Source organism: Arachis ipaensis, chromosome B9, assembly GCF_059453495.1.
Source record: "Arachis ipaensis isolate K30076 ecotype BB chromosome B9, ASM5945349v1, whole genome shotgun sequence".
NCBI classification, from domain to species: domain Eukaryota; kingdom Viridiplantae; phylum Streptophyta; class Magnoliopsida; order Fabales; family Fabaceae; genus Arachis; species Arachis ipaensis.
The window spans coordinates 141,902,941-141,975,029 of record NC_142444.1 but is presented as its reverse complement, the minus strand read 5'-3'; the positions used below and the strand labels follow the sequence as shown (position 1 = coordinate 141,975,029).

Here is a 72,089-nt window from a genome sequence, read left to right as displayed (position 1 = left end):
AGAGGAGAGTTGTAGACCACGGTTCATAAAAAAAATGGCTCATACATCCATGCCGATGCGCGTGTTGTTGATGTAAGTAATGTTACAATATTTTGCAACTTCTCTTATTGTATTTATCATGCTAATTTTAAATCATTATAACTCGAATTCTGGTATATCTGTTGGAAGCAATTGCGAATATTGAGAGCCAAGATGAATCCTCCAAGCAGCTTTTATAAAATGGTTCACTTGCACAAGTTCGTGCCTTAGGTGTTGGACCATGTCCCACCCAAAATTTTGGTAACAGTATTATACTGGTGTGCAAATTGAAGAGTATCAGAGGATGATTTCAGAATTAAAGGTTGAGGCAATAGAAGAGAAGACGAAGAGACAAACGATGGAGCGTCTTATGAGATATCTAATATGACAGTAAGGAGGCAATTTGCCACCTGAGGTTGCTGCAGAGATGGATTCTTTGGGGAGTACACCGATTTCATTGCACGCAAGACTTTCTTCTTTTGGTAATCATGACATGTAACAAAAATAATGAGTTTGAGTCAACTGAAATAGATACTATTGAATTTAACTTTTTTGTGTTTAATATTTATTTTTCTAACATTTTCTCATTTTAATTTATAATAAGGGATAATGTATTTATGACTATTTTATTATATATGTTATTTTTACATATATATTTTTATGTTCTTTATAGTATTTTGTACTTTTATTTGATTAAAAGTTCTTTATTTTATTTACTTTCTAATAAATTAAAGTTAAAAAAATAGATAAAATAAAATACGCAAAATCGATAAAATGAATTTTGAATAATGAATTTGGCGGTGGTTTGTGACCGCCGCAAAACGGATTTTTATTTTATAATTGATGAAGAAAGTGAGATTTACGAAGATATTAGAAAAAATGGTGTTTAACGGGGGTTTGGGGGCGTGTTCTTCGGGAAGCACAATACGCAAAGTGCGTATTTCCTGACAATACGCAGAACGCGTATTGCGTGCATGGTCGACACATGTCGAACTCCTGCAAGCCCGTGAATAAGGTGAATAATTACTGTCTCTCTCCAATTTGCATATACCTTCTCCAATTTGCATATACTCTCAGAGACACTACCACAGTTTCACACACTCGGTTTCTTTTCCTTCTACTCTTCAATGCTTACTTAGTTCCGTCCTTCCATACTTCCTCCTACACGAGACTTCCATCATCATTTGCCAAGATTTTTTTCCTTCAAAAATTAACAAGTAAGTTATTTTAATATTACTAATATAATTAGTAGATTAATTGTGTATTTTTTTAATTTGAAATAGAAATAATGTGATAATAATATGTATAGTTGTTATTTAAATTGAATAGTATTTATTTATTAGTAGTGAAAAAAATACATAAATAAAAATTATACCTTTATTATATATTTAGATGAATGATGATGATGTTAATTAGTGATTAGTATTAAATATATTTTAAATTTAAATAAAATTTTTTATTTAAGTTATTTAAATCTGAAAATAAAATATAATTGTGATTTTAATTTATATTTTAAAAAATTCAAATTTAAATAGATATTTAAATATATTTCAGTTTTAATTTTATATTAATATTTCAATTTAAATATATTTCGAATATATATATATATATATATATATATATTTAAAGTAAATTTGACGTTACTATATTTCAGGGTTGTTTATAAAATTAAATTTAAATTTAAACATATCTAAATATATATTTATAATTTGAATTTAAATATATTTTAAATTTAATATATATTTAAATTTAACTTTAAATTTACTTTGGTTTTAATTATAAATTTAAATTTGAATTTAAATATATTTTAAATTCAAATCTATATTTAAATCTGACTTCAAATCTGACTTTAAATATATTTTGGTTTTAATTAAAATTTAAATTTAAATTTGAATAAAATTTAAATACATAAAAATACATATTTAAATGTCTTTAATTATATTTTGGTTTTCGGTATTTATTTAAATTTGAATAAATATATATTTATAATTTGAATTTAGATATAAATTAAACATGTTTCAAATTTAACTATATATCTAAGTTTGAATTAATATATATTTGAATATATACTTAAGTTTGATTTCAAATATTTTTTAATTTAAATATATTTTAAACATATTAAACATATTTGATTTTTTTATAAATATCTAAATGTAATAAATTTAAATAAGAGTTAATTTTTTAAATTCAAATTTAATTTAAATATGAATGTTTAAATTCACATTTAATAAAGTTTATATAATATACTTTTTTCAGAAAAAAATAAACGCAGAATATGGTTCGTGACATTACGCGTTCTGAAGATCATATTGTTGAATATCTTGATCGTCCAACATATGTAATTATTTTTTATCTTTGGTTATTTATTTATTATTATTATTGTTGTTGTTGTTGTTGTTGTTGTTGTTGTTGTTGTTGTTGTTGATACTCATTATATTTTTCAATTTGTTTCAGAATTCAAGAGATTTGGGATCAAGATATCTCCACCAAGATGTGTATGATCCTCGAATTGAAATCGAGTTACGGGATAGTGGATTTTATCACATATCTCAGATACTAGGAAGACTTACTTTGCACAATGGACTTATCAATGCCTTGATTGAGCGGTGGCGCCCAGAAACTCACACATTCCACCTTCCACACGATGAATGCATGATTACCTTGGAAGATGTTGCAATGATTTTTGGACTCCCTACGGATGGTTTATCAGTGTCAGGATTTACAGATAGCAGTAGTAGTAGCCTCGAAAATGAATTCATGATACAATTTGCGATAGTACCTACTGCAGCTGATCACAAAGGAAGTGGTGTCAAACTTGCATGGCTCCGCACCCTAAAGCGGCGCATGCAGTTAGATACCGTCCTGGGCAGACAAATGTACGTAAAGATTCATATATTATTGTTGTTCGGCACAAATTTATTTTGTGATGAGTCTGGAATGACAGTCCACTGGAAGTTCTTGCCTCTGTTCCGTAATTTTGCTGAGATTAGGGACTTTAGTTGGAATTCCGCTTGCCTGGCACATTTGTATAGGACATTATGTTGGGCATCCCGTTATAATTATAAAGATGTGGATGGTCAATTGGCGCTGCTTTATGTATGGGCTTGGGAACGGTTACCGTTCCTAGCACCTGTGCGATCGCAACCAAGCTTTTCGCTTGCGTGCAGGTAAAGTTACTTATCTTAATATAACATGTTACTATGAATGATTCAGTATGTATTGTTCAAATATATGATTAAATATATCGATTTAGTATAATATAGTTTCATTTTATTTCAGTTGGATTGCTTAGTGCTTGCAATTTTATGGCTACAAAAAGTGGACCATCTCGCATATTAGGCAGATGATATTCCTGCAAATGGGATAAGTTTTTTTTATTACATTTATTAGTTTTATTATTATTGTGCATTGTTTTGTAGTTATGTTTATATGTTCGTTTTGTTACGCGTTTGCAGTTTGTGTGGAACCCGTACAGCCATGAACGTATGGAAAACATTGTAGTTCCTAATGAAATCTTGCAACATCGTTTAACATGGAGTGCAACTGTGCCACTGATATCATTTGAGTGCATTGAATGGCATGCATCAGATAGTGTCAAAAGACAATTTGGTTTACAGCAGGAAGTTCCTAGTGAACCTATGATGCTTGCAGAAGCTCACAACGTGGTCCTGACTGGACCAAAGAACAAAGATTGGAGAGATGAGCATTATGCATACATTATGAGATGGACAAATCGTTTGACCTCCGTTCTGGTTGGTGATCATGTAGTGCACTATCAAGCATCTGAAGAGTATATGCAATGGTATAATGACGAATATAGGGCTCACCTGCATTTAGCTGGTTATGTTCCACAGCCATAGCCACAGCCACAGCCACAACCTATCATGCACCCATACCAATACCCGTACACACAACCGTACATTGAGCCTGGAGCCTCATTCTTTAGTTAGTTATTCCATGACTTACATTCATTACAGATGCTGCCATATCAAGCATATTATCGACCCTCTATGTCATAGCAAAGGAACGCAGCTGAGCAATCTTCAAATCGTCAGTTGTATCGGTGGGTAACTGAAACAGACACGTCGCAATGGGTAAATGAGTTATTGGACCCTCAACAGCAAGTGCAATAATTCCAGCCGCAACCTCCTGAAATTAACGAGCAGGCTCCGCAGTGTAGTAGACAATCGCCTCAAATTGTTTTGGGTCGGTCATCTGTTGATTCGCGACTACGACGTCGTAGCCCCTCTTCACGCTCTGGAGCTAGAAGATCTATTGAATCGATTCAGAGTGATTCGATCCAGAGTGTCTCCAGAGGGATTGGTTTTAGTAATGCTGTTGATTTTCCTCAAGTGCAGGCGCCAATGGCGAAGGATGATAATGATGGCGAGGATAATAGTGACGGTGACAGCGATGGTGATGATGATGCAGGTAATAATATACTATTGTATTCATTATTGTGGTATATTAGTGTATGATTGTGATATATTTTTGTATTCGTTATTGTGATATATTAGTGTATTCGTTATTGTGTATTCGTTATCGTGATATATTAATGTTTTCTTGTGATATATTTATTATTGTGGTTTTTGATGTCATATAGGTGGTGTGGAAGGTGCGGATAGGGCGGATACTCTATATATTCATGGTAAAGGGTATAATCTGAGGATTGACCCAACACGTAGAAGTGCAAGTAGATATACCCCTTCTACAATCAAGAAGGTAGTTAAAAAATGTACTAAATCTGTGAAAAAGACATTTAGTAAATAATTGTTATTTATCTATTAATTTAAGACTGCTATTGTAATTCTTATGAATTTTTATAAATTCACATCAGATTCGAGTACACATGGATTTCATAAAGTAGTATTTAATATAATTGATGAAGTAGTATTTAAATCTAATTCCTAATGAAGGAAAAACCAAATGCACTAAGACATAGGTGCAGATCCACCAGCACTAGACCCTGCACGATGAGGGCATCTACTTCGACTGTGGCCCTTGCCTGCACAAAGCCTGCAACGCCTAGGACCACGCATATCATGCATATCCATTTCATTCAAGAAGCGGGTTATTTCGGGACGCCTTTTGGAAACCCGCGGATTAGGTATATGTCTTGGTCCTAGATACACCGGCCACGTTGCTGGATTTCCTAATGGCTTAAACTGTGCTCTATACACCTTTTTTATCTCATTCATCCTATATACCTCATGAACCTATTGTTGCCAATCAAGTCGTTGGTTTGCACAACACGCAAAGACATGGCAACAAGGGATTCGATCTGTCTGGAACTCACCACAATCACAATACCGTTGACGGAGATTCACCACATACTCGATACCACTAGGCATCTCACGTACCTCAAAGATCTCATTCTGCCTGTCAAATAGGTTAACCTGGATGTTTTCCGCTGCTTGCTGATTTGATTGTAGTTTGTTGCTAGCATATTCAGAAAATACATGTCCTGCATTCCTTCGAACCTCAGCCTCAACCCTCTTCCTAGTGAACAACTCATTTAGTCTATAAAAAGTTGCCTTCACAAGTGACGTGATAGGAAGATTTTGCGCTCCCTTCAATACTCCGTTGATGCACTCTACTAGGTTTGTGGTCATATGACTCCAACGGTATCCATTATCAAATGCCAAAGAAAATTGCTGTCGTGGGATTCGATCAAGCCATCACGTGTAAGCCTCACCACGTTCACGCAATCTTGCATACTGCACATTAAATTCACGCACAGTCCTACAATAGCCTGTAAATAACCAAGAAAACAAAATCAATAAGATGGATGTTATATGCCTTGTAAAAACAAATACGCCGTTATTTCACAATAATTTACGTACCCATGTTGACTATCAGCTTCTGTAAATACGGTGCCTTGAAATTTCTCAAAAAGTTAGATGCTATGTGCCTAATACAAAACATTCGGATAGCTCTTGGAGGTTCCCATGATCCATTACTATGAGCTATTGCTAAGGTAATAGAGTCGTGACGATCAGAGATAAGTCCAACACCATCTCGAGACACCATACGTGTGCGCAAATGAGTAAGAAAGAAGTGCCATGCATCAGAAGTCTCACCCTCAACTACGGCAAATGCAAGAGGCACAATATTGCCATTGCCATCCTGAGAAACTGCAACTAATAGAGCTCCTTTATATTTTCCGTACAGATGTGTCCCATCTACCTGTACGATTGGCTTGCAGCTCCTAAATGCTCTGATGCAATGATAAAAGCTCCAAAATACTCGCGTTAGTATCCTAACATCCTGGACTACCTCATCCCCTTGGTATGCTGGTGCAGTTTCAATCTCGACTGCTGCTGATGGATCTTTTTGTACCATTGCTTCAAACCACGACGACAAAGCTTCATAAGAAGCTTCCCAACCACCAAAAAGGTTCGCAATTGCCTTTTGCTTGGTGAGCCATGCTTTGCGGTAACTTGTCGTATAATTGAATTTTGACTGCACTTCAGCAATCGCAGATTTCACTTTCAAAGGTGGATCAACTTCAACCAATGGCTTTATCACCTCTGCAATCATGTCTGAATTTAGCTTGGCATGATCTTGAGAAATTATAGTTCTGGTGCATGTGTAACTACCATTGTATCGCTTTATAACCTAACAAAACTTTCTCTTAATAAGACTAGCCCTAATAAGCCAATCGCAACTTGTTTCGTATTGTACACACTTAGCATAAAAAGTGGTTGGCTTAGATTCACACACCCAGTAATCCACTCCCCTGCGAATGGTATAATCTTTAATTGCTGCAATAACAGTCTCTCTAGAACTAAATTCCATGCCAACAACAAATTCACCATTCGTAACAACAACAGGATCTACAGCAATAACAAGAAATAATTCTAACTATTGCTTTACGATTCAATAATAATAATAATAATAATAATAATAATAATAATAATAATAATAATAATAATAATAATAATAATAACTGCTTACTTGAATTGATATACTTAGGAAATTCTGGTGCATTCATAGCGTCTACATTCAAAGCGCTAAGGAAAGAAGGCTCTCTAGATAGATGTTGGCTCATCAGTGCATTTGTCACATCTGCTACGTTAGACTCAACTATTATATCATCATCACCCACTTCTTCAGTTGGACCAACAATATGGTAAGTGCCCTCAAATTCCTCTTCGCTTTCAGTGTTATAAATTGTCCAGTCGATGTTAGCCTCCGGTAAATCAACCTTAACTAATTCTTCAAACTCAACATACAACTTGAGAACGGACACTTGTGCCCGTGTTTGTTGGTAGATCGAAAACATCCCTTGCATACTTCCTTCGTCAACCACATGCATTATTTGAAACTGAACAAAACCACCAAACACTAAAACAGGTTGTCTATAAAAAATATTTACAACTCTCTTTAATACTTGATTATCACCACATTGACAAAGTATACTCTTAAATTCCTCATATGTTATTGCAAAAGGAATAACAATATCACGTGGATTCTCACAAATAAAACTCACACCCTCAGATGTTTGGGGAAAGATTTGACCATTATAATATATTTTCAAACTAATACCTCTCTCCATTTTTATACTCTTACATTCTCAAAAAAATAAAACACTCTCACATTCAATCAACATAATACCGTTCCTCATTTTATAGTACTTCAATTACAATTTTTTATTTAGAAAACGACAATACGCAATCTGTGAATTCACAATACGCAGTCTGTGTCTTTGCAATTCGCAATCTGTGTATTCACAATACGCAGACTGTATATTGTCACTTTAATATTAAATAACACAATACGCCTTCTGCGTATTGTTATATAAATATTAAAAAAATAGAATCCGCCCTTTGCGTATTGTCTTCATGAATGTGTCAGCCAGAATCTACCCCTGACAATTCACCCTCTGCGAATTGTACTGTCGCCAGAATTTTGCAAAACACCCTCACTTCCAATATTAAGGCATTACACTAAATCTTTTGCAATAATTAAAAAAAATGAACCCCGCAAAACATATTCCATTTTACGTACATGCTAAAATTATAGGCAGTTTTCTTACTAACTATGGCAACAAGTAAAACCACCACAAAATCAAACGCTGATTTCGCGGCAGTTATTCCAGCGGTTACCAGAAATCGCCGCTAAATATTTTTCTGCGACCTATTTTGGAGCGGTTATTTACCCGCCGCAAAATGTTTAGCGGCGATGAAAAACTGTCGCAATATTGCTGCATAACCGCCACTAAATGCCGGAAGTATTATAGTGATTCTTTAGATGTTAATGAGTCAAATGATAATTTTTAACAAATTTTTAGAAATCGTTTATTGTTCTGTTTTGAATTTATAAGTTTGTAAAAATGTAGATTTTTTAGAAATTGTACTAAAACACAAAATTTGAATTTCTATCCTTATTCGTTTTGATTTTTTGATATTTTATTTGAATAAAAAATGTAAGTATTTTCTTATTGACATTAAATATTTTAAAGTTAATATAGAATAAATAAACAATTAAAAAATAAGCTGCATCAGTAGTAAATCGAATCAAGTTGATTCGATTTATTATGTATATATTGTATAGTGGTAAATCAAATTAGATTAATTCGATTTACATATTACATACTTCTCCAACAATAAATTGAATCAATTTAATTCGATTTATTACTTAGCATGCTAAATAATCGAATTTATTTAATTTGATTTATACATAAAAGTATTTAAAACAAACGTGTAATAAAAAGTAATTTAAAATATTTGCATACTTTTAAATTTTAAACTATTTATTAATGTGAACTATTCATTACGGTGAATTTTAAATTCTCCTCTACACTATTGTTATCCAGTGAAAATGTGTAACCCTCTTAACTAATCCGACAATAGATTTGACGGTCCCGTAATGTTTGGACTATTAAATGTTGTCAATAATAAAGCATGTTTTTTTTATATTTTTAATAATTACTAAATATTCTTTATTTAATTTGATTTATAAATTAATCATTATCTATTATTTAATTCTAAAATCTATTTTTTATTTTATAATTATTATTTTATTATTCATCATTTATATTTATTAACAATTAGAAACAACAACGAAATAGATTTTTTATTAATTGTGACCTCTATAAATATTTTGGCCATTTAAATTAACGAATTTTTTTTCTTGATTTGCTACATCTATAAAAATTAGAAAAATCGTGTTGTTAATTCAATCGATTTATTTGACACCAATCGATTAGTAAGAAATGAATAATGTTAAAAAATTGATTGAAAGTATAACATTAATCTAAATGAAAGTAAAAGATTACACAAGGGATATATGGAACAAGTCCTCTTTAGCATGCAGGTAATTTAAGTAGGCAAATAGTAATGTAAATTATATTATGTAATACATTTTATGTATATCAATTTGATGAAAATAACCAACACATGAATTATAAAAGAATTTTTTTATCATAGTCTTTCTTTTCTTGGCAATATGATCAAAATTCTTAGAGACTCTCCTCGTCTCATTCATATTATACACCATCAATAGAATTGTTTTCATGCTCTTTATGTTTAATTCCTATCTTTTTAATGCTATTAGTTGTGGTGAGGGAGATCTTTCTTTTTCCAAAACAACCACCAATCGATTGAATAAAAAAAGAATTCATATTCCCATACAAAATTTAATCGATTGTGTTATACTCCAATAAATTGAATACAAAAAAAACTCATATTCTAACGTGCAATTCAATCGATTGAATATAAAAAAATTCATATTGTCGTGCGAAATTCAATCAATTGTGTCGTACTTCCAATTGATTGAATACAAAAAAAATTCATATTCTAGTACGCAATTCAATCGATTGTGTTATACTTCCAATTGATTTTTTGACACTACTCGTTTCTTATCAATCGATTGGTATCAAATAAATCGATTGCATTAACAACAAACACGACTTTTTTAATTTTTACGAATGTAACGGATAAAAAAATTCGTTGATTCACATTGTTAAAATATTTATGAAGGTCACAATTGATGAAATGTCTATTTTTTTTTTGTGACGGATAAAAAATCTATTTCATTACTGTTTTTAATTGTTAATAAATATAAATGATAAATAATAAAATAATAATTATAAAATAAAAAATCAAATTTTAAAATTAAATAATAGATAAAATTTATAAATAAAATTAAATAAAAACTATTTAATAATCCAAATGTTACGACACTGTCACATCTTTTGCCAACTAATCCGATCAAATTTCATTTCTTAGCGGAAAGGTCAAAGGTGGGGTTCAAATACAATTATAAAAGTGAAGGGGGACCCAAAATTTAAATCTAACGACCTTATTGTTATAGGACGGAGCGGTTCTTCCTGAAAGCGGCCCACACTTTTACTTTGCCCTGCCCCTCTCTGAAGTCGCTACCTGTTTTGTTTTCGGTGGCTGCCGCTGTTTCCTTCAGTCTGGTCAAAATATCAAACACCTTGTGTGCGTCTGTGTATCCAAAAACCAAGGTGCTGTTCCCTCATCGCCACTGGTAATACTCACACACTGACACATATTTCTCGTCAATTATAATAAGTTAATAACTCACACACACTTCACGAAGACCCACATTGACGCCCTTTCTATCCTTTATTCCATATTCCTTCATTCCATATCATCAGTTGCCCCATCATCCCAATCTTTTTATGATTATTTATGTCATATAAGATATAACGTTGTGTAGTTAAATATATATACTTAATCTATATTAATAATATATTAAAATTAAATTTATAACTAAAATTATTACACAAACGATTATGTTATATGTGTATTAAAATTATTTATCAAATTTATTTATAAGTATAAAATATATATTAAAATATAAATACATATTAAAAATAAATTAAAGTACACATATATTTATATATTAATATATTAATAATTAGTCAATGAATTATAATTTAAATGACATAATTTTTCTATATTTACTTAAAAAGTTATAGATTTAAGTCTCTTTATCTTTGATAATATATATATTAATGATTAATTTTAACATACTAATAACATTTTTGTTTTATCAAAAAATAACATTTAAGACACATTAAAAAAATAACATTTAGCTAATCTATTATGTAAAGCCTCATTTTTTTATATGGATTCCCAGGATGTATTGTTTATAGTTATGGAGAGATTGTGGGCTTTTAATTAATATAAAGTATATTTTGTTTTTTAAATTTCAAAACACAAATTGGAGACACTGAATTGGGAAAAAAAACTAATGATGCGAATTGAGGAGAGTTGAATTTAGATTTTGGGAATTAACAAATCAAAAAGTTAGATTTGTGTAAACTCACAAATCGGAATGTCAGGTTTTATAAGTTCACATATTAGAAAGTAAATTTTGTGTTTTAAAAATTAAAAAAAAAGTTAGGATGCACTTGATTTGCTTTTTTATTTTTATTTTCAGTGTTTTCTATTTTTTATATTTTATAAAGAAAAAAGTAAAAATAGAAGGTAAAAATAGAAAATAAAATTTTATTATTTTCAATGTTTTAACTTTTTTTTTTTTTGCAAAATAGAAAATAAAAACGCAAACTAAATACACTCTTAAACTTAACAAATTAAAGAGTTAAATTTGTAATTTTTATATAAAAAAAACACACCAAATTTTACATATTGTTAAAAAATACTATTATAGATGTGTTTATTTTAACCGTTTGAAGGGTGAAATCAAATCACGTTCAAATTTTTTCAATGCTTTAATTTTTTGTTTGATTATTTTTTCTTTCTGCATACGTAGATGTGATTTTGTACTTAAACCCACGTTTACAAGAAACAACGAATTCTAGTCTCTGTATTTTATTAACTAGCTTTTGCATTTCTTTAATTTCCTTATGCCAATCTTACTCTTTGTACATGTTATTGTTTTATGTATAAAAATTTTTATTGTTTTTTTATGAATTTTCTTTTTTTTATTTATTATTTTATTTTTTTGTTAATTTTTTTATTTAATATTGTACACTTTTATAATGGTAATTCTTGTGTATTATATTTATTATTATCTTTTTATAATACGATTTATTAAAAAAATATACAATAATAAAAAATTATAACATATTAAAAAATATTATATAAAAAATATATTAAAAAATTATAAAAAAATTATATATTTTAAAAAATAATATTATAATTTAATGTTATGTTTGTTCTAATAATTATCTATCTAAAAATAATTTTAATTAATATTATATAAATAATATTTATTTTATTAAAATTAATTTTAATATAAAATTACTAAACATAAATTATATTAACACAAATTTATTTTTATCTAAAATCAATTCTATAAAATAACTTTTATTTAAATTCTAATTTAATAAAAATCAATCTAAACACACACTAAGAACCCAATATCAAAATTAGAAAGCGTCAAGTAAACGCCGGGGAACGTAACTTTCAAGTAATAATCTAATAATAATGATATTCATTTATAAACTTTACAATAATAATTTTAATAATATTGCAATTGGCACCGGTTGCTTTCTTATTTGAATTTAATTTTGGTTCCTTTAAAAAGTTTTATATACGTATTATCATTAAAATGATTTTTTTTTAATTATTACGTTATAGTAGTTACTTAAAATAATATATATGATTAAATAATTATATACAATAATATTATTTATCAAAATTAAAATATTAAAACCATGATATATTATATCAAATAAATAAATAGAAACTTAGACAGTGACAAAAGTAAATTGACATCTAATCCATTGTTTTCTTTCGTTTTCAGTTGAGTTTTGTGTCCCTCGTTTCTAAAGTGTTGAATTGAATTTTACAGAGTGAAGAGGACGCGTGGTGCAATGATATATAATATGAGTTCCTTCTTGTGTTATGGCAGCACCGAACAGAACAGTTGCATCTTTCACTTCAAACACAACTACTTATTTTTGTTTACTTACTCATTCATTGATTCATCCATTCCAATTCTCTCTTCTCGCTTCTCTCTCTGCTGTGATCATTGGAGTGTGTGTTTGTTGATCAAAAAATGCAGTCAAGTCCTATGCTTCTCGAAGAACCTATCAGGATGGCATCCATACTTGAGCCATCTAAGCCTGTAACTAACTTTCTCTTTCATTCAATTGTTTATGTGTTGCTTTTGATCTTGTTGAAAATTAGTCAACTTTTGTTGACCCTACTGTTGTGTGCTTTCTTGGATTTTGGAGTGATTCTCTCTCTGTGTTATTACTTTTGCTCTGTTTGCTTGCTTGATCCTAATGAATCTGGCAGATCAAGCTGAAATCGAAGTGCTTTCTTTTTCATATATACATATATATCTGTGTGTGTGTGTGTGGTGTTGTGATGGTTTTGTGACCTGATCTTCTTTTAAGCACTGTGATTGTGAGAAAGCAAGTTGATACATTGTTGTGTGGAGATTTTGGAGTTTCATCAATCATCATGTTGTGTGCATTGATGGTTCTACTTTAGTGCTTTTCCCTGCTAGTAGTAATATGAATGTCTCGGATTAAACTTTGAGACGATTTTACCCCTGCCTAATGATGTCTTCTTAGTGATAAATCTTATTTGGATTTTGGTTTAAGTGTTTGAAATGCTTTTTGCAGAGTTTCTTTCCAGCTATGACTAAGATTGTTGGCACACTCGGTCCAAAGTCTCGTTCAATCGACACAATTTCGCGTTGCCTTGATGCAGGAATGTCTGGTATTCTCCATGGCAACCCTTGATTCTTTCTGATATTTGTTTAGAAAATTGATTGTAGATATATTTAGTTGTTTCTCAAATTGTCCTGATTGATTCTTAGCTATTGAAAAAGAACAGTTAGATGGCAATTTTCGGCTAGTTCGTTTATTTTCTTGCTATATTGTTAAAAAGCTTAGAATCAACGATGCATTTAGAGTTGAACAAAATTGTGTTTGCTTTTCTTCCTTTATTGTTTGGAATCACTGCTTCTATTATCTCATTCTTCTTTTGTTACCATGTACTAGTTGCAAGATTTGATTTCTCGTGGGGAGATCCAGAATACCACCAAGAGACATTGGAAAACTTGAGGGCTGCTATCAAAACTACCAAGAAACTCTGTGCAGTAAGCATGTTACACATTTTCTGTTTACTCACTTAACTTTCTGCAAATGCATGCATATGATTACTTACAACATATCATTAAGTAAATGTGATTTCAACACATTCGCTTCATAGCTTGCATTCTTAATTTTATGTTTTCTGTGTACAAATACCTTCTGAAGTGTGATTATGTTATTGTTTCAATCCAGGTTATGCTAGATACGGTCGGTCCAGAAGTACAAGTTGTGAATAGAACCGATCGACCAATTTCCCTCGAAGCAGATACATTAGTTGTATTAACTCCGGATCAAAGCAAAGAAGCTACACCGAATCTCTTGCCAGTAAATTTTAGTGAACTATCAAAGGTCAGCATACCTTTTCCTAGTCTTGCATATTTTAATTCTATCTTGCAAATGTTTTCTAACAGCTTGTTAACCTCTTACACTTGCGAAATTTCTTTAATCAGTTGTTCTAATACTGCATCATTGTGATTCTTGACATTTGTTATATTGATTATGTGTACAATGTGGGTGTCCCCTTAACTATGGCTTTGAATTTGATAACTATGCAGGCTGTGAAGAAGGGTGATACTATTTTTATTGGAAAATACTTGTTTACTGGAAGTGAAACAACTTCTGTATGGTTGGAGGTAATGAAACTGCATTCTTGATTAACTTTCTTTCTCACCTCTCTTGCAGTAACTGAATTAGTATTGAACTCAAATGCAGGTCAGCGAGGTGAATGGTGACGATGTCACTTGTCTTATAAAAAATTCGGCTACACTTTCTGGGTCACTATATACATTACATGTTTCTCAGATTCGTATTAATCTTCCCACTCTTACTGATAAGGATAAGGAGGTAACTACAAGAGCTTTGCTTGAGAATGAATGCTTCAATTCATTTTTCTTTTTTAATGGAGAGAATTGAATGATACTTCCCCATTGAATTTATACCTTATTAAATTTGTGTATAAAATGTCATATTTTCTCTTTATATATTATTATTATCTGGAAATCCAAATATCATTTACTGTCACAATCATTCAATACAATTTTGTTATGTTCATGTAATGTGAATCTAAATGTTCTTCATGATATTTCACTTGATATTTCAGGTAATTAGCACATGGGGTGTTAGAAACAATATCGATTTCCTTTCACTGTATGCTCGGCATGTAGAAGATGTTCGCCATGTAAGTGCTACTCCTCATAGCTTATATATTGTCTCTTCTAAATTCTTCTGATGTTGCCTAGTTTTTATTATAAACTTCTGAAATACTAAATGAATTGCTGCATTTTTTTTCCATTCTCTAGGCCCGTGATTTTTTGTCTAAATTAGGTGACCTCAAGCAGACACAGGTTTATGCAAAGATTGAAAATATAGAGGTAACATTTTCTATATGCTTTGGAAAAAAGTCTCTCTAGTTTCCACTTTTATGACACAAAAATGCTGTAGTTCAAGATCATTTGGGTGAGTGTACTTGATTGTGATTTTTATTGCATCTTGCTTCTGTTATTTGATTTCTCTTAGGGATTGAACCATTTTGATGAGATACTGAGAGAAGCAGATGGTGTCATCCTTTCGCGTGGAAATTTAGGAATCGATCTCCCACCTGAGAAGGTCAGTTTTTACCTCTGTTGAGAGAGGAAGAGAAGAAAAGAGAGGGGGGGGGGGGGTGAGTGGTTTACATACAACGGATAATAATTGTATATTGTCTCATTTATTCTTTATTTTAGTTTTACTTTTCGGCATCTTGGTTTGATTGTGTTACTAGAATCTTGATCATTTTATCTGTGTGGTTCTGACAGGTGTTTTTATTTCAAAAAGCTGCTATTTACAAGTGTAACATGGCTGGAAAGCCAGTTGTTGTTACACGTGTCGTCGACACTATGACCGATAATCTAAGACCTACTCGTGCTGAAGCAACTGATGTTGCCAATGCAGTGTTGGATGGTAAATTCTTTTTCTGACTTAAGCATCTTTTGAGTATTTGGTAAATCCTGTCTGATTTAGTTTGATATTGATGGCACCATAGAATTTTCTAAAATCTCGACTTAGATACATAAGCAAAATTCTGTTGCTCATTTTTGTATTCTCAGTTTTATCATGTTCATCACATTTTACAGTTATATCATGTTACTTCATTCTAAATAGATATTTTCTCTTCATTTTTCCATTGCAGGCAGTGATGCTATTCTCCTTGGGGCGGAGACGTTGCGGGGACTATACCCTGTAGAGACCATTTCTATTGTTGGGAAAATTTGTGCCGAGGTAGGTTTGAACTTTACTTTGAAACAAGATCATGTCACAGTTCCGCAGTTACTTGGCTTAAGTGCTTCAATCCACCACATGATCTGATTTCTTCTGCTAAATTGTTGACATATTCTTTAGCTGATGCTTAATGATAACAATTACAATGCTCTATGCAGGCAGAGAAAGTTTATAATCAAGATTTGTATTTCAAGAAGACTGTCAAACATGTTGGAGAACCGATGAGCCACTTGGAATCAATCGCTTCATCTGCGGTACTTTTCTTCTAGTCACTAAATACTTTTGGATTACTTCTACTAAATTTTCATACTACCATTCTGCAATTCGCTTCCTCGAAGGATGCAGTAACAGGAAGCTTTCTGTTTCTTTTTTCGTCGAAATACACAGGTACGAGCAGCCATCAAGGTTAGGGCCTCCGTTATTATTTGCTTCACATCATCTGGAAGAGCTGCAAGGTTTTATGTTATCTCCTACTTTATGTCTCCTTATTAAGAGAGGAAAAAAAAATCTCATTCCACTTAAAGTTGAATTCTTTCTTTCAATCATTTTTTTTTTCTTCTTTTGCAAGCTTCATTTCTTGAAGACATTATTATTAAAGTTATCTGTTGGTATTTATGCAGGTTGATTGCTAAGTATAGGCCTACTATGCCTGTGATATCTGTTGTTATTCCTCAGCTGAAAACCGATCAACTCCGATGGACGTTCACGGGCGCTTTCGAGGTACATAACTCACATTAACTTTGAAACTAAAGATTGCATTGACATTGCATTAACTTTTATGATCCCATTTCAGGCAAGGCAATCACTCATTATCAGAGGCCTTTTCCCTATGCTGGCCGATCCTCAACATCCCGTAAGTTATTTAATTGTAAAAATTCATGGAATTCATGGTGGACGATTTGGTATTGCGCTTTAGTGTTGTGAAGTAATTTTGATTGTGTAATCTATCTGTAGGCTGAATCTAAAAGTGGAGCAAATGAATCAATTTTAAAGGTTGCTTTAGACCATGGCAAGGCTTTCGGCATTATAAAGCCACATGACCGAGTTGTTGTTTGCCAGAAGGTTGGTGATTCATCAGTTGTGAAAATTATTGAGCTTGAAGATTAATCAGATCTGAGATCTCTGTAGCCTCCCTTCTATCAATTTTCTATGTTTAATTACTAACAAAAGAAATACACAAAAGTGGTACATGTTCATGTTAATGAATGTGGCCACACTCATTTTCTTGGATTGAGACATGTTATGTTATTGAACCCCACTATTAATCGTTGACTTAGAGTGGTTGTGCTGCTGCTCCTCCTTTGTTATATTGTGTGTTTCCTCCTCCTCTGAACAATGGGAGAGAAAGTAGAGACTTTGTTGTATTGTTGTGTTTTCCAGACAAAAGCAGTTTCTAACTATATTGCTAGTTTAGCCATTCCAGTTAAAATCCATTTGCAAGCCAAATTTCAGAAATTACATTGAATAACTGCTAAAGTAATATAATTTAAACTTGGAAAATAAATCAGCACCCCAAAGGAATCTTTATTTTGTCTAGATGTTACTATTGCATGGCCATTTTTACATAGCTGTCTATACAAAATTGAACATCACCAAATTGGCTTAATGAACAACATTTCCAACATACTCAAAATTGTTGGAAACCTCTCATTGTTAGAACCTTAAATTAGACAGATATATTATTGGTAGAAATTTAGATTCGGTTATTTTCATGTACAATTGATAACTAAAAATTATTAAATAATTTTATATATTTAACTAAATTGTTATCTAATGATTTTTTTTAACTATCAACTTCAAATGAATATATAATTACATGAGTTTCCACCTATTATTTAATAGAGACTGATATAGCACAACCACCAAAAACCGTTTCAGATGAGGAAATAAGATTGTAAAGGCCGAAGGAAAAACTGGGATGCTATGCAAGTTTGGAAAAGATTACTTTTACTAAATTTTCACATTACCATTCTGCAATACGCTTCCTCAAACGATGCAAGTAACAGGAAGCTTTCTCTTCTTTGGTCAAAATACAAAGTTATGAGCAGCCATCAAAGTTGGCGGCCACCATTCTTATTGGCTTCACATCATTTGGAAGAGCTGCAAGGTTTTCTATCTCCTTCTATGTCTCCTCATTATTAAGAGAGAAAAAAGTATTATTCCGTTTACGTTAATGTGAAAACATTGATCAACTTCAAAGGCAAAATACACAAGAACAATACATGATCAACACTGCAGGATCTACAGCTTTGAGGCTGCACCCTTGTCTAAGAACCATTTCAACTCTCCTTCGGGTGAAACCATTGCAACAGGAAGCTTAGGAGAATTTTGAGATCCGCGCAGCGCAGAGTGAACTGCGTCCGATTTTCCAGCACCGGTCACCACAAGTGCAGTGTAAGCAGAGGAATTGATCACTGGAAAAGTGAAAGTTATACGCTCCGGGGGCGGTTTTGGGGAGTCCTTGATGAAGGTAACCCACTTTTTATTCTCCTTCAAAAGAGGATGCCCTGGGAATAAAGATGCTACATGGCCATCTGGACCCATACCAAGCAGCATGAGATCAAATTTGGGGAATCCGGTGACTGATGATGAAGCTATCACACCATTCTTGACCAACTGTCTGAGACATGTCTCGTAATCCTCAGCCGCCCCCTCAGCTGACAGGGCATCATTGATTGCATAAACATTGCCAGCAGGAATGGGCACCTGCCAAGAGAGCCATGATGGAAGCATCAACAGGTCAGAATGATTAAGTTACATGAATTCACCAATTAGGTAGTGTACTATGACCAATTCGCGGGTATCACGTAACAATTCATCTGTCTACTGGAGCATCATATATATTTTCCATATAAAATATTTTACATGTGACGTACTGCGTACCGTGGACCCATTCTCATCCTGAAACTAATCGCGTTCTATGCAACTCTCATAGAACATTATCCAGACAAGAGTATAGAGATGGAGACAGCAGACCTTGGTCATGCAGTCATTTTAAAGAAGACTATATGCAAACACATTACTTTTTGGTACATCCTTGGATCAATGATCGAAATATATATCAAAAATGAAAACGACAGATAAAAGGGACTGAGAAAGTAGCACATAAGTCAAAATCGAAACCAAAACTAACAGTGATTTGTCTCTCTAATGCAACATTTATATGACTTTAAGAAGTAAACCTAATAAAGGGATAACATCCTCTGCAACAAAGATATCCATTCACCTGATCCATACATATACTATGTTATAACCAATTCCAAACAGGCTCCAATCCTCACACATGGACTGTATCAAACATTGGTTTCAGGTTTTCATCTTGAACAGGCAAGGCACATACTTTGAACTAAGCTTAACTTTCTCACAGCAAAACACACCAAAGTACAAAAAACAAACATGTTGAAACTAAATAAAAGATGATATGAAACCTGAAAAATACTGAAGAAAAAAAATATACCTTGGATAGCAATCCATCATAAGCAAGTTTGTAGTTACTATCTTCATGAGTCTTGGGCACTACTCTCTCATCCACCCAAAACACATGCCACTTAGACCATTCAAGAGAATCAACATAAGGTGGTTCCAGCAATTTCCTAAAACCCCAAACATAAACTCCCTCAAAATTACAAAAGTTTTAATCCCACAAAAATACAACAGAATCATCGAAGTAAACGAAATTGCTTCCATTTCCTATGTTGGGTCTGCATCAAAATGGGAACTTGTGCTAACCTGAGATAACTGATGAGAGAGCCACCGGACAAGCAAACGGTGAAAGCGCCTCTTTCAGTGGTGAACTTGTTGGAGACATCAGCGACGTATTTGGCCAGAGACACCGGAAGCTCCTCTTTTTCGAAGACCTCGACAACCGCATTGCTCTTCTGGGACTCCGCCATCGACGATTTCAAAGGTGACAAAAGCGGACTTTTGTGTTTCGGAGTAACCGAAGAAAGAGAAAACCCTCTGAAGGAGAAGAGGGTCGACGAGAATCTGAGGGAAGAAGGAGAAGAAGAAGAAGAAGAAGGCGGAAGAAGAACTTGGGTTGGGTTAGTGAGAGAGCGAAACGGGGTTTGAATCATTTCGATGATATACCGTCGCGTGGAAAAAAAGCAGTTGTTACACACGTCGTTGATACTGACAGATTCTAAGACCAACTCTTGCTGAAGCAAGTAATTGATGTTGCCATTGCAGGGTTCTTTTTTTGTTAAATATAAATTTAATTTTAATGCAGTATGAGTTTTGTTCTGGACTAATTTTTTTTTATATGAAAAAAAATACTGGTGTTTTTGTTGAAAATAGAATTATTTAGTGTCATTATATGTAGAAGAATTTTATAGGTGGAGAGTTAACATACAAAATATGTATTGGACATGTGTCAAACTGTAGCAACACTCTCTGTATGTTATATCAAACATCCACAATATTCTAATACATTTTAAATACCAATATTCAATCAAATACTATCTTCTTTTTCATATTAAAACTAATTTTTATTTAAATTTTTATATGTGCAAATTTTGATAAATATAGATGCACATTGTATTAAGTTATGTGTAAAATATAATAAATATAAGTGTAAACTATGTGTTTTTTATGTACAAATTCTTGCAAATATGGATGTAAATTATTACTAGCTAAGTACTAGTCTTAAATGATAATATTTGTTAGCTTTATAATATTGTTATTTTTAGTAGACACATAGACTAAACTATTAAAATAGTACCCGAAAGTTTACATTATTGACAAAAAGGACTTTGAAAGATACTGTTTTTATTGAGTTTGGCCAGTGTATAGTTCGTCCGTCGATGAATGTCTTCAAGCTTCTCGTTGGGATGAGTTATACGTCGACAAGGAGAGAACAAAGGGGTGAATACCTGCAAAAGACACTTCGACGCTCAAGTCAGTAAGTGTTTAAGAGGTATATGAATAATTCTATGAATATAGAATGTCATGAAATATAATTTATCATGTATGTGTATTATAATAATTCTATGAATATCTAGAATGTCTTTAGAATATATCTAGAATGTCTCTGGAATCTATCTAAAATGTATGGTGTATATAGAAATTCGTGTCTTTTATAGATATAGAGTTGATGAATAGAGTTGATGGTATGACTGTTGATTATTAAATCAGAATAAGGGTCATTAAGTCGGTAATGAAGGTGTCGGTTATAGAATGAATGATAATTAAGGTCGAGTTATAACTCATAATGCACAATAAAAACCGAGTTATAAGGTGACGGGTCGGATACTAATAACAAATAAGCACTCAAAAGATTTAAAAATACAATAAAAAGAACTAGTCGAAAGATTTAAAAATGCAATAAAAAGAACTAGATATTAAATATATTCTAAAAAAACTTTAAAGATCTTATTTTGATGCAAATTTTTGCAGTCATTATAAGAAAAATAAGATATTTGTTATTATCAGTAAGTTTATGTCAAATAAATTTAGAAAAAATTATTGTGAATGACTATATTCTTTTGAAAAAACTAAAAAAAATTTAGAGGTCAAATTTTGCTCTAAATTTTTTTGTGCACCTTTTAAATATTTATTTAAATATTTTTACAAAAATTCGGATCAAGTGAATAAGTCGTTTACCAATTATGAAATTTTTTTGTCACTTACAAAAAAAATATTTATTAATTTTTTTATTGTATCCTCGAATCATTGAAAGATTATTTTATCGATAATATCTTTCAAATACCTTTTTTATCACCTAAATACTTAATTGATAGTTAATCTCATACACATATTATGAGTGTTTGTATTTTTCATTATATTGTACATCAAATTATCATTGTAAAAATGTAAAAAATATAAATAATCTTAAATTTATATAAATTGATAAAATATTATATTTACTTTATTTATCTAAAAATATTCCAATGCAATGTTGGATACTTGGATGAACGGGATTAAAATGTATATTTTTTTATAAAATAATTTAATAAATAACATTTTAAAATTAATATAAAATATATTTTTTATTAATTTGTTTATAAATTTTATAATTTATAATTATTTAAATGAAAACTTCATAATATACTAATTGTGTTAGCAGAGAAGTATAATGAATTTTATCTTAAAATGATATACTGGGTGTAGTACTCATTACTCAACCAAATCTAAAAACTAATCAGGTATGTATATAAGTTACTTCCAGTAAATACTAGATTGATGCCATAAGTTTTAAGGACAGGTTTATCTGCGAGGACTGAGTTGTTAGTATACTATTAAGCATGACACTTTGCTGAGTTAACGTATTCGCGTGTCACACATTTTGGACACGATATTTATTGATATTGTCCGACACGATACCTATCGACATTGTCCGACATGCGTGTCTGTTATATCCAACCGTGTTTTAATAAAAAATAAAAAAATTTTTTCTGGACATGTTTAGACACACCAAAATACCATCACATATTAATGTATCTAATCTTATTCTTAACAAACATTCTTAAAATAAATTTAGAAATAGTATATATTATTATTTAATAAAACAAAAAACGGAAAAGCTCTACATACAAGCAATTAGGGCTTGTAAGCATTACAAGTCAATTAACCCCTAACTCCCCAAAACACGTTGCAAGTGCTACGTCCCTTACACGCGCTATATATCTCCTTCTTTCCAAATTTGCTCGTTCTTCTTCTCGCGCGTCTTCCCCTGCTTTTTCGATCGTTCTTTTCTCCTCCTTCCTCACTGGTTTGTTCTTCGTCATTGACGTTAGTTCCTCTCTCTCTGTAACTCCAGCTTCGTTTTCTTTTCGATTTTCTGGTTTCTGAAATCAAAGTTTGAACTCGTTTTGAAGATAATGGATGATTCAACCTCAGGATGTGAGGAATTACATTACGAGAGAAGTGCGAGAAGCGTGGGTGTGCTTAAAGACTTATTTGATAGGAATTGGAATGATTTTCTGCTGAATTTTGGTCTTGTGGACAACAAGTGGCTTTCAGGTAATGTTTGTTTAAAATCTGCAGCAGAGGTGTAAATTTAATTTTTTTCGGGTGTATTTAGAGTCTGTGTTTGGGTGTATTCTGCAGATCTCTATGAAGACCATCATATATGGATTCCAATCTATCTGGATCACCACTTCTGGGTAGGGATGAGAAGCACACAAAGGAGCGAGAGCGATTTACATATGATTACTCTGAATTTTGTTGCAGTTATTTGTATAGCATTGTGTAGCTGAATAATTCGTGAACATTGACTGTGAAACTAACGCGTGAACATAAATCTGTGGATTGAATCTAATGTATTAGTTTTGATTAATTATCTGCAATTTATAGCAGACGTTCGGGTGTATTAGATCAGACATGATTGGGTGTATTTTTTGTTTTTGACATGGTGTATTCTGCAGTCTCTCTCTGTTGATGACCAGTTTGTTAAATTTTATTGAAAAGGATGTGAGGAATTACATTACGAGAGAAGTGCGAGAAGCGTGGGTGTGCTTAAAGACTTATTTGATAGGAATTGGAATGATGTTCTGCTGAATTTTGGTCTTGTGGACAACAAGTGGCTTTCAGGTAATGTTTGTTTAAAATCTGCAGCAGAGGTGTAAATTTAATTTTTTTTCGGGTGTATTTAGAGTCTGTGTTTGGGTGTATTCTGCAAATCTCTATGAAGACCGTCATATATGGATTCCAATCTATCTGGATCACCACTTCTGGGTAGGGATGAGAAGCACACAAAGGAGCGAGAGCGATTTACATATGATTACTCTGAATTTTGTTTCAGTTATTTGTATAGCATTGTGTAGCTGAATAATTCGTGAACATTGACTGCGAAACTAACGCGTGAACATAAATCTGTGGATTGAATCTAATGTATTAGTTTTGATTAATTATCTGCAATTTATAGCAGACGCTCGGGTGTAGATCAAACTTTTTTGGGTGTATTTTTGGGGGAAGTGTGGGTGTATTTACAGTTTATGGCTTTTTTTGTTATTTTAGTTGAGTTGTTGTCGTTCGGTGTATTAGATCAGACATGATTGGGTGTATTTTTTGTTTTTGACATGGTGTATTCTGCAGCCTCTCTCTGTTGATGACCAGTTTGTTAAATTTTATTGAAAAGGATGTGAGGAATTACATTACGAGAGAAGTGCGAGAAGCGTGGGTGTGCTTAAAGACTTATTTGATAGGAATTGGAATGATTTTCTGCTGAATTTTGGTCTTGTGGACAACAAGTGGCTTTCAGGTAATGTTTGTTTAAAATCTGCAGCAGAGGTGTAAATTTAATTTTTTTTCGGGTGTATTTAGAGTCTGTGTTTGGGTGTACTGCAGATCTCTATGAAGACCGTCATATATGGATTCCAATCTATCTGGATCACCACTTCTGGGCAGGGATGAGAAGCACACAAAAGAGCGAGAGCATGCATTCTTTTGGATGTAAAAGTAGTGTTTTTTTGGGTGTATTTCTGAATTTTCTTGTATTTCACATTTTACATATATATACATATATATACTTCAGAATCTTGTTTTTATGTTATAAAATACTGTTTGTTTTTTTTTTTTTTTTTTACAACGGTTTAAAGGTTTTAGGTATTAGGGTTTAGGGTTTTAGGGTTTACGGTTTAGGTTTTAGGGTTTACAAGTTAGGGGTTAAGGTTTAGGTTTTAAGTGTTTAGGGTTCAGAGTTTTAGGGATAAAGCATCAGGGGGATAGATTTTTGGGTGTATATTCAACTTTCTTTGGGTGTAAAAAATGGCAGGTTATGGGTGTATATTTGGTTTGATGTTTTCCTTCATATTATAGTTCCTGTAATTCATACATTTTGAATACAGCAGAGAGAGTTTAATTATTGAAAGAAATTTTACAATAAACTGGATTATAATTGAAAAATTTTTACAGCATGTGTTCAATTTGTTACAGGACTATATAACATTTATATTAATCAGTGTCAATATCCTTAGAATTTATCTGACAATTTGGTGATGCACCCTTAGCGGCGGGATGTGCATCAGGCCACCAAATCCCAAATCCCTAACAATTGTTTTCTTCTCCTCGCTCATGTTTCTGAATTTCTCACTTAACAAATGTGTTGCACACTTAAGGTCTTTGATTTGCTGTAAACAAAGCAAAATTATAGTCAGATATATTTCTATTATATAAAACTGATTTCATCTAAGACATATATTTGTTCTTACATTTTTTTCAGCTTGGTTTCTGCCTGCCATTTTTTCTGAAATGAAAAATACACTCATAGATATCAGTAAGATACACCCATAGATATGAGTCAGATACACCCATAGATATCAGTCAGATATCACTCAAACATGGATTAATATACAAGGTCAAGCAACATTACAAGGTCAAGCAATATACACCCATGGACAAGCAAATATTAGAACAGTTGCAAATGTTGACTATATTACAGTATATCAGTTCAGAAATATACACCCAACAAATTATGCTATATACACCTAACAAAATACTCAATATACACCCACCAAATCACGCAATATACTCCCAAAAATCAGTTACCAGAAGAACTAGAACAACAAGAACAGTAACACCTAGAACAACTAAGAAGAACAGAATAACCTAGAAGCAAGAATAACAATAAAACCTAGAACAAGTAGAACATTAAAAACTGTAAAATGAGACCTAGAACAAGAAGAACAGTAAAACCTAGAAGAACGTAGAAGAATAGTAAAACCTAGTTCTTCGTTTTCGAAATGTGGAAAATATACAATATGAGTAAAATAGTAACGTAACGTACCTTGAGTATTATAACTTCGTTTTTTCTGGAAATTGTTGATCGAGAGTTCTATGTTGTGTTGATGGAGAGTTCTAATTTTCGCGACGAGTCCTATCTCTGCAGTTTGGAATGTTGCTCGAAAACGGACGGTTTGTGTTTTCTTCGAAGGGTTTGGAGAAGTGGAAGAGTGCGCCATTAAAGAGCGCTATTTTGCGAAGAGCAACCGTTGAGTGGGGCGCGTGTAGTTTACGTTCCATTCAAAGAGAGATGAGTGCGCGTGTGAATGAAGTGTGGACTGGAAACTTGTAGGGTCTCTTTGCTTGTATGTGTAGCAGGCCCCAACAAAAAATATTTTAATTACTTTATATAATTAAAATAACACAAAAAATAATTAAAAAATTAATTTATATTTTAATATTAATAAAATATCAAAATATCATTACGATTTGTTTAAAAAATACTTTATATTTTATATGTATGCGTGTCCCCATGTCTTATAAAATTTTAAAATTCGCGTATTGGCATATCCAGTATCGTGTCGTATCCCGTGTCCGTGTCAGTATCCTTCCATCATAGCTAGTATAGTTTTTTTCGTCTCTTCCATGAATTTCATATAAAATTTCTAGCTACTCGAGATAAAATCCTTTTGCAAGCCAAACTTCAGAAATGATTACATTTAAGAACTGCTAAAGTAGTACAAAAACATTTTCATTCAGCACCAGAAAGGAATCTTTATTCATCTAAATGTTGCTATTGCATGGCCATTTTTACATAGATGTTTATACAAAATTGAACATCACCAAATTGGCTTAGTGAACAAAATTACCAACATGCTCAAACTCAATTGTTGGAAACCTCACTGTTAGAACCTCAACCTGTATTATTCTCAGGAATTAGACCCAAGATATTATTTAACAGAGAATGATATGGCAAAACCACCAAAAACTGTTTCAGATGAGGAAATAAAATTGTAAAGGACAAAAGAAAAAATGGGGATGCTATGCAAGTTCGGGTCAGGCTCTGCATCCATATCGATTGGTCATAACTCCAATCAATCAATCAAGGAAAGTTTGTTGTGTGTAATTTATAAAAGAAGCCTTCTTATATCACTGAAGTTTGATTTCAAAGCAGAGAGAAATGCACCTGCAAAATCAAATCAACGCACATAAGCACCCTTTAATCAGTCTTCAGTTGCCAATTATTAATGGAATGTAGTCAATTTAGGGCATTATGGTGAAGAATTGTTCCATTTTTGGTTTGTGCGTTAATCAATTATCAAACTAATTCAACCAACAGATTATTTATTAACTACTAAATTAATCTAATTAATTTATTACTTATTGGTTCCAACATTAATTTAATAGCCACCTAATTAGACATACCTCCAACTTTGCCATCGAAAACACGATGATCAGCCGATAATGTTAAGTTCAACTTATTGACGACTGCTGGCTTCTCAATTCCTAATGAATAATAACCAATGTCAAAACAAATGAAAATTATAAGATTAACTGACATACAGAACATCCATTAACTCATACCATCAGATCCAATTATTGGTTCCACAACTTTGTTGCCCCTCCCTACAGCAAGAATGCAAGCCTGCAGCATATAGTAAGAAACAACAATCATTTTTTTAAGTTTGAACATCCACAAAGGCTACTCCGCTCCGCCCCTGTACTAAGTAAAATTTATATAGATTGTGAGCAGTATATGGGGATATTTGCCAGGGCGAGTGTGTGTGTGTAGAGATAGAGATATAGCGAGTACCTGTGGGGGGTTTATAATAGCACAGAATTTATCCACAGGATACATTCCTAAGTTTGAAATGCTGCATTGTACAAAGCTCAGGGTTATTACTTTACAATAGTATGTTCTTTTTCCCCTAAAAAAAGGATGAATGGGGAATTTCTAAGCCTGCCAAACAATGAGGTCAGCTCACCTAAAAGTACCCCCTTGGAATTCTTGTGGCTTCAACTTGCCATCACGTGCCTTTGCTGCTAGTTCCTTGACCTAAACAATCAACAAATTATTGAAGATTTTCAAGAAGTAAATAAAGGTATTTGCTTTCTAAATTTTCAATTAATCTAGAATGAATGTGACTGCCTAAATTTCAACACAAACAAGATAAGATGTCCCGATACAGTCATTATACAGAAACCTATATAGATGACTATAAATTACCTCAGACGAGATGGCAGATATTGTCTTATGATCAGCATTTCTTATTATTGGAGTCATCAAGCCCTGTAGACATGAGATTTGAGTGCTTTATAAAATACGGTGATGCTACATGACCAAGTCATTTTGGTAATCAAGTTCAACCAAGTTGGTTCAATAACTTAAGGATTGATATTAGTTGAAGAAGAAGAAGGGAAAGGAGGAGAGGCATAAGAAGAAGAAAGACTTGGTTGTACTTGGTTACAAAAATAACTTGTTCACCTAGCATTTCTCTATAAAATCATACTAACAGTTCAAACACTATCCATTACCTTCTCAGTGGCAACCGCTATAGATATGTCAACAGAATCACATAAAACAACTTCACCCTTTTCAGCATCCCAGTATGCTGCCATAACAGAAAAAAGGATTTCAAAATTACAAACTCCTATGGAGAATAATTCAGTTCCATGAATAGGTTTGTAAAGAGCAATTGCAGGACTATGGACACTAATGAATGAACCAAGTCAAGAATAACACATATATCAAAAGACAGTAAGAGAGAATTGTTTACCATTTGCTTCTGGGACATTTCTGAGAGCAGCTGCTACAACTTTGATAATAATGTCATTCACCGAAACTTTAACATCATACTGCTCTGCAATCAACGGGAAAAATAAAGAATATACCGGATTGCAAATGTACTAGGAACAATAGTAATAAATTTTACTAGTCCATACCTTTAAGATCTTTTCTAAGGGAGAGAAGAGGATCCAAAGTAACATCTAACTCATGGCAGTGAAAAGATATAATAGCTAGTTAGTGTACATATGAATTAGGTTGGACTAATATGAAAGGCATAGGAGAATTAAAACCTGATGATAAATACAAGTGTGGTGTGTTTTGTTTTGATTCCAACAACCTCTTTGCAATAACCTGCATAACATTCAAAAATAGGTGTTATGACAAACATTTCTCCCTAAATATGAAAGCATTTAACTCCAAATAAAAGCAAACAAACGGCGGCTTCACAAAGACCCTTTGAATGCTCTTTACATATCGTTATTTAGCAAGGATACTTCTCACTAAAATACAACATGCCTCTAAAAGGATTTGAGGAGCCTTCCTCTTGTTTAACAGAAAATTCATCAGACCAACCTTGCGAATTTGACTATTGGGAAGATCTTCATATGCATCTGACTGCTTTGAGGCAGAAGCAGACTTTGACTCTGGTGATGCTGCAGATTGTTGATGACTTTGAGATGGTGATGCCTTCTCTTTAGCTGAATAAGGTTTTGGAGTCAATTTTCCTGATTTAATTGCAGACAGAACATCCCCTTTCAGTAAAGTGCCATGTGGACCAGAGGCATTTATTGTCGATGCATCCAATCCATATTCCGAAATTAGCAACTTTGCAGCTGGGCTAATTCTTTTTGAACTAGTTTTCTGTGGTTTCACCTCAGTTTTAGTATCATGTTTGGTGGTCTGCTCATTTTTGCTTGCAGATCTGCTACCACTAGAATTCTTTACAGCTTCAATATCACCTGCATCTTCAACCTTGCATTACACCAAGTACCATAAGTATTTTTATAATCCAGTGCATGTCATGAAAAAAGAGAAAGGACAAACCAACCAATACGTAGATAAAATATTGTTAGATGTTTCCTTTCATGGGAAGAGGAACAAAATGTTAAGATCCTACTCTTACACAAATATACTTTATGTTGAATTTAAGTTACAAAAAAGAATTTCCAGACTTACTGTTATTGCAATAGGTTGTCCAACTGCCACTTCTTTTGAACCTTCTGGTGCAAGTATCTTAGCCAAGTATCTAGAACCCAGATGATAGGCATGAGTAAAAATAAAGCATGTTTGACAGATCAAAATAAATAAATAAATAAATAATGTTTGTAAAATTTGTGCTAAAAGTTTGGTCTGTAAACAGAAAACACATAATAATAATAATAATAATAATAATAATAATAATAATAATAATAATAATAATAAAAAATAAAAATAAAAATAAAAATAAAAATAAAAAGATATACATAATGGAAGGGATTGTAATGTAATCTACCACAAATTGCATAAATGAACGAGACTAGAGACAATTCCCAGGACTCACTTTTATGGAACTATAACTTACTGATTGATGAAAACTAACTTACCAGGCATGTCCGTAAAAGGTACAATGTCTGATTTGCTAATCATATTACACTGCTCAAATCTTTACTATTTTAGAAAATTATTTAGAAGCATCTTGGCCAAGAAACTTGTGTAAAATAATTTAGCATTTTGCAATGCACACAACCATAACAAAAAAAAAAGAATATTTACGTAAACCGTTTTCAGGATATGGAAAGAATATTTATTACCCTTCCTCCATACTTTCATATTCAAGGGTAGCTTTGTCTGTCTCTATCTCACATAATATGTCACCCACTTCAATCTGTTAGATGAATTATATGTAAATGCACAGCAGGCAAAAAAATATATGAATATTACCGAGCATTCATAACCTTTGGACTTATACTAAAATAAGGAAATCCAACTCAAGATCTAATGTTAAAACATCACTAACCTTGTCGCCTTCTTTTTTCCTCCATTTAGCAATGTTCCCTTGGTTCTGTATGGAAAAATAATTGAAAATTAATGCTGCAATAGTGGGAAAGTTTGGGAGATGATGGTAATGTTAACCACAGAAACATCACAATCTTTTCACCATTGTTGGGGACAAAGCCGGCATTTCAAGAAGGATATGAGGTGGAAGTTCTGATGCATTAATGTGAGTGGATGTTGGTTCTGATTTCCTTTCCTCATCCGAGTCATCCTGATGTATTGGTTTCTTCTCTTTAACCTCAGTCCCACTTCCCACAGAAGCAGGGACATTTTTAATATCATCTTGATCCTCAACCTTGTCAAGGCCCACAGAATAAATTATCAAGTAAAGTCCCACAAATTGACGATTTAAAATTAACTGGCGCTTACATGAAGAGGAAAATATTGCTTTCAGATTACGATTTAGCAAAGCCATAATATTGAGCCTATAGATTTTTCGATTGGACCATTGATTTTAGAGACATAAAACGAATAGATAGTGATGGGAAAACGTAATAAAAAGAAGCAACCTTTAGAAAGACTGTGATCGAGGGAAAAAGAGGGAAACTGAATGCATTTTCTGATAGTGATTGTGAGAATCAGAGCAGAATATGCACATGTACTGTAATACAGAGCTGTGGGAATAACAGAGTTCATTAATGTGTAACTGAATACCAAATAAGCAACTTCATGGCAAGTGAGTATAGTTGTACAGAAAGAGAATACACCTATGCCCAAGCCCAATTTGCAAGCTTACTTCAGGGGAAAAAAAGAAAGAAAAAAAAGGTGCTGTTTAAGACATCTAATGGTGTGTGTAATGATGGAGTAAATTGGAATTCAAATACAAGAAAATCATGGTTCAGATCATGTGAGGCAAATAGTAACTTCAAAAGTTCTTATATTATCATCATTTAAAATGAAACATAAAAGGAATTTTTTATTCAGACAAAAAGGTATGAACAAAACAATTAAAATTCAACCTTTTTCAGAATACAGAATGAATTCACTTTAGAGATGTATAATTTGCAATGATTTCCATGTAAGAAGTAATTCAAAAATTGGAACTTAAAAGATTACTCACTGTTATTGCAATTGGTTGTCCAACTGGCACATCCTTTGAACCATCAGGTACCAATATCTTAGCAAGAAATCTGCGGGCATCATACAATTACTGCCAAGTTTTCTATGTATACAAATTTGCATGTCTCATGATCTAAGCTCTAGGGTAAAAGCTCAGTTGCCAATAATGCTTCTAATTTGTTACTAGTGCCCCCAAAAGAAACGGAACACACATTGATTTTTGAGATGATAACAAACTCTAATTTAAGCATTAGTACAAGTCATCCATAACCCATAAGGGAAATATGAAAAGAAGGATAAGAAAATTACCCCTCTTCAAGACTTTCAAATTCAAGTGTAGCCTTGTCGGTTTCAATTTCACATAGTATATCACCAACTTCTATCTGTTAGATTAGTTAAAAGCAAGGAGGAATGATTAATTAACAAATTGTCAAGTCCCAAAGTGATGCACTGAATGAAACAGTGTTGTGATCTACAACAATTCTCTATACTGGCTGACCTTATCTCCTTCTTTCTTTCTCCATTTTGCAATGTTACCTTGGGTCTGAACCACAAGGAAAGATCAATAATATTCCATGGATGCAATATCATGAAGGGAGATAAAACAAAGTTAAAAATTAAAGTTCTTGTAATCTCACCATTGTAGGAGATAAAGCAGGCATCCCAATGACTATGTGTGATGAGTCTATCAAAGAGGACAAATGATCAGAAGTTAGCATATTCATATTTAAATTCAAAAGACTTAATATATGCCATTCAATAACAAAAAATCAAGAAATTTGCTGAAAATCCATAACATTTGCAAGATACATCGTAAGAACACATGCATGCTAAGTGAAGCCACAAGAGAAACTATAGAGAGTGGGAACATGAGAAGTGAAACATGAAGTACCTGCAGATGAGAAGTATCTGATACCAAACCACTGGAAAAGTTGAAAGTTGTCAGAGAAAATCTGGTCACAATTTGATTTATCATTATTATTATTATTCAGTTAAATACTAACCTTTGGCTTTAAAGAATTATCACAGACTCCTGTAAGCCTAGACAAAGATGTAAGCCTGATAAAGATAAACATCACAATTAAAAAATGCTAGGAAGACCATGTAGAAGACATGATGAATCATTATGTTAAAGGAAAAGACATGACATTTGTGTAACATATCCAACGTAGAGGATGCTTATCCCCACATTACTTTGTAAGTTTGATAAGCTGGAAGAATGTATGGTCAACCAGAGAAGTACAAATCTGACACTTGCACCAGAAATGGATTGGACAACCTGATGTTGGATCAAGAAACTTGAGCTGATGATTTTATATTGGAATGCTTTCACATTTTTATTTCAAAGGCTCAAGCAAGGCAGGTTGGGTTAAAAGAAAAAGTTGGTCATCTCATTTACAATGGTAACTGGGTGGTCAAAGAAGGAAACAATTTCAACACTAATAATCATAGTATGATGACATTACCAGAATTCTCCATCTTTGAAATTCAAATCAATCCCATAAATAAGAATCAAAATAAGATTAAAGAACCCCTAATCTTGCACTTAATACAAAAAAGTGCAGGTTAATGATGCACACCTTTGATGCTCATCACAACCCACAGAGAAAATCCCTGACTTAGAAGTTCTGTCAAGAACAAAATCCGAAATAATATATTAGAATCTTGAAGTAGAGTTATAAAATACATAAGAAAAAAAGGCACCATGATAATAAAAATTAAAGATTCTTTGAACATTGAAAACCAAGCATTATATCAAAAGTTACAAACAATTCGGAATGATTCCTGGAAAGCAACAGATGCTACCAAATAATACTGCCTGTAATAATCGGTACAGATGGATCAAATAAATAAACAAGACAACATTACACTAAAATTTAGTAATTGCCAGTACCACTTTACTTTGGTGTTCAATTGTTCAAATGGAAGCAGGTCAATTTGTACATGATACAAGGAACTAAAGTACATTGGTCAGCAAGGTCTAGAACATACAACATCATCTATGCACACAGAACCAACATGGCAACATAAGTAGGGTGAAGGGAAAATTCAGTTATGAGGGAGTGGGGATAAATGTGAGAAAAGCAGAGATAAAAAATCATGGAGAAAGAGTCTGAGGTTTGGGCAAGGAGGAATAAGACCCTCTATGTTCTATGATATCTCTATTTCTCTGCTATTTCTATACCTAATATCATTGAGATCACAAGAATTTCCTCTGATACTTCAGCAAATCAATTACAGATTCTGTAATCAATATCTTAATTACTATTATTATTATTACTACTACTACTATTACTACTACTACTACTTTTTTTTATCATTATCCATTACCCTGCTCTGAACAAACAAGTGCAGTTTAGTTTAAATGACTGGTTCAAACAACTGCTAGCATTTCGAATATCTTATTAAACAACATTTTAAAGTCTCTTGCATTAATATGGCCTCAAATGATTTAATTCATCCATCCGCACAACATTGTCGATGAGAACTTGCAACTTCGAAATGCATTTACCAAATGGAGCATATCATATTATCATTACAAGCTAGTAACGAATTCATTAAAAGAAATCAAGCAGTCCTATTATGAAGAACGAAAAGTCATGATCTAATCGAGGAGTAGGAGCCAGCACAACTCTACCAGCTCCCTAATCAATATGCACAATGGCTCCCTAAGTAACCTCTAACCTAATGGATCACATTCACAAACCTCACTTCCACTGAAAACACATGAGGAATACGAACTTCAATAACAAAATCGTCCTCTAAATAGTACTAACCTTCAAAAGAGAAACTATAGTAACCAAATTTCCTATAAGTTAAAACCGCCGAAAACATATGATTAAATTTGAGGTAAAGCAGCGAAAATTCAGAGAAAAATATATAAAAGAAAAGGGGAAGATCAAGAAACACATGATTGCAGAAGCAGCTTACCGAGAGAGGGATCTGGAAACGGAAGAGGAAGAGGAAAGGAGGCGAAGGGAGCGAGAGATGAGAGGGTGACGAAGCCGCGACAGTGAAAGAGCCATCGCAGAGAGAGAGAGAGAGAGAGAGAGAGAGAGAGAGTTGTGCGCTGCTTGATTTGGTTTTGTTATTCTTCGTTCAGCTGCGTGATGTCATTGAAAAACAGAACACATTCATCAAAAGGAAACGAAACGAAACTTGCAACTACTACTACTATACCATTTTAATGAGCAATAATATTAAATTAATTTTAGAATTTAACAGTTCAGCTAGGAACCATTAGGACTTAGGAGTTAAGTTAATTAGTTTAAAAATCGGTCTACAAGAAATAAGTAAAAGAAAAACTACACTATTCTAATTATTTGAATTTTAAAATTAGAAATAAAAGGGAATTGGTTTAGTTGATTTATATTATAGTTGACTCTTAGATTTTTTAAAATTTAATTTTAATGTGATTAAATAAAAAATTTTATACTGTTATTAAATTAAATTTAAGATTTAATTTTGATGCACTGAAAATATAAAATATTTTATACGGTAAAAAAAACACAATTACATCTGTTTTTTTATGACTATTCAGTATTCACGCGATAAATGTGAAAAATAATTATTTTTATTGAAGTGATATTATATAATTAGATGCACATAAAAAATTATTTTTCATTGACCTTGCATCAAAATTAAATTCTTAAATTTATGCGTTTAAATAGTTTAAAAATAATAATATATTATTTTTATTTTTAATAATATCACTATTAATATTTATATGTTTTTTTGAATTATATATTTGTGTAAATTTAATTAATTTATAAAAAAAGAGTATTATTATTAAAATAGAAATGATATTATCGATTTTTAATTTTTAATTTAATGATTTTGAAAATTAATTGGTCTTATTAATGTGTTAATATATAATGAATTTTTTGTATAAATTTTTTATTTGAAAATTAATTTTTTTACTTTGTTACATTTTTTAATAAAAAAATCATTCTAATAAAAAATAAAAATAAAACAACGCAGGGGTAGAGGAAGTCGTGCGGTGCCTAACGTAGAGTCATACATGATACACACCATACACCCAACCAAACTTGAGCCTTGCGCCGCAGCCAGGAATTAGTTGCAAACTCGGGGATCAAAATGAAAATAGAATTAAAATTTAAATAAGTGACTCGCTAATTTGGTAATTTCGATCTAATTTTACATAAACGATAAATTAATTTTGTTCAAGTAATAAGAATTAAGATTTAAAAAGTTTTAGATCATTGTCATATTCATTTATATGATTATTCTCAGTAACACTAGTAGTTAAAGCTAACAATTTTGTTTGGCTTTTTCATTGTTATTTAAGAGAATTTTCATGGGTATGTCTAAAACGAACACAATAATTATGTGTTTATTGGATGCACCACATTTATATAAACCATTAGATTTGATTAGATGAAAATTAAAGGCTAATATGAAAGAAGAGCATTGATAGACTCTGATAAATACAGAATATTCTAGTACATAAATAAATGATTTAAATGACAATATTTTAATATATAATAATTTAAATAGAAATAGAATCTTTTATTCTTAAATAATTAAATATAAAACATATAAATACAAAAATATGAGTATTCTTTATTCAATAAGATTAATTATTATGCAAGAAATTTTTATAATATTAAAAAATTATATTAAAATAAAATTTTAAACGATAACATAAAAATATAAAATAATTAAAATTTTATTTTATATTACTTGACAAATAATTAAATTATTATATTTAAAATTTATTAATTAACTAATTTTGTTAAAGATATTATTATATAAAATAAATTTTCATCAAAATATTTTAAAAATATAATTTATTTAAAATATTATATATAATACATAAAAATATTATTTTTTTTATTTTTTTCAAATTTTTTTAAAAAAATAAAATAAAAATAATATAATTCTAAATACATGCCTATCACATTATATATTTACTTATATTAGTAAAACCTAAACTAATTAAATTTATATAATTAAAAATATAAAATATATAAATAAAAAAATAAATATTTTTTATTTATTAAAATTAATATTTAAAGTTTTATATATATAACATTTAAAATTATATATTTATAATAGGATATTTTTTATTTTTATTATTTTCAAGTATTTTTTTATTATTTTAGTTAGACTTGAATCTCACGACCTCTGAGAATGATCTCAAGCTTAACCTAAAAACTCAATATTGAATTGTTTTATTTAATTATTGGAGTATTTTCTTAATTTGAGGCAACTTCTAATTGTAGTCTTTTATTTATTTATTTATTTATTTTCCTGGAATTTAATTTTCTTATTAAGCATACTATTTTTCTTTTTTGACAACACACACTCACTTATTAAAGTTTTTTTTTTTCTAAGCATGAAGTTTTAGGTGGTGACAATCAAACCATAAAAAAAAAATAAAATTGATGTTGTTCCTATAAAAAATAAGTTTTTATAGGCAAAATTATAAAAATCTTTAAAAATTATTTAAAATTTTTAAATTATCCTTTTTAAATTAACCTAATCTTAATTCCAACTCTAATTTTATTCGCCCCAATAATTCCAAACCTATAATCATCCCAACTCTTTCCAATAATTAAAGATAGTAACGAAGGGAAAAAAATATTACAAAAAAAAAATAAAAGTATTTTAAAAATATTACGACATTTGTACACTAATTTTATATATATATATATATATATATATATATATATATATAAATTTGGTCGAGTTAGAGAATAAAAAGTTTAACTAAAACAACAAAAAAATACTTGAAAATAATAAAAATAAAAAATGATCCTATTATAAATATATAATTTTAAATATTATATATATAAAACTTTAAATGTTAATTTTAATAAATATAAAAATATTTATTTTTTTGTATTTATATATTTTATATTTTTAATTACGTAAGTTTGATTAGTTTAAGTCTTACTAATATAAGTAAATATATAATGTGATAGGCATGCATTTAGAATTATATTATTTTTATTCCGTTTTTTCTAATCAAAATTGAAAAAAAATAAAAAAGATTAATATTTTCATGTATTATATATAATATTTTAAATAAATTATATTTTTAAAATATTTTGATGAAAAAGTATTTTATATAATAATATCTTTAATAAAATTAGTTAATTAATAAATTTTGAATATAATAATCTAATTATTTGTCAAGTAATATAAAATAAAATTTTAATTGTTTTATATTTTTATGTTCTAGTTTAAAATTTTATTTTAATATGATTTTTTAATATCATAAAAATTTTTTACATAATCATTAATCTTATTGAATAAAGAATACTCATATTTTTGTATTTATATATTTTATATTTAATTATTTAAGAATAAAAGATTCTGTTACCATTTAAAGTATTGTGTATTAAAGTATTGTCATTTAAATTATTTATTTATGTACTAGGATATTCTGTATTTATTAGAGTCCATCAATGTTCTTCTTTCATATTAGCCTTTGATTTTCATCTAATCAAATCTAACGATCTATATAAATATGGTGCATCCAATAAATACATAATTGTTGTGCTCGTTTTAGACATATCCAATTTTTATTTCATGATTATTTTTTCTCTTAGAAAGCGCAACATAAAAAAGATTATGAGCAAATACAGATATTGAAAGATGTAATCCAATTGTATCAATAGTTTGTCCTTATAAATGATGTCACGCATTCATTGGCATTTTCAACTAATTGCATGGCAAATCGAGTAGAATATAAAAATATTGAGTAAATAGTCAAAATGGTCCTAAAAGATCATGCGATTTTTAATTTGGCTCCCGAAAATTTTTTTTAATTAAATTTATTTTCGAAAGATTTTCAGTTAGTCACGTTAGTCCTTTTGTCAATTCTCTTGCTAACGCCGTTAAGTTGACATGATACATCAAAGATACACGTCAGCATACAAAATGACACTGTTTTAAGTGTGTGAGCAGCTATTATAGAAACGGCACTGTATAGAATGGGTAGGAAGACAAAACGCTTAACTCCTCACACTTCAAACACACTTATATTCACTCTCAGTCAAAAAATTCCATGTTCTTGTTGCTTTCTGAATCCAGCAACAAAGTTCTGTGGAAGACGATTGAAACTGGATTCCGAAGCACGATCATACGGTGGGTGTCGTGTGTGTCTTCTCCGGTGACAATAGGTTCTTATTTCGCAAACAAGATAGGAAGGAAGGCAACATTGTCGGCGCTACTGCAAGGTATGAAAAACTTTTTTTTGGTAACCTATATCCTATCTTTGATTGCAAAAGAGAATGAGATTCTGCTAGTTGTATTTTACTTGAATGAAATATTGTTCAATTTTGTCCTAATATTATTTGTACCCTAGTGATTTGGTTTGCAATGGAGCAAGTATCTCTATTTTTTTTTATGTTGATAATGATGTGTTTGTTGTGGTGAAAAAACTCTTTTTGAATGTGTTTAGGCTTGATTTTGTAGGTGATTTATGATTTAGCGTTGTTATTTTGGAATTTGGTTAGGATTTACGAACGGTGATCGGTAGAGGTAAACATGCATTAGGCTAAGTTTTTGAAAACAAAGTTAATGGAATGTATTGTTTTCAATTACGTAGTGCAAAGAATGTGAATGATAGTTTTTTTTTAATTTGAAATCATGTTTACAAAGACTTCAATTTTTCTCTAATTATCTGTATTGGTCTGCTTCCCAGGAATAAAATCATGCATTGTCATGAGATAAAAATTTGTTCACGTTCTAAATAGCATGAAAAATAATCCTTGGTACAACCATGTGAAACAACAATGTATAATGTCTCTATCAATAAGTTTACTTGTATGATATTATTTAGGTAATACTCATAGAGAATATAAATGCTCATTTTTCTTGTATGCTATTACTATTGAATTAAACTTTTTTTTTGTTGTCAAAACTCTTGTAATCAGATAATGTACATTACAGAATTGTTTGTCATTTTGGGTTTAGGTTGAGTTTTATCTTTATTCCTTTGTAGATGGAATGGCCTCCAATGACATTTGTGTTTCACCACAGTGGAACATTTAAAACCGATAAAAGGAGAAGAATGACTTATAAATCAGATCACACAGAAGTGTTAATGGGTGTTGAAGCAGATATAATAGATTTTTTTTTGTGAAGGGGTATTATAAGGAGTTAGGGTATGTTAAGCCGAACAACTGCATTTGGAAGGTTCCCTGGTTGTCTCTGGAATTTGGCTTGAAAAAGTTAGACGTTGATGCTGATTTGATTGCGATGATCAAGTCTTATAGGAGAAATAACAATGTTATTAACATATACTTTGAGCATGGGATTTCAGAACCACAACTGGTGGAGGGCGTGAGTAAAGATGTAACTGTACTTGCAAATGATGAAGGAAAGAGTGTCCCAAAGTCCAAAAAAATTTACTCTCAGCCCACAGTATCTAGAGTGAGTTAACACCTTCACTATTACAACCCAACCAAAGCTATTCTCAGCCCACAACAAGATCACAGCCCAAAAAAATAACCTGGAGGCCAAAAAACTAGTGGAACAGCCCCCTTCGAAGTCTACTTTGGTTCCAAAAAACAATTCCTCTCAGCCCAAACCAAATCCTACTTTTAAGCCCATACCAAAGCCTTGCTTAGTTGCCCCAGAGCCCTCCAACATCCCAGCCTTTGGAAAAAACAAAGAGAAGGTCAGGGAAGGTGCTAAAACAAGATCTAGAAGATAAGTTAATGTAACCACATTAGATATTGATGCTGACTCTGATGACTCATATGAGAGTTCTGAGGACAGTCTATACCAACCTGAAAAAATTATGGGAGACCAATACAGTGACAGTGACAGTGACAGTATGGGAGAAATTGGCACCCATTCAGCTTCCAATAAGGGTAATTTTAGAGAAAGACAAGGATCTACTTCGTTGGAAGATCGGGATAAAGCAATTGACACCAATTATTCTAGCTATGAGGACCTCGAATTTGATAAGAGCACTGAAATGACTCTTGCTATTAGAATTCAAAATAATATAGCACACTATTTTTTGCTAAATTAAAATGAATAGGTGGTCAGATTTTATTTATTTATTATGCTTTATTTGATGGTCAGGTTTGAAGATTGAAGATGAATATAAAGCAAACTATGAAGGTGGATTTGATGCTAACTCGTGGCACTCGGAAGAATCGGACAAGGTGTTGGACTCTGACGATGAGGAACCATGTGTGTTTCCAAGATATAATGACAAGACAAGATTTGAAAATTTGAAGTTTGAGCAAACATGACTTTGTGGCTGCCATTACAGACCATACAATACAATGGGATATGACTATAACATTCATTAAGAATGACAAAATTAGATGTAGGGTTGTTTGTAAGAATGAAGACTGTCCTTAGTTAGTATATTATGTACTCAACAAACAAGACGGATCATAGTAGATTAAGACTCTTGTTGATAACCATACATGTGAAAGAAAGAGAAAAAATAGGGCTGCCAACCAAGAGTGGACTGTGAAGAAGTTGTATCCTAAGCTTAGAAAGCATCCTATAATGAAGCATAGGGAGGTTTACGCTTGGTTTGTTAGGAAGTGTAACATTAGGCAGAACAATACATGCATCACAAGGAATTTGAAACAAGCTAGAAAAATTGTGCAAGGTGATGAGATAGCACAATATGGAAGAATTCGGGATTATTCACATAAATTGCTCACAGCTAACCCTGACTCTAGTGTTAAGGTTGGTGTCATTCCTATGCCTGAGGGGCCCCACAGTTTGAGCGATTTTATGTTTGCCTCGATGCTTGTAAAAAAGTGTTTATAGTGGGATGTAAACCATTGATAGGCTTAGATAGTGCCTTTCTAAAGATTTTGCATGGATGATAGATTCTGACTGCATGTGGCCAAGATGCTAACAATCACATATTCGTGATTGCATATGCTATAGTAGATGTGGAGAATAAAGACAACTGAAAATAGTTCTTGGAACTTCTGCACTCTGACCTTGGAGACTAAAAAGAGCATAAATAAAATTTCACTCAGACATGCAGAAGGTAAGGAAGCTTAGACGAAGGCGTATTTTAGTGATGTGCCCAAGTTTAGTAACATTTGCAACAATATGTGTGAATCGTTCAACGCAAAAATCAAACACGAAAGACACAAGCATATATTGACATTGGTTGAAGAAATCAGAAGAATTATCATGAAGAGCATGATTGATAACTGACTGAAGCTTAATGGGTTATCAAGGCATTCTTTCTCCGATGCAACAAAGTAGACTTGAGGGATTGATTAAGCTATCTAGGAATTGGGTTCCTCATTGTTCTGGTGATGAAAAAGAACGTCGTTATGAGGTACAAGACTGGCTAACTAGTATGGTTATGGACTTGGGTAATCACACATGCACCTGTAGGTTCTGGCAACTCACAGGTATATATTCCAACTCAATTTTGTTATACTCGTACGATGTCAAAAATATCAATTAAGGAATTCTTTTTGTCATACAGGAATGCCATGCATGCATGCGATCGCAGCCATACAAGATAAGCATGATAAGAGGCAAGAGGAGTAGTATTCGATTTTAGGATTTATTCTGGGTTTGTTATTTTAATTTTAAAATTTTTTATTTATGAATTCATTATTTTCTTTATGATTTTTGTTCTAATTTGTTCTTAATTTTTTCTGTTCCTGATTTTTATTATGATTTTTAGTTTGTTCTTGATTCTTGGTTGAGATTTTTTATGTTTTTGTTTTGCAAGTTTGAGTTTAGAAAACAGTACAAGAAAGAGCTGAGCACCCAAACAGCAAATCTGTTGCAGTTATGAGTGTTTATTTATGTGGAATATTGTTCAGTACTTGTTTTTAAAAAAATTGAATTAGTTTTCAAATTATTTTTAACTTGTTTAAATTTTAACTTCTTTTGTCGTTACAATTTCAAAACAATTAGGTTAGCAAGGTTGGTGGTAGCAGGTAAAAATCAATTACTTGTTTTTAACTTAAAATTCAATCACACATTAGTTATCTCCACTTTTACTTTCTCTCTAGTTTTGTACTTATTCTTTGTTCATTTTCTCGGTTGATTATGTCTATAAAGCTAATTATCAATTGTTCATATCTTATTTTAAGAAAAAATTAAAGTCACATACAAAACAAAAATTCAAAGAGTATGATGATACCAAACATTGATAGGGTGAACATTCTCTGTAAGTTTTATAGTCTATTTTCAGTTCTTTCGAAATTTTAATACTTGAGAAAAAGTGAACAAATTTATATGTTGATTTGGCCAGTAGTGGGTCAAATTTTAATTTGGATTAAGCTTACTAAGTGCTTGTTTGGACGCCATTATTTTGATAAAAAAATATATTTTTTTCAATGAAAAAAGATATTTTTCTATTTTTTACCGTGTTTGGCAAATTTCTAGTAGTAAAAGTAAAAGCACTAGAAAAATAAAAAAAAAAATCTTTTTTAAGAAGCTGTAATTTACATCTTTTTTTAAAAGATCTTTTTTCCTTAAAAAAAGATATTTTTCATATAATAAATAAACAAAAAAATACTTTTAAATTGTTATATCCAAACATACTTGATAGATAAAAAGATCTTTTTACATGAGATACCCAAACATAAAATTACTTTTACTTTTCCATAAGATCTTTTAAAAAAAGATAACTCAAAAAAATATCTTTTTTTTAGAAGTTCACCCAAACAATCCCTAAGTCAACTGCATAGGCCATTAAGAGTAATAAGATATGATATATAGTTTATTGAACATAAAATGTTCTTAATTGGCTTTAATTTTTTTTTATAAGTGTGCAAACAATACTTTAAGACAAGTTTCTAGTCATAATGTGAATATACACTTAATTTTTTTTTTCTGTTTGCAGAATATGGGAGTTACTGTTCTATAGTGCAGTTGGTTATTATACTTTTTTTATATTTTAATTTTATCTTTTTTACTTGTTTGATCCGTTAGTATTAGTTATATATGCTTTTGTTCTTTTCTGTTGTAGGAGAAGGATGATGATGAGTGAATTTATAAAAAAAAAAAAATTAAGTTTATAACGGATTTACCGTCATATTTATCCGCTGATAATTATTAATTTAGTTATTAGTAAATAACATACTATTGTCGGATTTACCGGGAGATAAATCTGATGGTAAAAGTTATTGGCGGAAATTTTTCGATGGTAATTAGTGGTGGATAAGAAAATCCGCCGGTAAATAATTACCGACGAGATTTATACCATCAGATTTATTCAACGGTAAATCCGACAGTATCCAGCAATTTTCTCGTAGTGCAAGATGAGGTGTGACGGTGAGGTGGGCAACGTGCGGAGGGAGGTGGGCACGTGAGCGACGGCGATGTGTTCAAACAAAGATTCTACGGTGAGGAGAAGAAGGCGAGTGGTAGCTGGTGGTGGGGATGATGGTGGGGGCTGCTCTTGTCTCTACTAGGATTTCCATTTAGGTTTGGTTTGTAAATTCACTAAATTGAGTGTGAGAGATTAAAGAAAAATGATGAGTATTGTCAGATTTACCGTCGAATTCATTAAATAAATTCGCCGGTAATTATTTTATCATCAGATTTATCGTCGTCCTGGAGTTGACGATAAAAATAGCACCAGAAACTATTTACCAGCAAATTATTTTCGTCCGACGCTAAACACTAACAAATTTTACGTCAGTTTTTTCAATAGATTTGTTGAGAATGAGTTGATGATTACAGTCGGATTAATTCGATTGTAACTTTGGCGCCATTTCACGTGTTTAGGTGCCAAGTTACCCTCGGATTTGTCCGCCAGTAAATCCATCAGTAGTTTTTTTATTTTTAGGGTTAAGTACAATTTTTGTCCCTAAGATATAAGCCGAAAATTTTTTCGCCCCCAACTTTTTTTGCATACAAAATCGTCTCTAAGGTTCAATGTAGTTTTAAAATTGTCATTTTGACCTATATCTTAAAATTCTGGACTAAATTACCCCTAACCAAAAAAATTATAAAATAAAAAAAGAAAAAGAACAGAGAAGCTCTCAACCTCTTCTCGAAGCTCCACTCTTGTTCTTCCCACACCCCACTCTCCTTCTTCACATTTCCACCACTCTTCAAAGCATGTGCCAGCCTCTCTTCACCTTCCCACTCTCAAATCCTCCATGCCCATGTTCTCAAAATCAATTTCCAATAATACCCTTACGCCTCCACCACCCTTCCGCTGCCTACGCATTGAAAGCGATGTTCTTATCCGATGCTCTCAAGTTGTTCAAGGAAATGCCGCAATGGAATGTTGTGTGTTTCAATGCGGTGCTTTCTGGGCTCTCGCAAAATAGACCTCCAGGGGTGGCTTTGAGGGTGTTCCGGTGAATTAGGTTCTCGACCTTGAGGCCCAGCTCCATCACCATATTGTGTTTGCTCTCTGATTGCGATGTGTGGATCCATGTTGTTCAGGTGCATTGCTTGGCGGTGAAGCTGGGGGTTGAATTTGATGTTTATGTTGCCATTTCGCTCGTCAATGCGTATTCAAATTGTGGTGACGTTTCTGCGGTTGAGGTGTTCAAAGAAATGCCTCTGAAGAGTGTGTTGAGTTATAATGTGTTTGTTTCTGGGTTGTTGCAAAATAGGATTCCTCGTTTGGTTTTGGATGTGTTTAAGGACACGATGATGGTGGGTTTTTAGAGTTAAACCCAATTCTGTGACTTTGGTGTCTACGCGTTTTGCTTGTGCTACCTTATTGTATGCTTGTTTTGGTAGACAGGTTCATGGGCTTGCTTTAAAATTTGCTTCATATGATGAAGTTATATTGGTTACTGCACTTGTGGACATGTATTCCAAGTGTGGTTGTTGGCGTGCTCCTTTCAATGTCTTCAATGCAGCTGAAGGGAACAATAGGAACTTGATCACTTGGAACTCCATGATTTCTGGGATGATGCCGAATGCAGTGTGATATAGGTGTTGGTTTATTTGAGAAAATGGTGTCAGAAGGATTGCAAGCCAATTTGCCGCTGCTCCTCGCTGTGATGAAGAAGAAGAAGAAAAAGAAGAAGAGAATGGTATTTTGGTCCGAAGGACGGTTTTAAAAGTACGATAAACTTTAGGGACGATTTTGTATACAAAAAAAAAGTTGGGGACAAAAATCGTACTTAAACCTTATTTTTATTTTTTTTGGCACAGTTAAACTACAATTAGTAGTTAAATTAAAAGTTTTGTTAACGAAATTGCTAGAAACAATTCAAAATTACCAAAAATCAACAAATTATTTATTAAAAATAAATGGTCTAAATATAATAAAATGTCATAGAAGTAGAATACAATGAAGCAGACATAAAAAAAATATAAATCCCTAAACCCTACAGATTCCGGTAATCGTCGTCGTTGTCATCGGGGTCCCCCTGCTGAGGTGGCGAAGTAGGTGCTGAAGTCGGTACCCCACCAGCGGTGTTGCCGCTACCTCCAGTGTGTATCTGCTGGTTGTACACATCCATCTACTATTGCAAACGATCTAGCTGCTCCAGTTTCTCCGTCAGGTCCAAGTTGATGGCAACAACTCCTCCGACGCGTGCAAGAAGGTCGTTGTACCTCTGCTCAGACTGCTCGGCTTGTTGGTGAAGCTACTGTGTCATCTTCTGCACCTCCTCCCTCAAGTCAATAACTTCCTGGAGATCGGCAGGGTGGTGCGGAATTTATAACCCATTAACTTACCGGCAAGTGCACCGGGTCGTACCAAGTAATAACTTACGTGAGTAAGGGTCGATCCCACGAGGATTGATGGATTAAGCAACAATAGTTTTTGACAGGCTTAGTTAGACAAACAGAAAAGAGTAATTGAGAGTTCAAAAGCATTAAACAATAAAAAAAAGAGTTTGAAGACAGGTAGGTGAATAGGTGAGGAATAAAATATTGAGAAAGCAGTTAAGACTTCAGAGTTATCTATTTTCTGGATTAACTTTTCTTATTAACTAATTTTAATCATGTAAGATTTAATTCATGGCAAACTATTTGTGACTAGACCCTAATTCCTTAGACCTTCCTAGTCTCCTCTAAAATTCATCAACTGCCAATTCCTTGGTCAATTAATTCCAATTAGAGGGTGATGATCAAATTCTAGTTTATATGCCACAAGAATCCTAATTATCCAAAAATAAAGGGATTATATGTCACGTATCCCGTTAAATACAAACAATTAGAAATTCAGGATAATATGTTTTCAAGCTATTGTTCAAGTAAAGAGCTTTTCCAAGTTATACAAGAACTCAAATAGAACATGGGTCATACTTCCGTTCCACCTAAATTCATAAAATAAAGAACGAAAACAATTATTGAAATATAAATCAAAACATGAATTAAAATAGAAAAATAATATTATCAATCCATACAATAGACAGAGCTCCTAACCTTAACAATGGAGGATTAGTTGCTCATGGAATATGGAATGTAAATTTGTATGGAATAATGTTGTGGAATGTTGTTCTGGAACCACCCTATTGGGATCCCTTTTCTAACTAATCCTAATAATTTAAAAATCAAATTTCTAAAATTAAAATTAAAATAATATCTTTTCCTAAAATAAGATTTGAATTTAAATTCGAATTAATTAACAAGTCTTCAGCTGATGGGTGGGGACCACTTGATTTGTCCCTTCTGCAGCTTCTAATCTGTGATTTCTAGGCGAAGAACTGGGTCAAAATAGCCCAGAAATCGCCCCCAGCATTTTTCTGCGTTTTCTGCACGTGGCGCATGGTGCACGAAATTGTGATCTCCAGGCTCGAACAAATCCTGGTAATGGCTCCAAAGCTTGGTGCTTTGATCTTAATTCATAATTGTCACAACTTCGATACAACTAACCAGCAAGTGCACTGGGTCGTCCAAGTAATACCTTACGTGAGTAAGGGTCGAATCCCACGGAGATTGTTGGTATGAAGCAAGCTATGGTCACATTGTACATCTCAGTCAGGCAGATATAAATGGATAATGATGTTTTCGAATTTAATATAATAAAATAGGGATAGAGATACTTATGTAAATCATTGGTAGGAATTTCAGATAAGCGAATGGAGATGCTTTTCGTTCCTCTGAACCTCTGCTTTCCTGCTATCTTCATCCAATCAGTCTTACTCCTTTCCATGGCTGGCTTTATGCAAGGGCATCACCGTTGTCAGTGGCTACATCCCCTCCTCTCAGTGAATAATATGCTCACGCACCCTGTCACGGCACGGCTATTCATCTGTCGGTTCTCGATCATGCTGGAATAGGATTCACCCTCCTTTTGCGTCTGTCACTAACGCCCAACAATCGCGAGTTTGAAGCTCGTCACAGTCATTCAATCATTGAATCCTACTCAGAATACCACAGACAAGGTTTAGACCTTCCGGATTCTCTTGAATGCCGCCATCATTCTAGCTTACGCCACGAAGATTCTGGTTAGGAGATCTAAGAGATATTCATTCTAGCTTAATTCATGTAGAACAGAAGTGTTTGTCAGGCACGCGTTCATAAGGGAGAAGGATGATGAGCGTCACACATAATCATCACCTTCATCACGTTCTTGGGTGCGAATGGATATCTTAGAAGCGAAATAAGAAGAATTGAATAGAAAACAATAGTACTTTGCATTAATCTTTGAGGAACAGCAGAGCTCCACACCTTAATCTATGGAGTGTAGAAACTCTACCGTATAAAAATACATAAGTGAAGGTCCAGGCATGGCCGAGATGGCCAGCCCCCTAAAACGTGATCAAAGGATCATAAGGTAATCCAAAGATTCCTAATACACTAGTAAGAGGTCCTATTTATAATAAACTAGCTACTAGGGTTTACATGAGTAAGTATTTGATGTATAAATCCACTTCCGGGGCCCACTTGGTGTGTGTTTGGGCTGAGCTTAAGTGTTGCACGTGCAGAGGCCATTTGTGGAGTTGAACGCCAGTTTTTGTGCCAGTTTGGGCGTTCAACTCTGGTTTTGGATCCTTTTCTGGCGCTGGATGCCAGATTTGGGTAGAAAGCTGGCGTTGAACGCCAGTTTACGTCATCTATTCTTGGCCAAAGTATGGACTATTATATATTGCTGGAAAGCCCTGGATGTCTACTTTCCAACGCAATTGGAAGCACGCCATTTCGAGTTCTGTAGCTCCAGAAAATCTACTTTGAGTGCAGGGAGGTCAGAATCCAACAGCATCAGCAGTCCTTTTTCAACCTCTGAATCTGATTTCTGCTCAAGTCCCTCAATTTCAGCCAGAAAATACCTGAAATCACAGAAAAACACACAAACTCATAGTAAAGTCCAGAAATGTGAATTTAACATAAAATTTATTAAAAACATCCCTAAAAGTAACTAGATTCTACTAGAAACATACTAAAAACAATGCCAAAAAGCGTATAAATTATCCGCTCATCACAACACCAAACTTAAATTGTTGCTTGTCCCCAAGCAACTGAAAATCAAATAGGATAAAAATAATAGAATATACTATAAATTCCAAACTATCAATGAAACATAGCTTCAATCATATGAGCGGGACTTATAGCTTTTTGCCTTTTGAATAGTTTTGGCATCTCACTTTATCCATTGAGGTTCAGAATGATTGGCATCTATAGGAACTCAGAGTTCAGATAGTGTTATTGATTCTCCTAGTTCAGTATGATGATTCTTGAACACAGCTATTTTATGAGTCTTGGCCGTGGCCCTAAGCACTTTGTTTTCCAGTATTACCACTGGATACATAAATGCCACAGACACATAATTGGGTGAACCTTTTCAGATTGTGACTCAGCTTTGCTAAAGTCCCCAATTAGAGGTGTCCAGGGTTCTTAAGCACACTCTTTGTTTTTGCTTTGGACCTTGACTTTAACCGCTCAGTCTCAAGTTTTCGCTTGACACCTACACGCCACAAGCACATGGTTAGGGACAGCTTGGTTTAGCCGCTTAGACCAGGATTTTATTCCTTTAGGCCCTCCTATCCACTGATGCTCAAAGCCTTGGGATCCTTTTTATTTGCCCTTGCCTTTTGGTTTTAAGGGTTATTGGCTTTTTGCTCTTGCCTCTTGGTTTTAAGAGCTTTTGGCTTTTTCTGCTTGCTTTTTCTTTTTCTTTTTTTTTTTCGCCTATTTTTTTTTCTAATTTTTTTTCTGCAAGCTTTGTTCTTTGCTGCTTTTTCTTGCTTCAAGAATCATTTTTATGAATTTTCAGATTATCAAATAACATGTCTCCTAGTCATCATTCTTTCAAGAGCCAACATATTTAACATTCTTAAACAACAACTTCAAAAGACATATGCACTGTTCAAGCATACATTCAGAAAACAAGAAGCATTGTCACCACATTAATATAATTAAACTAAGTTCAAGGATAAATTCGAAACTCATGTACTTCTTGTTCTTTTGAATTAAAATATTTTTCATTTAAGAGAGGTGATGGATTCATAGGACATTTATAACTTTAAGACATAGTTACTAACTACTAATGATCATGTAATGAAGACACAAACACAGATAAGCACATAACATAGAAAACGAAAAACAGAAGAAATAAGAACAAGGAATGAATCCACCTTAGTGATGTCCTTAAGCTCTTCTATGTCTCTTCCTTGTCTTTGCTGCTCCTCCTTCATTGCTTTTAGATCTTCTCTGATTTCATGAAGGATGATGGAGTGCTCTTGATGTTCCACCCTTAGTTGCTTCCAATAATTGTGTGGAAGAAAATGTATCCCCTGAGGTATCTCAGGGATCTCTTGATTTGCAGTCAAATGTTCTACCACTGAGCTATAGACCCTTGATGGAAGCTTTTGTCTTCCCTTTCCTCTTTCTATAGGCTTCTCTGGCCTTAGGTGCCATCAATGGTTATGGAAAAAACAAAAAAGCTATGCTTTTTACCACACCAAACTTAGAATGTTGCTCACCCTCGAGCAAAAAAGAAAGAATAGAAGAATAAGAAGAAGATATGGAGGAGATGGAGGGAGATGTGTATTCGGCCATATGGGTGGGATTGGGTGGGAAAGATATGTTGAATTTTGAAGGAAAGTGGGTGTTTGGATGTGAGTGGTAAAGAGTTAATATGGAAGAGTGTTCATTGGGAATAGAGGATGATTGAGAAGAGAGAAGAGAGTGAGTGGAGGAAGGTGGGGATCCTGTGGGGTCTACAGATCCTGAGGTGATCCTGTGAGGTCCACAGATCTTGAGGTGTCAAGGCATTTACATCCCTGCACCAATTTAGGCATGCAAAATGCCCTTGCACACAACTCTGGGCGTTCAGCGCCAGGTTGGTGCCCATTTTGGGCGTTCAACGCCCCTTTGCTGCCATTTTTGGCGTTGAACGCCAGAACCATGCTTGTTCTGGGCGTTCAGCGCCAGGATGCTCTGTTCTGGCATTTGAACGCCAGACAGATGCTCCTCCAGGGTGTGATTTTTCTTCTGCTGTTTTTGATTCCGTTTTTGAATTTTTTTTGTTTATTTTGTGACTCCACATGATCATGAACCTAAGAAAACATGAAAAACAATAAAAATAAGAATTAGATAAACATTGGGTTGCCTCCCAACAAGCGCTTCTTTAATGTCAATAGCTTGACAGTGGGCTCTCATGGAGCCTCATAGATGTGCAGAGCTTTGTTGAGACTCTCCAACACCAAACTTAGAGTTTGGATATGGGAGTTCAACACCAAACTTAGAGTTTGGTTGTGGCCTCCCAACACCAAACTTAGAGTTTGACTGTGGGGGCTCTGGTTGACTCTGCTTTGGGAGAAGCTTTTTCTGCTTCCTCTCCATGGTTGCAGAGGGAGATCCTTGAGTTTTGAACACAAGGGAGTTCTCATTCCATTGAAGGACTATTTCACCTCTGTCAACATCAATCACAGCTCTTGCTGTGGCCAGGAAAGGTCTTCCTAGGATGATGGATTCATCCTCTTCCTTTCCAGTATCCAGGATTATGAAATCAGTAGGTATGTAAAGGCCCTCAACCTTTACTAATACATCTTCTACTTGTCCATAAGCCTGTTTTCTTGAGCTGTCTGCCATCTCTAGTGAGATTTTAGCAGCTTGCACCCCATAGATTCCCAGTTTCTCTATTACAGAGAGGGGCATGAGGTTTATTCCTGAACCAAGGTCACACAGAGCCTTGAAGATCATGGTGCCAATGGTACAAGGGATTATGAACTTTCCAGGATCCTGTCTCTTCTGAGGCAATGTCAGTTGATCCAGATCACTCAGTTCATTGATGAACAAGGGAGGTTCAACTTCCCAAGCATCAATGCCAAATAATTTGGCATTCAGCTTCATGATTGCACCAAGAAACTTGGCAGTTTGCTCTTCAGTAACATCCTCATTCTCTTCAGAAGAGGAATATTCATCAGAGCTCATGAAGGGCATAAGGAGGTTCAATGGAAGCTCTATGGTCTCTAGATGAGCCTCAGAGTCCTTTGGTTCCCCAGAGGGAAGCTCCTTATTGATCACTGGACGTCCCAGGAGGTCTTCCTCCTTGGGATTCACGTCCTCTCCTCTCCTCACAGGTTCGGCCATGGCGCTTATGTCAATGGCCTTGCACTCTCCTTTTGGGTTCTCTTCTGTATTGCTTGGGAGAGTACTAGGAGGGATTTCAGTGATCCTTTTACTCAGCTGGCCCACTTGTGCTTCCAGATTTCTAATGGAAGACCTTGTTTCATTCATGAAACTTACAGTGGCCTTAGATAGATCAGAGACTAGATTTGCTAAATTAGAAGCATTTTGTTCAGAGTTCTCTGTCTGTTGCTGAGTTGATGATGGAAAAGGTTTGCTATTGCTAAACCTGTTTCTTCCACCATTATTAAAGCCTTGTTGAGGCTTTTGATCCTTCCATGAGAAATTTGGATGATTTAGGTGTTTCCATAAGGTTCACCTAAATAATTTACCTCTGCTATTGCAGGGTTCTCAGGATCATAGGCTTCCTCTTCAGAAGATGCCTCTTGAGTACTGTTGGATGCAGCTTGCATTCCATGCAGACTCTGAGAAATCATATTGACTTGCTGAGTCAATATTTTGTTCTGAGCCAATATGGCATTCAGAGTATCAACTTCAAGAACTCCCTTCTTCATAGGCGTCCCATTACTCACAAGATTCCTTTCAGAAGTGTACATGAACTGGTTATTAGCAACCATGTCAATGAGTTCTTGAGCTTCTGCAGGCGTTTTCTTTAGGTGAATGGATCCACCTGCAGAAGTGTCCAGTGACATCTTTGATAGCTCAGATAAACCATCATAGAATATATCCAGGATGGTCCATTCTGAAAGCATGTCAGAAGGACACTTTTTGGTCAACTGTTTGTATCTTTCCCAAGCTTCATAGAGAGATTCACCTTCTTTCTGTCTGAAGGTTTGAACATCAGCTCTTAGCTTGCTCAACTTTTGAGGAGGAAAGTACTTGGCTAAGAAAGCCGTGACCAGCTTATCCCAAGAGTTCAGGCTATCTTTAGGTTGAGAGTCCAACCATATTCTAGCTCTGTCTCTTACAGCAAAAGGGAAAAGCATGAGCCTGTAGACTTCAGGATCTACTCCATTAGTCTTAACAGTATCACATATCTGCAAGAATTCAGTTAAGAACTGAAAAGGATCTTCAGATGGAAGTCCATGAAACTTGCAGTTCTGCTGCATCAGAGAAACTAATTGAGGTTTCAGCTCAAAGTTGTTTGCTCCAATGGCAGGAATGGAGATGCTTCTTCCATGTAAATTGGAATTAGGTGCAGTAAAGTCACCAAGCATCTTCCTTACATTATTATTATTTTCGGCTGCCATCTCTTCTGCCTATTCGAAAATTTCTGAAAGGTTGTCTCTGGATTGTTGTATTTTAGCTTCTCTAAATTTTCTCTTCAGAGTCCTTTCAGGTTCTGGATCTGCTTCCACAAGAATGTTCTTATCCTTGCTCCTGCTCATACAAGGAAGAATGGACAAAATAATAATAATAATAATAATAATAGAGATACTTTATACCACAGTATAGGGATCCCTTTGTGAGTGGAAGAAAAGAGGGGGAGACAAAGAATGTAATGTAATGGAAGAAACACAACTGTGAGGAGGCTTGAGATGTGAGATGAGATGTTAGGATATGAATGAGTAAATAGAATAAGATGAGAGAGAAGGAGGGAATTTTCGAAAATTAATTTTGAAAAGGAGTTAGTGATTTTTGAAAATAGTTTTTGAAAAATGTTAGTATTTTTTCGAAAATTTTTGAAATCAAAAATAGAAAATAAAAATAATTATTTAATTAAAAAGAAATTTTTGAAAAAGAGGGAGGTATTTTCGAAAATTAGAGAGAGAGTTAGTTAGGTAGTTTTGAAAAAGTTAAGAAACAAACAAAAAGTTAGTTAGTTAGTTGAAACAAATTTTGAAAAGATAAGAAGTTAGGAAGTTAGAAGAGATATTTTGAAAAGATATTTTTGAAAAAGAGGGAAGATATTTTCGAAAATTAGAGAGAGAGAGAGTTAGTTAGGTGGTTTTGAAAAAGTTAAGAAACAAACAAAAAGTTAGTTAGTTAGTTGAAACAAATTTTGAAAACCAATTTTGAAAAGATAAGTAGTTAGGAGGTTAGGAAAGATAATTTTTTTTTTTTTTAAAAGATATTTTTGAAAAAGATAAGATAAGAAGATATTTTTGAAAAGATATGATAGAAATTAGTTGTGAAAAAGATTTGATTTTTAAAATCTCAATTAATGACTTGATTCATAAGAAATCACAAGATATGATTCTAGAACTTAAAGTTTGAATCTTTCTTAACAAGCAAGTAACAAACTTCAAATTTTTGAATCAAAACATTAATTGTTTATGTTATTTTCGAAAATTATGATATAAAATAAGAAAAAGATTTTTGAAAAATATTTTTGAAATTTTCGAAAATAACTAAGAAATTTGAAAAAGATTTGATTTTTGAAAAAGATTTTGAAAAAGATAAGATTTTCAAATTGAAAATTTGATTTGACTCATGAGAAACAATTTGATTTTTAAAAAATTTTGAAAAAGTCAATCCAAATTTTCGAATTTGATGAGAGAAAAAGGGAAAGATATTTTTTTTTATTTTTGAATTTTTATGAAAAACATGAAAATTATGCAATGCATGAAATTTTTTTTTAGATCAAAACAATGAATGCATGCATGAATGCTATGAATGTCAAGATGAACACCAAGAACACTATGAAGAACATGATGAACATCAAGAACATATTTTTGAAAAATTTTTTTAATGCAAAGAAAACATGCTAGACACCAAACTTAGAATTCTTTAATGCTTAGACACTAAGAATTCAAGAATGCATATGATAAACATGAAAAGACACAAAACAAAAAATCATCAAGATCAAACAAGAAGACTTACCAAGAACAACTTGAAGATCATGAAGAATACTATGAATGCATGATATTTTCGAAAAAATGCAAGATGCATATGCAAGTGACACCAAACTTATGATATGACTCAAGACTCAAACAAGAAACACAAAAATATTTTTGATTTTTATGATTTTCTAATTTTTTTGGATTTTTATTTTATATTTTTCGAAAAATTATTTTGAAAAAAGAAAAATAAGGATTCCAAAATTTTTAATATGAATTCCAGGAATCTTGCCATGTTAGTCTTAAAGCTCCAATCAAAGGGTCAGGCATGGCTTAATAGCCAGCCAAGCTTTAATCAAAATATGAGTGTAATTCAGACATGACAAGCCTAACATGCTCTATCCAAAAGAATTGGGCATGACTCCACTGAAGTGATTAGCCAACCCCAAAGCAGTTTGGGTATGGCTTTACAGCCAGATATGATTCAACATATTTCATGAAACACTAGAATTCATTCTTAAAAATTTTAAAGCCATAGAATAATTTATTTTTGAAAACATTTTTATTATTTTTTTTTTCGAAAACAGTTGAGAAAAGTTTTGAAATATTTTTGAAAAATTTTAAAAAAAGAAAACGAAAAGAAAGTTACCCAATCTGAGCAACAAGATGAACCGTCAGTTGTCCAAACACAAACAATCCCCGGCAACGGCGCCAAAAACTTGGTGCACGAAATTGTGATCTCCAGGCTCGAACAAATCCTGGTAATGGCTCCAAAGCTTGGTGCTTTGATCTTAATTCATAATTGTCACAACTTCGATACAACTAACCAGCAAGTGCACTGGGTCGTCCAAGTAATACCTTACGTGAGTAAGGGTCGAATCCCACGGAGATTGTTGGTATGAAGCAAGCTATGGTCACATTGTACATCTCAGTCAGGCAGATATAAATGGATAATGATGTTTTCGAATTTAATATAATAAAATAGGGATAGAGATACTTATGTAAATCATTGGTAGGAATTTCAGATAAGCGAATGGAGATGCTTTTCGTTCCTCTGAACCTCTGCTTTCCTGCTATCTTCATCCAATCAGTCTTACTCCTTTCCATGGCTGGCTTTATGCAAGGGCATCACCGTTGTCAGTGGCTACATCCCCTCCTCTCAGTGAATAATATGCTCACGCACCCTGTCACGGCACGGCTATTCATCTGTCGGTTCTCGATCATGCTGGAATAGGATTCACCCTCCTTTTGCGTCTGTCACTAACGCCCAACAATCGCGAGTTTGAAGCTCGTCACAGTCATTCAATCATTGAATCCTACTCAGAATACCACAGACAAGGTTTAGACCTTCCGGATTCTCTTGAATGCCGCCATCATTCTAGCTTACGCCACGAAGATTCTGGTTAGGAGATCTAAGAGATATTCATTCTAGCTTAATTCATGTAGAACAGAAGTGTTTGTCAGGCACGCGTTCATAAGGGAGAAGGATGATGAGCGTCACACATAATCATCACCTTCATCACGTTCTTGGGTGCGAATGGATATCTTAGAAGCGAAATAAGAAGAATTGAATAGAAAACAATAGTACTTTGCATTAATCTTTGAGGAACAGCAGAGCTCCACACCTTAATCTATGGAGTGTAGAAACTCTACCGTATAAAAATACATAAGTGAAGGTCCAGGCATGGCCGAGATGGCCAGCCCCCTAAAACGTGATCAAAGGATCATAAGGTAATCCAAAGATTCCTAATACACTAGTAAGAGGTCCTATTTATAATAAACTAGCTACTAGGGTTTACATGAGTAAGTATTTGATGTATAAATCCACTTCCGGGGCCCACTTGGTGTGTGTTTGGGCTGAGCTTAAGTGTTGCACGTGCAGAGGCCATTTGTGGAGTTGAACGCCAGTTTTTGTGCCAGTTTGGGCGTTCAACTCTGGTTTTGGATCCTTTTCTGGCGCTGGATGCCAGATTTGGGTAGAAAGCTGGCGTTGAACGCCAGTTTACGTAATCTATTCTTGGCCAAAGTATGGACTATTATATATTTCTGGAAAGCCCTGGATGTCTACTTTCCAACGCAATTGGAAGCACGCCATTTCGAGTTCTGTAGCTCCAGAAAATCTACTTTGAGTGCAGGGAGGTCAGAATCCAACAGCATCAGCAGTCCTTTTTCAACCTCTGAATCTGATTTCTGCTCAAGTCCCTCAATTTCAGCCAGAAAATACCTGAAATCACAGAAAAACACACAAACTCATAGTAAAGTCCAGAAATGTGAATTTAACATAAAATTTATTAAAAACATCCCTAAAAGTAACTAGATTCTACTAAAAACATACTAAAAACAATGCCAAAAAGCGTATAAATTATCCGCTCATCAGCGCATGTCACGCATACGCGTCAGTCACGCGTTCGCGTCATTTGTGCAGATTCCAGTCCACGCATTTGCGTCAGGCACGCGATCGCGTCATTGCGATTTTCTCCATTCTGCGCGGTCGCGTGAGCAATGCTTTCGCGTCGGTATTCGCTGGTCATCTCCTTGGTTTCTTCTCTTTCTCTGCAGAAACTTCATCAAATCCATCCGAATGCTACCTAAAATGAATAAAATTGCACAAAACTCAAAATAGTATCCATAGTGGTTAAAATATAATTAATTATTAATTAAACTCAACAAGTTAGATGCAAATTCACTAGGAAAAGATAGGAAAGATGCTCATGCATCACAGGGCTGGTGGCAGAGGCTGAGGCATAGGAAGCCACCAACACAGAAGAGCGGAGGCCACTAGTGAAGAACGACCCCAACTCAAAGTGGCAATTCTTGTAGGGTTTAGAGGCGGTTTCACACCAAATCCTATTAGGATTTACCACCGAGGTCTCGGAGCTGTCTTCGTCGTTCCCACTAGGTAACTGAGACTGCTGGGTCACAGCCTCCAACTTCTGCGTGTAATCCTCCTGTGTCACACACGTTGTAATTAGGACAATAGTTAATTAACTTTAAACCAAATAAATTTGAAACTTATGATTAATTTAAACTCACATAATGGGTCGCAGACCACTCGTTAGCAAATCTCTCCTTGTTGACCTTCAAAGTATGGGTATACTTGAAGGTCTCCGCCAGTGTCGCCTCATGATCCAAAGACTTAGACTACAAATTATATCAACCAATAAAATAAATCAAGAAATTAAAAAACTAATTCAAGTAACAACTAAAAAAATTAAACATTACCAAACTATTTACAAATCTGCGCTTCGTCTTCATGAAGGTCACCAATCCACCTGTATACTTCGACGACCCTGGACGAAGCCCTGTTAGAGACGTTGGTCAGATGGCGATGCTTGAACCCCTCATCATTTCTAAAATGGGCCTCCAGTTCCTTCTTGATGGATAGACGGACACATCTCGTTAGGTGGCCGCCCCGTGACGAACGTCGCTAATTATCTGCTGAATCCGTTTAGCTGCCGGTGGTCATAGATCTTCCTGATCCGGAGATTATGTTCCACATCCCATATAAATTTCAACTGCACAAAGTGATTCAATAACATTATTTAGTCGGGATAAAATACAATTCAAATACAGTTAATTAATTCAACGTTATTGAGTTCTTACTACCCACTTCTGAAACCACTGCTCTCTGGTCTTAGACAGGATCATTGTGTACCTCGGCCTCGGGTGGTCGTACATTGACTTAATTACCTCGGAGATCTCCTGTGTGTAAGCATTATTGTTTAGTGCAAACTTATCAGAAGAAAAACCTAACATTAACAAACACATACACACACATAAACTTATTAAGATTAACAAACTTAAGATTAAAAAATTGCATGTAGTCACGCCTACATGCCATTGGGCCGAATTCTCAGCTCGATGACGGACGGTGGTGGAGGGGCATCCTGCGGGAGGCACTGGAGGAATCGCCCACCGTGGTATCTGTTGCTGGATCTGGAGGGGGCATAGCCGAAGGAGGCACATAGTTCGGGTTTGGGACCATGATAAATTGCTGGTCCGTTGGGGATTCGGGGTAGAGGGCGATGACTGAACAGTCCCTAGGGATTAGGTGGAAGCCCTCCCTCTACCATGACCACGAGACCTACTCGATCTACCTCTGTTACCTATCATCATGTCTGTAAACAAAATATATTAATAATACTAATCAACATATATGAACTTCACGAATTATTCAACAAACCTTCCAGAAAAAATTGGATATAACCTCCCCTAAAATTAGAGATATATCCACATTATAGTTCCTACAAATCTAACTAATCTCAATCCACAATATCAGTCAACACTCAATTAATGTCATAAGAATTAAACTCAACTAAACAAGGAGCCTTCATGATCAAGCACAATAAGATATGACATGTAAGACCCCAAAACTCAGCTACCTATTCTTATTTTCTAGATAACAACACAATATATATATTTCACCTTAAACAATAGAGACATCCAACATAAAATCATAAAATATATTCAATCTGTTTCGAAAGTCCAATCTCTTCCCAAATTATCTTTATTGACATGAAAATAATTCTATTTCCAAAGTCCAATCTCTTAATATAATCAACATGTAAGCAAGCATGTTAATGGCACTATCATACCAACATATGATTTCACACATAAAAAGCTAACATGGAAAACTAAATTCATACCAAAATAACAAGCCATATTTACCTTATATAATTTTCTACAATGAAGTCTTAGACTCTTGCATACACTATATTATTTGCTTTAATTTAAGTTATTCCTTTATGATAATTTTGCAAGAGATTAATTGCAGCTTTCAGGACAAGTTCTTGGGCATAAGAATCACCTTAACAATCGAATGTGCTTTTTTTTTAATGAACAATTCGATGTTAGTTATCTCTCAAGTAAAATTAAGAATAAAAATAGACATAAAAGTCGTAGGTAGCTTGAAATGTTGGTTTTTAAGAGTGGAAATATGAATAAAACACAACCTCTTTCAGTAAGAAAATTAACTCAGTCTAATTGATGGCACTGTAATCAGCAGTTAACACCATAGTTAAAATATTTGGTAACCAAAGAAAATCAGCCAAAAACAGTCATAACTTGTCTTATTTATTAAATGTTGCGACAATTAATGAATGCTAAATAAGGCAAATTCTGTCTGTTTTTTTGTCTCCCTAGTATTACCCAATCAATAATTAGCAAGCTTTCTATTCAATAAATTTAAGTCTCCCATTTAACAAATTGACAAATTCAAGTCTCATCATAAATTGATAACCATGTAATTAGTCAATTACATCACATACATAGCATTATAAAAGATTAGAGCTCACAAATACACACAAAATTAACTAATTATTTTTAGCTAAATAATTTTGAACACATGACAAACTAAGTTAACTAAATCATTTTTTTTATGAAAAATAGGTTAAAAATAGAACAAAAATTAAGCAAGAAAAAATTAACTAATTTGGACCTGGCGGACGATGACGAAGTTGGACCTGGCGGTGATTGACGAAGTTGGCGACGCGAAGAACGGCGGCTGCAATGGATGCTAGGGTTTGAAACGGCGGCTGCAATGAAGACGTCGTCGAGGTCAGTGCAAGGAGAGGAAGGAGGCGACGGTGTGGCTAACGGCACGGCGAGGAGAGGAGGCGCTAGAGAGAGAAAGGGAGAAGAGAGGTTAGAGTGAGAGAAAGAGAGTGGATTTCGAATTGAAGGTGGTGAGGGTTCGCACTTTGAATTTTAGGGCTCATTACCGTCGGATAAATCCGACAGTAACCCATTGCGATTCACCAAAACGCAGCGCTTCACTAAAAGTGTATACCGTCAAATTTTTTCGACAGTATGCGCTGCTAAAGTTTGTATCTACTTTCTTCGTTTTCCCTCTAATTATTAGCAACGTATTTACCGTCGAAAATAGAAATTCGTTGGTAATTATTTGACATGACGAACCCCACACCAAAACCATCGGTGAATTTACTTGTAGAACCGATGCTAATGTGTGACGCTAAATGCGATAATTCTCAACGTTTTTTTTTTGTAGTGTAAAGGAGGGGTTTTATTTTTTTTAATTAAAAAAACTGAATTAAAAAAAAAGGCCAGTTCAATCAGTTTACCAATTAACTATCAGTTCGACTGATTTTTTTTTACAAGTTTTTTATTAGGTGATTTTTCACTTCAACCAAAACAACCAAAAAAGATTCTCAGTTAATCCGATTGAACCGACCGGTCAGTTTGATTTTCAAAACCATAATTCTAAAAGAGTAAAGTATCATTTTTATCCCCAATATTTGGGATAAATTCCAAAGTTGTCCCTAACATTTCAATCGTCCTATTTAAGTCCCTAACGTTTCAAAATTGACTCAATGCTGTCCTGCCGTTAGGGATTCGTTAACAGAATTGACGGCGGGACAAACTTGAGGCCATTTTGAAACGTTAGGTACTTAAATAGGACGAAAACGTTGAGGATAAAAACGATACATAAAAATAAATTTTAATTTTATCCTTCAATAATATCAATTTTTACCGTACATAGTACTCAATTATTTTTTAATCACATCTAAATAAATTATACTTAATCACATTACTTTCATTCTAAATAAATTTATTTTTTTTATAATTTTACACTTAAAGAAAATAAAAAAATTATTTAGAATAAATTATTCTAAAATCTTTAAGTGTAAAATTATAAAAAAATAAATTTATTTAGAATGAAAGTAATGTGATTAAATGTAATTTACTTAGATGTGATTAAAAAATAATTGAGTACTATGTACAGTAAAAAATTGATATTATTGAAGGATAAAATTAAAATTTATTTCTATGTATCGTTTTTGTCCCCAACATTTTCATCCTATTTAAGTCTCTAACGTTTCAAAATCGTCTCAATTTTGTCCTGCCGTCAATTCTGTTAACGGATCTCTAACGACAGGACAACATTAAGTCAATTTTAAAATGTTAGGAACTTAAATAAGACGATTGAAACATTAGGAACAACTTTAAAATTTTTTTCAAACATTGGGGATAAAGTCAAAAACAATACTTTACTCTTTTAAAAATCGAATAAAATTGACCGATTTGATTGGATTAATTGAAACTAACTAATTATTAAATTGGTTCCCATTCAAGATAAATCTTGTTTAGTAAATCGATCAAGTTGGTCTTTCATTGGTTATTCAATTTAAAATAATAAAATACAAAAAATTTATTTTTAAAATTATATTTTATATATAAATATATTAAATTATTATATCCAATTTAACTTACTTGTACCTCGATTGAGATTTAAAATTTTGAATATCTAATAATACCAATTTGATTACCGATTTAATTTTCATAATCTTATTTATACTATGTATAGTGCTGTATAAATAGGGAGTCACTTAGGTAAAGAGGTAAAAAACATTTTTTTAAAGATATTTTTTAATAATTAAAATTTAACACATATAATCAATTAAATTGTGTTGTTTTTATTAAAATTAGACTGGACAAATCAGTTTAGTCGAAAAACTAATAAATTAAATTTTAAACTGGTCTAAATTAATATTTTTTTATAAAAAATAATTACAATATCTCTATTATAAAAAATAACTAAAATACCTATCTTATATATAATTTTAAAAACTCTAAATCCTAATCCTATGACGACAGAGAAGTAAAGGGCTATAATTTAGAATTTTTAAAATTAATATAAAAAATGTTATTTGTACACTAAAATCAGCCACCAATGTATTTGTGTATAAATATATACATGTGTGATTTAATTTATTTTCAATGTGTATTTGTATTTTAGTATGTATTTTATACTGGTGGCTGACTTTAGTGGCTGATTTTTGTGTACACGTAACATAACTCAACTAATATATATAATAAAAGTATTTTAGTTATTTTCTATAATAAAGATAGTGTAGTCATTTTTTATAAAAAAATAATATTAATCTAGACTAGTTTAAAATTTGATTCACTACTATTTTTTCATTCAAATTAATTTATCTGGTCTAATTTTGATAAAAATAACACGATTTAATCGATTATATATATTAAATTTTAATTATTAAAAAATATCTTAAAAAAATATTTTAGATATTTTTATTTGAGTAAATGTTAGAACTATTTTTATAGTAGAAATAATAAAAAAGTTAACTAATAATAACACAAATATAAAATAAATGCAAGAAAAAAAATTAATTACCTAATATTTTATGGTCTATATCAACATAAGCTCATCTTATTTAAGTATTCAACCATCATATCCAACTACATAAGTTGATCATAGTGATAAAGCTACATATATATATATGACATATCCAACACCACCCACACGTCATAATATGACATGATCTTCAATTATTTCAAAACACATACTAGCTGGGACTAGGATTAATTGGACCAAATCATGCGTAGCTTACAATATTATTCATTCTGCTGCTTGTAGTTGTCTCCAAATTGGAAGTGAAAGACCATGAGTAAATATCATGCGCCTCTACGCCACCGCTTGTTGTGGTGGCGGATAACCCAACCCTTACCTTTTCCGGCAGCACAGCTTTCAAATCAACCACTTGGGAAACGGTAGTAATCCTACCGTTTTTGTTAGTAACGGAAACACTCAAGGTCTTAGACAAAGAATCATATATTATGCTCACTCTAACTAACGAGCCACTTACGCGATTCCATTTAACAGTCTTCAACGAAATCAAAGAGTTGACATCAATTCCAACATGAGCAGAATCTGGATCCCATTCGTTGGTGTAAGTGTCAAACTCTACACCAACAAATTGGTTAAAAGCGTTGCTGCCATCAACGACACCGAGAAATCCACCACTCGAGTTGTTGGGAATCTCGGTGTCTTGCGGCGCAAGAAAAAAGATGATCCCATCAGCCGAGTTGTAATCACCTTCGGCATCTTCAACGACAAAGGAAAAAGAAGTGACAAAGCTAGCAATGTTGCCAGTGGCTTCGTCCCAAATAGTCACCGGCGTAGCATACAAAACACGACCGGTGTTTGAAACGGGGTTTTCACGATTTGTTAAAGCCAAAACCCCGTTTCCTAGAATCTCGGAACTGCCTTGGAGAGTTATGCTAGGGTTGCTAGTGGAGAACTTGGTGAAGTTGAAGGAAATTACTTTTGCTGCGTTCACCTTGTTATTGTTTGCAAGGAAAAGAAGGCAAATCGCTAAAACAACATAAAATGGTTTTGGGTTTGGATGACTTGAGTAAGAGATAGCCATGGTTTTGGAGATTTTTTTTTTTCTTAGTAAATACTTTCGAGGAATGATGATAATAACACAAGCTATCACATTGTTATATAGAAGCTGGGGAGAGGCATGGTGGGGTTCTGATTTTGTCTTTAGTTGATGGCTTGGTCCAAAAAATAATTGAATGGTGCAACCAAAGAAAGCACGTGTTAATAAGCAATAAATAAAGTGAAAAGAAACGACATACAGCTGGCTACATAGACAAAGTTTAGGGGTTAACACTTTTATTGAAATTTGACCAATACTTAACCATAAAAAAAATTAATCTTATATTATTAGATATCATCTTACACTATTAAAAATATTGATGATAATTAATTAATGACTAAACATCACAAATTCTACCCCTCCTCAACTACATATTCTACAACTTTGCTAGGTAAGGGTACTAATCAATTCTACCAATTATAATATAACTCCCAACAAAAAAAAGTCTAAAAACGCAAAAATAATTCCAAAAACATTATCCAAATCTAATCCTATTTTAATTTTTCACTATTACTCACCATAAAATTAAAAGATACCCCACCTTTTTCTCTCACTCCCAGCTACGCCACACTCTCTAGTCTCTTTCTCACGCTCCATTCACGTCGCACCACCTCCACAATCAGTACCTACTATCTACTCGCGGCATCAACTATTCCGGTCTTCTCGTGCCAACAACGATGCCCACAACCTCATGAAGAGAACTAACTAATCCTCCTTTGTGCCGTCGTGTCATCCGACCCTGTCGTCGAATCGGTACCATAACTCGTCTGTCTCAGCAAGGAGCCGCAGAAGTTGACGTCTACAATGCCACGAAGGGATCTCCAAACGACACCCACTGCACCGCACCCCAATCACGCCGTGACTAGTCCTCACCTGACCCCACCCATGCAATTCGTTCACCGTGAAAGGTGGATAAAGAACCCCCTCGCCGTCCATTGAAACTTATACCTTGAGAAGGTATCTGTGAGATGTTTTTTTGTTAAAATTCAGATGTTTTTTTTAAATTTAAATGTTTCTTTTGTTCAACTTCAAATATTTTTTTGTAAAACTTAAAATGTTTCTATTGTTAAACTTAGAATGTTTCTTTTGTTAAATTTTGGATGTTTCTTTTATTTGATGTAGGTTGGCCCAGCACAGTGTATATATAGAAAAATAGCAGCAGAGGGTATAGTATGACGAATACAGTTGAAGACAAAGTACTGACGTGAAGACTTCATGTTGACGAAGCGATTATACGATAACAGTCAATGAAGGTTATGTTTCGCTAATCCTAATAAGTTGACGGCATTAATCTTAATTATTTAAAATCTTAATTTTTAACAATTTAAAATTTTATTTTGTAAAATATTTCTATTGTTAAACTTAGAATGTTTCTTTTGTTAAACTTTGAATGTTTCTTTTATTTGATGTAGGTCGGCCCAGCACAGTGTATATATAGAAAAATAGCAGCAGAGGACATAGTACGACGAATACAGTTGAAGACAAGGTACCGACGTGAAGACTTCATGTTGACGAAGCGATTATACGATAACAGTCAATGAAGGTTATGTTTCGCTAATCCTAATAAGTTGACGGCATTAATCTTAATTATTTAAAATCTTAATTTTTAACAATTTAAAATTTTATTTTGTAATAAATTATTCAAGTTGGCTGATAGTTTAGTTGCTCCCTACACTTTCTCTATATTTCTAGTACATTTACTTTATGCTACATAGGGGTGTTCATGGATCGGATCGTATCCGCAGATCCGCGGTAAATATCCGCATCCGATCCAAAAATTGCGGATACGATCCGATCCGCACCCTTTACGGATCAGATCGTGGATATCTGCTCTATATCCGCATATCCGATCCGCGGATCCGCACAATAATAATTAAATATATATATATATATATATATATATATATATATATATATATATTCGGTATTATATTTATTTGTTTGTATGTTTTAGTTAGTAATTATTATTCATATATTATATTATTTTATTTTTGTTATTTAGGAAAAGTTTGATTAAAAATATTTTAGAAATAAATAAGTTTTAAAATGTGAAAGAAATTTTTTTTATTGAATTTTTTACATAGAAATACGATTAAAAAGAGAAAGTTCAATTATGCGGATATATCTGATATCCGATACGATTCGATCCGCACGTTTGCGGATCGAATCGGATCGGATCCAACTCTAAAAAGCGTGGATATCATATCCGATCCGATCCGATGGGAGTTATGCGGATCGGATCAAATTTTCATCCATATCCGATCTGATCCAATCCGCATACACCCCTAATGCTACAGACATTCGGATCATAGAAGTCTTCTGTAATTAATGTTCATTGTTAGTCTAAATTATTATTATTATTATATATTATTATTATTATTATTAATGATAATGAATGATCACGAAGAAACCCGCCCATCCATTACGCTCAGTGTAAAATTTGTGGCCTTATTCATCCCATTTGTTTTTGTCAACAATAACATGTCGTTAGTCGTATTCTAGATTCTTTTGTTTTTGGTGTTTGTATTCTAGGTTTAGAAAATGTTTAAATCATATCCCAACCCGTACCTGGACTAGCACCCACACAAAAGAACTCTCAACAAAGCCCAAATAAAATAGGGGCTGAATTTAGAAAATGAAAAAAAGGGGGGTTGAATTTAGAAGATGGCAATAGAGGTATTTTGGGGTTCTTACTTGTTAGAGGTATTTTAGATTTTTCACATTTTCTTTAACAATTTAACACTGGATTATATTACATGTATAAAGAAACAGTCATCAAGTAAGCATCACGTATAAAATTATGGGATAAAATATTATTTTAGTTTTTAACTTTTGAATCAAATTTTAATTTGATTTTTGATATTTTAAATATTTTATTTTTATTCTAAAAAGTTTTAAACGAAGTTATTGTTTTCCAATCATTAAATTTAATACAAATAATTAATAAAATGACTAACATAGACGTTAACTTGCGAATCTTGAAAAAAATTTTAGGAGGTCAAATATATAATTAAATATATGAATTATGTAAAAGTACTTTTATTTAAATTAAATGTGTTAATTTTTTTATTTTTAAGTTATTATAAATTTATAATTATAGGATTGCAATAGTGTCTAAAATTATAATAAATAGATACTTTCGTTTGTCTAAAATAGTGTCTAAAATTTTGAAGATCAATAAAAATATGAATTACTAAATTTAAAATTTAACAAGATTCCTTTTAAAAGATTAGAATTATTTCAATAAACACTTATATATATAATTGTTTATCTAACAAATCATGTGAAATTTTAATTTATCTATTTTATAGTTTAGTTAAAAAATAATTTTGTATTATAAAATTTTAAAATTACTAAAATAGTATGAAATAATTTGTCTATATTATTTATTATTTTCTAGTTGGATTTTATTTAATAAAATTATTGTAATTTAATATAATTAGTTTATCCTTTTAATTATAATTTTAAAAATATTTCTTATAATTATAATATAAAATCAAGATATAAATAGATAAATATAAAATAATGATGATTTGATGACATTGAAAGAGAAAGAAAGAGATATATATTTAATAGATAATAAAAGAAGAAAATATAGTTAGTTAGTTATAGATTTATAGCAAGAGTCGAACGTAGCATTGTGAAAGGGTTGATTTTTTTTATATGATTTACCATTGTGAGTTATGCTGGGTTATGATGATTAGGGGGTGAATTACACTGTTATGACGGCGTTACTTTAGGAATCTGGGGGGGAAGAAATCGGATCGTCCGATTTTTTGCAGAGAGAGAAAGAAACACAAATTGGACGGTCCGATTTGTGGGAGGAAAAATTTTCTGTTGCATGAAATCGGACTCACCGATTTCTGGTTGTCAAATTTTTTTAAATCCAATAGTGCACTAATCGGACCCACCGATTTCTGGGGGGCAAATTTTTTTTAATTCAAGAGTACACCAATCGGACCCAGCGATTTGTGTTGCGAAAAAATTTGAATTAATAGGACGTGGTCGGTCCGTCCGATTCGATTGTAATGCATACATAAACAAAAAAAATCACAGAAATCCCATTTCTTCATCATGTGTCTCAGCTCATGTTCTTCCTCTTCTCTCATTCTTCTCCTTCATTCTTGCAGAATAAATTTTAGTGAGATTGAGAGTAGTTAAGTACGTATAGTGTTATGGATGATAGAGTTGTGTTGAAAATTTATTGTTACGGGCAGATTTTATTACAAACATATGAGGAAGTTCAATTTGTGTGTGAAAATTCATTAGATGTTGTTATTCCGTTCACATTGTCATTTGAGGAATTGAAAGGTGTGATTTGTGAGAAGATAGATTCTCAAATATCTAGGAGAGTATCGTGTATTTTGTACAGGTATCCTTTATCTGTGTTTGGTGGGTTCGTTCAATTTCAGACCAAATACGTGACAGATGAAGCGAGTATGCATGAAATGTTTTCAATGTATATGAAAAATCGCCACCAAATGTCGTGCATCGAGTTGTATATTGAGTTCGAGCAATCTGAAGTGGACCGTAATATAGAATTGGAAGATTATAATAGTGAAAGCGATGAGGAATTTGAAAGTAACTATGAGATCGTTGGTCCAGGTGAAGACGAAGATGAAGCTGACGGCGCCATGAACGCAAATGTGGCGGAAGTTGCAAATGCACTAGCAAACCCGCATCTGTTTCAGGAGCCTTCTTTCATGCGGTCGTTGGATTTGGAGGTTATGCATGCACCAGAGTTTCTCCAATATATGAATGCAGGTATGTAAAGAAAGATAGCTTTGTGATACTCTAAAGTAGGAGATCAATAAGGTCAGATGAGTAATATATGTGATATGTGGACCGTAATTTGTGACCATAATATTTGATTACTTTATTAGTTAATAGTTCTTTATTATGAATTATATTTAGTAGTTCTTTACGTAGATAGAATAGCGAAAAAAAAAGACTATTATGATCATACATGGTAAAGTGTGTTTATCAATTGTTTATGTAATAAATGATTTATTACTGATTACATAATAAAGGATTTGTTACTTATGATGTATGCAATACTTCCTGTTGTGGCGAATGGTGAGTTCACAGTGGGGATGAAATTCAGTTCAAAGGAGGCAGTAATCAAGGCAATGAAAGATTATACCATCCGTAGAGGTGTAGACTATCGGGTTTATGAGTCGGAACCGACGACATTCTATGCTAAATGTACACAATATGGCGGTGGTTGTGATTGGCTGATCAGGGTTACCAAAATGCAGAAGAAGTACTATTGGGAGATAAGAAAGTACAATGGTAGTCACACTTGTACCAGGTCTACTATTTCTCAAGACCATTCGAAACTGGATTCCAAGACAGTTGTAGAAGCAATTAAGCCGTTGGTAGATGTTGACCCGTCTATAAAGGTGAAATCAGTCATTGTTGAAGTCTAGTCAAAGTTAACTACACCATCAGTTATCGCAAGGCTTGGTTAGCAAAGAAGAAGGCGGTGGAATCAATTTTCGGAGGTTGGGAAGTATCGTATGAAGCTTTGCCCATATGGTTTGAGGCCATGTGTCACAAGGAATGGTAGCCGGATCCAAGCCCAAGTAAGTAACAGTGTCAGCAAACCGTCCATCTCCTTGCAGTCGACACGAGTTGCCCTACACAATGATCTATACAAGTGTGCCAGGCATACCGAACCCCAACTAAACTGTATGATCCCAGCGAAATTACGGAGCAAAGGCAGAAATTTTCAGTGCACCTCTGCACCCGACTTATCTCCAAACAGAATTGTCCCAAATAACAACATTATGTGATACTTTACATACATCTGAATGTGAACATCATCAGTCAACACTATACGATCTTTCAAACCCCTAAACCACGTTAATTTTATAAAGCTTCCTCTATAGTCCGTCTTCCTCGGTGCAACCCCAAATTGGTGCAAGCACTCGGCCTACAATGCCTCAAAACTACTCATGGTCGGTCTTGTAACCGGAAGACCATTTGTCGGCAGATTGAGAATTATCGCCACATCCTCCAAGGTCACACAGTACACTCACCAACCGGAAAATAAAATGTGTGAGTCTCAGGTCGCCATCTCTCAATCAGAGCATTAATCATTGCTAACTGACATTGGATAACTCCAATTTGGGAAACATAATAAAATCCAGTCTCGCGTAAGTGTGACTCAACAATTTGGTTGTATGGATCCAGCGGCTTTAAGTGATCACATATCAATATCCGTAAACCCTATAATATCACATTTCCGTTATAAGTACCAGTATAATATAACTATATTAATAAAAACACAATTATCCTTACATGTCCATTATAACTAATTACTAGCATAATTGCATTTCAAACATACACAGTAAATCTGTTATACAAAAATCCTTCAATCATATTTATTACCTTATAACAAAAATTAATTAACTTTAACTAACTAATCAGAATAATTTCACTACTGATAAATTATTTATTTGTAGAACAATTTTTTTCCTTTTAACCTCTATTATTATTATTATTATTCATAAAATAACATACTAATTTTCCAATTTAGGTTTAGTGTTTACTAATTTATTATCTAAATTTTATTAAATTATGTTAAATTTAATTATTAATGATCATAAATAATTTATTAAATTTATATTATTAATCATACTAATTTATTAAACTCAATTACTAATACTAATACCAATAACAATATCTAATATCTACAAATCTCATTCTCCTTCTTTCATTCACATTTATTCATTCATTCTTTCATTTCATTTTAACCAACAATTCTCCTTCTTTCATTCATATTTATTCATTCATTCTTTCATTTCATTTTAACTAACAATCATAAATAAACCCAAATCAATGGTACAAAGACTTTTTTTTTTTTGAACAAGAGAGCTCAACACAACACAGTGGAGCAACAAGTAACCAAACTACAACTAAGGTCATAAAGGAAAATAAAATAAAACAAGAAGCATACTCCCCTGATGTCATCTCCGGCATAGCCATCAACAACAAAAGGGATCCGAACTACTCCACTCTCTATAACTGATCAAGGATCTCTGGAACACCTCCTCTGGACCATCTTCTATGTTATTAAAAATCCGCCTGTTCCTTTCTAGCCAGACATTCCAAGTAACCGCACAGAAGCATATCAACCACTTATGTCGCTCCTCCTTTCTGTTAGCAACGCCTGTCCAACTCAGAAAATGTTCTTTTATTGAGCCCGAGATAGACCATGATCTTCCGAAATCAGAGAGCCATTGACACCACACCTGCCAAGTAAACTCACAACCCAAGAACAAATGGTGAATATGTTCCACATCTCTTTTACATAATACACAAGAGTTGTCTCCATGATTAATAATCCCAAATCTAAGTAGTCTTTCTTTAGTATTTACTCTTCCTATCAAAACAAACCAATTAAATAACTCCACTCTTGGTGGAACTAAGCCTTTCCATATGGTTCTGGTGAAGCTGTAGCTGGTGATATCCGCCGGGAGAGTATCTGACTGCACCACCTGCACAAAAGAGTTAGTTGAAAAAATTCTTTCCTTGTCAAACTTCCAGGCAATTCTGTCCTGCTTATCACATGCTAGTTTTACCGGCCTTAAAGACTCATGCAAAAGGTTTACTAATTCCAACTCCCATTGAAGTAAGTTTCGCCTCCACTGGAAGTTCCAAATCCACTCTATCCCATCCCAAAACCCACAATCCCCTACGACAGATCCTTTCTGATTTGAAACAGAGAAAAGTCTCAGAAACCTCATCTTTAGCGGACCGCCTTGTAGCCAGACATCTTCCCAGAATCTAGTCCTTCT

At 33.1% G+C, this 72,089-nt stretch overlaps 4 protein-coding genes and 1 pseudogene across 5 annotated transcripts; 2 read left to right on the top strand and 3 right to left on the bottom strand.

Annotated features, from left to right (window-relative positions):
• Positions 1-12,754: 12,754 nt before the first annotated feature.
• On the top strand, positions 12,755-17,750 carry LOC107617292 (pyruvate kinase 1, cytosolic). The gene is made up of 16 exons (XM_016319027.3): positions 12,755-13,086; positions 13,592-13,688; positions 13,973-14,070; positions 14,258-14,413; positions 14,620-14,697; positions 14,777-14,908; positions 15,165-15,242; positions 15,364-15,435; positions 15,581-15,670; positions 15,859-16,003; positions 16,233-16,321; positions 16,480-16,575; positions 16,709-16,776; positions 16,942-17,041; positions 17,115-17,174; positions 17,276-17,750. Exons 1-16 carry the CDS (start codon positions 13,018-13,020, stop codon positions 17,426-17,428), a joined length of 1,581 nt encoding a protein of 526 aa, XP_016174513.1. The 5' UTR covers positions 12,755-13,017; the 3' UTR covers positions 17,429-17,750.
• Positions 17,751-18,251: 501 nt separating this feature from the next.
• On the bottom strand, positions 18,252-20,497 carry LOC107617294 (putative 6-phosphogluconolactonase 4, chloroplastic). The gene is made up of 3 exons (XM_088498107.1): positions 20,051-20,497; positions 19,779-19,914; positions 18,252-19,027 (listed from the first exon to the last, which is right to left on the bottom strand). The coding sequence occupies exons 1-3, from the start codon at positions 20,395-20,397 to the stop codon at positions 18,563-18,565; spliced, it is 948 nt and encodes a 315-aa protein (XP_088354233.1). The 5' UTR covers positions 20,398-20,497; the 3' UTR covers positions 18,252-18,562.
• A 6,232-nt stretch (positions 20,498-26,729) lies between these two features.
• Positions 26,730-35,032, bottom strand: LTA3 (Dihydrolipoamide acetyltransferase, long form protein). 2 transcript variants are annotated; one of them, XM_016319024.3, is made up of 23 exons: positions 34,794-35,032; positions 33,443-33,490; positions 32,867-32,921; positions 32,755-32,785; positions 32,501-32,547; positions 32,362-32,406; positions 32,172-32,245; positions 31,864-31,933; positions 30,907-31,098; positions 30,766-30,810; positions 30,560-30,633; positions 29,946-30,015; positions 29,343-29,741; positions 29,060-29,120; positions 28,925-28,969; positions 28,759-28,842; positions 28,517-28,593; positions 28,209-28,271; positions 27,967-28,037; positions 27,795-27,855; positions 27,566-27,626; positions 27,407-27,487; positions 26,730-27,167 (listed from the first exon to the last, which is right to left on the bottom strand). In XM_016319024.3, the coding sequence occupies exons 1-23, from the start codon at positions 34,886-34,888 to the stop codon at positions 27,109-27,111; spliced, it is 1,908 nt and encodes a 635-aa protein (XP_016174510.1). In that variant the 5' UTR covers positions 34,889-35,032; the 3' UTR covers positions 26,730-27,108. The 2 variants fall into 2 exon arrangements, with proteins under 2 accessions (XP_016174510.1, XP_088354368.1); XM_088498242.1 differs by lacking the exons at positions 33,443-33,490; positions 34,794-35,032 and adding an exon at positions 33,057-33,135.
• A 4,805-nt stretch (positions 35,033-39,837) lies between these two features.
• LOC107615975 (pentatricopeptide repeat-containing protein At2g02750-like) lies at positions 39,838-45,986 on the top strand (annotated as a pseudogene).
• A 17,270-nt stretch (positions 45,987-63,256) lies between these two features.
• Positions 63,257-64,307, bottom strand: LOC107619570 (putative bark agglutinin LECRPA3). Its single transcript, XM_016321863.3, has one exon. It carries the CDS (start codon positions 64,270-64,272, stop codon positions 63,439-63,441), a length of 834 nt encoding a protein of 277 aa, XP_016177349.1. The 5' UTR covers positions 64,273-64,307; the 3' UTR covers positions 63,257-63,438.
• Positions 64,308-72,089: the final 7,782 nt, after the last annotated feature.

Bases quoted from the DNA above. Each gene is read 5' to 3' on its own strand.
- LOC107617292 (XM_016319027.3), top strand. From the start codon at position 13,018: ATGCAGTCAAGTCCTATGCTTCTCGAAGAACCTATCAGGATGGCATCC. The intron at 13,689-13,972 runs GTATTCTCCATG...ACCATGTACTAG, and splicing joins CCTTGATGCAGGAATGTCTG to TTGCAAGATTTGATTTCTCG. The intron at 16,322-16,479 runs GTAGGTTTGAAC...TGCTCTATGCAG, and splicing joins TTGGGAAAATTTGTGCCGAG to GCAGAGAAAGTTTATAATCA.
- LOC107617294 (XM_088498107.1), bottom strand. From the start codon at position 20,397: ATGATTCAAACCCCGTTTCGCTCTCTCACTAACCCAACCCAAGTTCTT. The intron at 19,915-20,050 runs GTTAGCACAAGT...TTGGGGTTTTAG, and splicing joins TCTCTCATCAGTTATCTCAG to GAAATTGCTGGAACCACCTT. The intron at 19,028-19,778 runs GTATATTTTTTT...CTCTCTTGGCAG, and splicing joins ATGATGGATTGCTATCCAAG to GTGCCCATTCCTGCTGGCAA.
- LTA3 (XM_016319024.3), bottom strand. From the start codon at position 34,888: ATGGCTCTTTCACTGTCGCGGCTTCGTCACCCTCTCATCTCTCGCTCC. The intron at 31,934-32,171 runs GTAATTTTCTTA...TGATGCCCGCAG, and splicing joins TTTGAAAGTCTTGAAGAGGG to ATTTCTTGCTAAGATATTGG. The intron at 28,970-29,059 runs GTTTTAATTCTC...GCCATGAGTTAG, and splicing joins ACACTTGTATTTATCATCAG to ATGTTACTTTGGATCCTCTT.
- LOC107619570 (XM_016321863.3), bottom strand. From the start codon at position 64,272: ATGGCTATCTCTTACTCAAGTCATCCAAACCCAAAACCATTTTATGTT.